Source organism: Schistocerca gregaria, chromosome 4, assembly GCF_023897955.1.
Source record: "Schistocerca gregaria isolate iqSchGreg1 chromosome 4, iqSchGreg1.2, whole genome shotgun sequence".
NCBI lineage: Eukaryota > Metazoa > Arthropoda > Insecta > Orthoptera > Acrididae > Schistocerca > Schistocerca gregaria.
In genome coordinates, this window is record NC_064923.1 from 68,042,268 (window position 1) to 68,114,356 (window position 72,089).

Sequence of the window (72,089 nt, forward strand, 5' to 3'; positions counted from 1 at the left end):
GATGATGCCTGATAGCTTAATACATGTCTCTTTCCTAGTAACACCCTTTCTATCCTGCCAGAGTTATGAGATTTGAATCATTTTGCAGCATTTCCTGTTACACCATAATATTCTAATTTACATAAAAGGATATTGGGATTTACACAGTCAAATGCCTTTGGCAGATCAAAAAATATACCAGTTGCTTGTCTAATGAATTAAGCACATTTTCACTGTAAGTGCAAATAGCCTTGTCAAAATCAGAACCCTTTATAAATCCGAACTGTGACTTTGACAGTATATTATTTGAGATAAGATAGTTATAAAGCCGATTGTACATTACTTTTTCTAAAATTTTTGAGAATGCTGGCAAAATTGAAAATGGATGGAAATTTTATGCTATTTCTTTATCTCTTTTCTTATACAGTAGCTTAGCTTCAGTATATTTCCACCCATCAGGAAATGTTCCACTGATAAACGACTGGTTACACAGATAGTTTTAAATGTTACTTAACTCATGATCACATTCTTTGATTAACTTTGTTGATATTTCATCATACCCAGAAGATGTTTTGAATTTTAGAGATTTTATGACGGAAATTAGTTCTGCTGAGGTAGTGAGGGTCAAATTCCTATTATGGAGGTTACTTAAAATGTCTGGTCTGAGGTATTCCATAGCAGCATCTACAGAAGCTGACAACCCCATCTTTCCAGTAACAGTTATGAAATGTTTGCTGAAAAGTTCTGCAACACTATACACATCTATCACCAGTGTATCATTTACTCTTAATGCTATTTGTCGCTCTTCGTGTCTGGTTCTACCATTTTCCTCCTTCACTTATCTCATATTGTCTTTATTTTGCTATCTGATATGACTCTCTTTCATTGTAATATATTTGCTTTCATATCCATATTACACTTTTTAATATTTTGCAGTATTTCTTCTAATGTGCTATAGCATCAACTTCAAAACTGTGACTGACATATACACTTTTATTTTTGTTTTACAAGATACCCCCATTCCTTGAGTAATCCATTGCTTTTTTGTAGACTTTGCACTAACCTTGGTTAGTTTTGGAGGAAAACGATGTTCAGATAAGGTAAGCAATTTATTAGCAAGAGTGTCATATTTTCCCATTCATTCCATGAGTACTGTAAACATCGTTCCAGTGAATGTCTCTGAGGAGTGTCCTAATATAATCAATTTTTGGCTTACTGAATACTCTCTTGAGCTCAGATTTAACAGATTTTATTTCCTGTTAAGTATTAACATTTAACAGAAGGACCTGCATGCCATGGTCTGAGAGGCCATTGACTATTTGTTTGTAAAAATTTTGTTCATTCGACTTTTCTATAAAGCTATTATTAATTGCTGGTTGTGAGCAATTGGCTACCCTAGTGGGGAACGTTACACTGCAGATTAAGTTTAAGTGTTACTAGCTCAAATAAGTTCTTATTGGGAGAGTCTTTAAGGAAATCTACAGTGAAATCACCAGCAACCACTATTTCTTTGTTTGTGGTTGTTAAATGGGCCAGTACAGGATCAAGGGGGTTTATGAGCAGGTTAAAATTACCTGCAGGTGCTCGATATACACCCAATATTATGAACAACTTTTTTTATGAAGTACTACTTCTGTTGCACATGCTTTCAAATGTTGTTCTAGGCAAAATTTATGAATATGTTCTTAAATTCATGAGAGTTCCTGATAAATGTGGCAACTCCTTCTTTCTCCATTTCTGCGCTACAAGAGTGAGATGCTAATCTCAACCCTGTAATGGTTAGAAGTTTTATACCAGGTGTCACATGATGTTCAGAGAAGCAGATTATGTCAGCTGGGTTTGAAGACTCCAATTCATCTATGCAGATAATTACTTCAGTAATTTTCTTTCTTAGTCCTCGGATATTTTGATGCAATAAAGATAGCTGACATTTCACATTGACTAACTTAACATTGGGTAGAGCTGAAATATCTGATGACTGTTGAAAATTCTTAAGCAACAGCTGTTTATGCTGATGTAATTCTCAAACTGAAGGTTTGTCTCAGTCCTAAGCTCTCTTAAAATTTGGTTACCTTCAGTCCTCCCCACCCTAAAAAAAGGTTCCTTTCTGAACCCTATAACCACTGGTATTTTATCACTCATGACAGTGCCTCCCCCCTTTAACTTTAGTGCTATTTTCCCAGCCAGTTTACCCTTTCCTATCCTGTTGAGGTGAAGGCCGTGTATAGTATAATCCCACCTATTGAGAGAATCAACAGGAACCACACCAATGTGTGACCCTGCACCTTACATAAGCAGCCGTTCCAACTCCAAATTAACTTTCTTGACTGAAGAGTTCAAATGAGGTCGGTTATGATGCCCAAGAACAGATACAAACTCAACACTACTATGCTTTGATGCTGATGCAACCTTTGCCAGGTCACACTCTATACTGTACCCAGGATCTCTTTCAATACTATTACCTGCCCCACTCACTATAACCACGGTGTCTTCCTTAGTGAAATCTTTGCAAAGTGATCCTAACTACTCCTTCACCAGGTCCGGATCAGCACTAAGTCTGAAAAACGTGGAGACCTGGTATTCTGATCCTAATTAGTCTTGCACTAGTTGGCCAACATCTCTACCATGGGAACTACCTAACAGCAACACTCTCTTTCTCTCTACTGATTTCACTACATTCTTACTTTTCAATTTGCTGCTGAAAGTTTCTTGTGTCCTGTCTGCACTTACAAGTGCTTGACGCTTACCAGCTTCTAACTGAAGCAACAGGTCAAATTTGTTTTCTACATTCACCACGAAGTTCTCAGACAAAGTTCTACGCCTGTTCCTCCTGTTTCCTGTTGCCACTTCCCACCTCTCTTTACCTTTCTCCCTCCTTAACCTGTCAAGGTCCCTCTGCCCTGTGTAACCCAGCCTGAAGGGCTGCTATTTTCCCCTCCTGTTGTAGTATCTTATTATCTCTACTGTATATGAAACTATTTAAGGCGCCTATATACTTTACCAGGGATTTTGACGACATTAAACACGAACAACATAGATGCACAGTGTAGGCCGTTACACCTGTAACGAAGAACTGCTCTTAACACATCGATGGTGTGTGTATGTGTGTGTGTGTGCGTGTGAGTGAGTGAACGAAGTTCACTGACATGCGTGTTCATGTTTTGTACGGTAAGAAGCGACTCCTCTTGAGGCACAGTAGTGACGTTAATTCTCTAGGGTATGCGACAGAACACATTACATTGTGTGGCAAGCCATCCTGAAAGTAGACTAAAGTGAATTGAGGAGGGAGCGGGATTTGTTTAACACCGTGGTTCTTGCCCAATCTGATTTGCACACGTCTAAGTCATTTCGCTCATTTCTTTGCAGAACTGCACGGCAACGTTGTCTAAATGCGCAGTTCACAACGGAAGGAATGGGAGGTGCTACTCTACAAATTCATATATCAGGAGTTAGAAAATACTTCAGTATATTGACCAAAATCACATCACAGTTCTTCACTATTTAGACACTACAATTTGAGTGTTACCTGAGGTCATCCATACAATCGGTCACTGCGGTCCGCTAAACAATGTTCGTGGGCACGATAATTAATCGAAAAGGTCCGTTCAGGTGACGAGGGAGGTGTCCACGGACATCAGGTCGTAGCCTTCACGATTCAAGCTGAGTTCATGTATGAGATTTTCACTCTGCACCGGAGTGTGCGCTGATATGAAATTTCCTGGCAGATTAAAACTGTGTGCCGCACCGAGACTCGAACTAGGAACCTTGGCCTTTCGCGGGCGAGTTCTTGTACTTTTCGAGCCACCATTATTAATCTGTGATTTGTACGTACGAATGAACAACGCTAAAAATACTTTAATACAATTAACATTGCTTAGCGACGCAGTTCTTCCGTAATTGTGCACCTGAGAAAACCACCGTTGCGTACTCCCAACTAACTAACCACGTTCATTACTCTAGGCGCCAACATTTACCCAAATGCATGCAAAAACAAGCCAAAGAAGGGACAGTCATGGCATTATCGATCGCAGAGTAGGTATGTTACATTGTACTAAAGAAAAAAAAAAAAAGATTTTACTTTCTCAGGGAACTTAAAAACGAGGAAGCCTCCAAGAATAGGTTGGCATGAGAAACCTCGTACGGAGAATAGGGTAGAGAGGGGCGATGATATAAAAAAAAAGAAAAAGTATAGCATAGTGGCAAAAATGGAATGAAACCTACACATACGTCTTTAATGCCATCGTAAATGAGAATATTAATACATCCCAGTTTACAAGTTTTGTCCATGAAGCAGGAATCTAAGGAATAACTGACATTTGTAGAAAATCATCATTACTAGATATGGCACACCCATTCAGCTACATAATAGGACAATAATTGCAAGAGAACTTGATAAAATCAGAATGCATCAAGGAATAAGACACAGCAATATTCATACCTTAATGAAAGTGAGAGCTGTTAACAGTACTGCCAAATGAATTCTTTTGTAGGAAAGAAACATACTAGAAAATTACTGAGCTATTTTACAACGGTACCCGCGGCAGTCAATGTGTATAGAGATCATTTGGAACAAAATTAAGTGATTTTTCAGCGCTACCAGACGGAGAATAGTGCTGACAAGTAAAGGCGCAGCAAAGAAAATCACAGTGCTAACAGACACAACAGTGTATACATCTGAAATTCATTGGAGACATAAATTTATTGAGATATTCCTACACAAAGTCTATATCATCACGAAAATGACACTTCTTTACGAGAGCCTAACATACAGCATCTATCAGCGCAAGCGCAACCACTCGACGAGAAACAACGAATGACTCAGACTCACTTTCTCATTTTGATGGAGGTTGAGGTCTCTTCTTGGACATGCCCCTCGGTGTCATCGTATATCATTAGCGGTAGGTGCAGGCCCCGTTACTGTAGAGGTCTGCTCCAGCACGTAAGCTTGTGTTGCAGCCGTAGTATCCCACAAGCCTTGAAAATAAACAATTAGCACCCAATGAGAATTGAACACCATGTTATTTAATGCATAAAACTGGAGGTTAACCTGTTGTGGTCATCCTGACATTTGTAAAATTATATGAAATATGATACATTGAACCGTATCTCTGGACAACGTACTGTAGCACTGAATTATACTCCACATTGCACATTAAAGTTATCACTGATCTATAATAATAAGAGGAAAAGTGGAAGACCATAACACCCACAGGATATTTACATTAAACATCTTATAACATGATATGTATGTTATGAAATATTAACATAACATTGCGTCCCTGCAATAAATTTGCATAGTCGTAATGCTGGGCTACAACACAGACACCAGCTAACAACATTTTACGTAGTACATGAAAATATCAGTTACATAAGCAAAATCTGTCTTTACAGTAGTCATCTTTATTGGATAACTTGTTATCCTCAGAAACTCCCAAACTAAGGATATTTTCTATTATTCAGCAACTGCTAAATGGTCTTGCTCCATGATAACTCTGAAGTAATTCTTCAAGGTTCTGTGCTCTGTCAAGCTATGCTGATACAATCTTTTATACTGACAAGCATCTAATATCATCATCTTTCTTCCCAGCTTCGAATAGTGGATTATTCTACTGGCTTGTTGAATTTCCCATAATTCCCTTCTCCTACATCTGTTTTATTTCTTTGTCAACAGTTTCATTTTTTCTGAGAAATTGGATAAGCACTTAAGAAGAAATCTTCATGTTTCTTTTTGTGTAGTTTACGTTCCGCTTTCTTCATTTTCCCTAGGCTCTTTTCCGAAACTTCATTTCTGGTTCTTCAAGATGTGGAAGATACCTTTGACTTTTTTTACTTCATGTTGCTATAGTAAACCTATATTCCGTTTGACTGCTCTTTCAGTCACCAGTCTTCAATCTGTTTTCTCACCTTCTTTGTTTCTAGCTTAATGCCTAGTGTCTGCTTCGTGCGCATTCTTCAGTTCTATATTCGATTCATTGAGAAAGTATATTCTGGTCGCTCATATTAATTGTCGTGCCACCACAACACTTTTAAATGTAATAAGAAACTTTCTCCTTCGCTAAACATTATCAAACTTTCATTACAAAAATTTACGTTACCCTGCTGCTTCGCCAGACTTTCTACACATAATGTAATAGGCAATAACGGCCAAGACAAAACCAACGCCGAAACATAATAAACCCCTAAATATTCTTCACAGCGACCAATGTTTGTTCCATCACTGTCTAACGTCTTGTATCTAAAATTCCTTATGGGCACTCTCAATTTATCAGCGAACTCAGCATTTTTTTGTCTATTCTAATCAGTTCACATATAATTTTTGTGACACATTAATAGGACTTACTTCACCAAGGAGAACGTCGTGTTTTTCGTCAAGAAATTCGCCTTCATAATCACTTGCGCAGCTTCTCCAACATTCTTTTCATCTTCCCCAGAATAATTACTTCATTCTATTTTGGTTACGGTTTGAGATGTGTCGTAGGTGCAGTCCTCTTCCTTCAGTTCCCAGTCGGACCCATTTAGCAAATGATGGTCACTTTTCATCATATTGTTCACTGTGTGTCAAGCGACTTCTGTAGTTTACATTAGTTTCTTCTTCATCGCTTTCCCTCACCTCAGGCGATTCGCGATCAGCACTGTAGTGATTGGCGCTACCACTTTCGCCTCTGCAGTCGCCATATCTCAGGGGCGGCCTAGAAGACTCACGAGCCGTGACCCGACTTCAGTGCCATAGTGGGTTCAGTTTTGTTGCACATTCCCCACACCGCCACGCCATATCGTCTGATAGTGAGGAGGTTACAGAGGTGACACTGCCTACGCACTGCATTTAAATGACGGTGCAATCATGCTGCAGACGACTTGGTTGTATATTTCAAATTTCGCATGAAAGTCGATCACAAAAAAGATATTCATTATTAATTAATAATTTTCATTGCGATGAAGGAATAATTTGTATCTGGTAGAGACGGTCGATATACAGATAGATGCAGACAGTTTCACACATTTTTCCTCTCGGGAGATACTTAGCTTCTTAATAGAAAAAAGGTCTTTTGTACAAATATATCAATCTAAATATTGTAGCACTTTTGAAGCCTCATTATGGAGACATGGGCAGTCTAGATGAGGAAATCAATGCAGACGTCATCCACCGTTTGTCATTAAAACGGAATTACCTTTCAGGTCAGTCCATTACATCTGCAGATGCGCAGGTTCACTTTCAACTGAAACAGCAAACGGTCTATAAAACTGCTAGAAATCACATGTAAGACTGGAAGTCTCCTCAAAACGTTTGGCTAACTATACTTCTAATTCTTTCAGAGCTACTATGAATTCTTGAAACATTGCCTTTCTTTAACAGCTATGAGCTTAGGGAAACGGACGGTGCTCTTTCTCAGAATTTGTCCCTTCCACAGCGTGATTTTCTTTTTAAATACGTTCACCTCAAATCAGAAATTAGCTGTTTCTCTCTTCGCAGTGTCTTGCCGTGGGAAGTGTGCAATTAAGTCTACTTAAATTCGCGAGGTAGGCAATCCATTTCAGGTGTCAAAATTTTCGTTCCTGTACTCCTTTTTCCTTCATAGATCCAACAGTAGCGAGGTTTGACTAAAAATTGTTCCCGATATGCCCCTTGACTTAATCAACGTACTTTGAAGTAATATATTACGTCCACGTGCACTTCCTTTAGTTACATCGAAAACTGTTACATCTGACACTGTAGGCATGCACATGATTTAGTTGAAAGTTCTTCTTGATGTACATAACAGTGAGACCGATTTGTCGATCGCTGTAATTCTTTGCTCTTGCCTTGCCCACTAAATTTCTTTCTGCATGGTATGGAGCTCTTTACACATGGTATTGAAATGTCGTTTTATAGCACACTCGCAATGCTCTTCTACACTCCTGGAAATTGAAATAAGAACACCGTGAATTCATTGACCCAGGAAGGGGAAACTTTATTGACACATTCCTGGGGTCAGATAAATCACCTGATCACACTGACAGAACCACAGGCACATAGACACAGGCAACAGAGCATGCACAATGTCGGCACTAGTACAGTGTATATCCACCTTTCGCAACAATGCAGGCTGCTATTCTCCCATGGAGACGATCGTAGAGATGCTGGATGTAGTCCTGTGGAACGGCTTGCCATGCCATTTCCACCTGGCGCCTCAGTTGGACCAGCGTTCGTGCTGGACGTGCAGACCGCGTGAGACGACGCTTCATCCAGTCCCAAACATGCTCAATGGGGGACAGATCCGGAGATCTTGCTGGCCAGGGTAGTTGACTTACACCTTCTAGAGCACGTTGTGGTGGCACGGGATACATGCGGACGTGCATTGTCCTGTTGGAACAGCAAGTTCCCTTGCCGGACTAGGAATGGTAGAACGATGGGTTCGATGACGGTTTGGATGTACCATGCACTATTCAGTGCCCCCTCGGCGATCACCAGAGGTGTACGGCCAGTGTAAGAGATCGCTCCCCACACCATGATGCCAGGTGTTGGCCCTGTGTGCCTCGGTCGTATGCAGTCCTGATAGTGGCGCTCACCTGCACGGCGCCAAACACGCATACGACCATCATTGGCACCAAGGCAGAAGCGACTCTCGTCGCTGAAGACGACACGTCTCCATTCGTCCCTCCATTCACGCCTGTCGCGACACCACTGGAGGCGGGCTGCACGATGTTGGGGCGTGAGTGGAAGACGGCCTAACGGTGTGCGGGACCGTAGCCCAGCTTCATGGAGACGGTTGCGAATGGTCCTCGCCTATACCCCAGGAGCAACAGTGTCCCTAATTTGCTGGGAAGTGGCGGTGCGGTACCCTACGGCACTGCGTGGGATCCTATGGTCTTGGCGTGCATTCGTGCGTCGCTGCAGTCCGGTCCCAGGTCGACGGGCACGTGACCTTCCGCAGAGCACTGGCGACAATATCGATGTACAGAGGAGACCTCACGCCGTGGATATGTACTGTACTAGTGCCGACATTGTGCATGCTCTGTTGCCTGTGTCTATGGGCCTGTGGTTCTGTCAGTGTGATCGTGTGATGTATCTGACCCCAGGAATGTGTCAATAAAGTTTCCCCTTCCTGGGACAATGAATACACGGTGTTCTTATTTCATTTCCATGAGTGTAGAAGAGCAATTCGGCGGTACGTGCACCCGGCCTCCCGCATGCCCACTATACAACCTCGCTCAAAGTCCGTCAACTGCACATACGGTTCACGTCCACGCTGTCGCGGCATGCTACCAGTGTTAAAGACTGCAATGGAACTCCGTATGCCATGGCAAACTGGCTGACACTGACGGCGGCGGTGCACAAACGCTGCGCAGCTAGCGCCATTCGACGGCCAACACCGCGGTTCCTGGTGTGTCCGCTGAGCCGTGCGTGCGATCATTGCTTGTACAGCCCTCTCGCAGTGTCCGGAGCAAGTATGGTGGGTCTGACACACCGGTGTCAATGTGTTCCTTTTTCCATTTCCAGGAGTGTGTTATGTAGCTGCATAATACCTATAATCAGAGTTCTCATCGCTGTCCTCCTTCATTCCCATTCATTCTTAAAGGGTTGTAACAATAGATCAGTAAACTGAACATGTGAATGTTCTTGATACAATGAAGAAATGGTTAACAGTGCAGATACCACGATACTGCCGAAATGGAGAGTTTGCTGCCGACCGAAATGAAACATCGCACGTTGCCGAGTACTTCCGGGAAGGAACGAGCGAAGCCGAGAAAAGTGAGAGCCTTGGCTCGCACTGGGCCCACACACTTGGGCTGCGTGAACTTTGGCACTCCAGTATCTGAAATGATATCCGCCCTATTTGCGATCGTTTTCTGCATTGCGGGAGTTGAAGATTCTGATTTCTGTTCCCAGCGGACTCTTTATGCGTTCCCACTGCGTGAACATTTTCTTCCGCCTTGCCATAGTTTCAACATCCTTGTCTATTTGGAAGTTACGTACGTAGTTTTCGATCGGTATCCATTCTACTGCTCTCCTCTGTGCCATCGTTTACACATTCCTGTCGATTGGGTAGCTACCTATATGATACTTGACCAATATATTATGTTATTTGTTCTTGTTCCATCGATGCAAACAGTATCTATACAGTGCACTATCGTTTGCCCTTTGTTAACACGCAACGTATCTTTACTCACTTTGTTCGGATATTTCACTTTCGAAACACTTTGGTTTCTGATGGGCATCCTCGTGATACTTTTTGTGGCTTAACCGTCGTAAATTGTCTGTTACAATCTTCCTTTCGCTGCTCGAGACACGTTGTTATCTCTTTCACATCATCGTTGCATTCTTCGTTTATATACTAACCTGGTTTTTTTAGTTATTCCGTCATGTGATACTCTTCTTCATTCTAATATTGTTCTTGGATCGCTTCGTCAATGTCTTAACATATTACAGTGAGGTAACAGCAGATTTTTTTTATTTTCTTGTGTGCCTTGTTTAATACCCTTACTAGAATTTTTAGTTCCCAAGTTTGTTTGACTTCTACTGTAAGTTTGTCTTGTATCTGGTCACACTCATTATAAGTCGGTTACTACTTTGTTGAATGTCTTCCTTGGTTTCATTCGTCACGTGATGAAACTTTTTGTGTTGTTTTAGGAGCCTTTCATGGAACTTTTGAAACGCTATAGTAAAAGCTTCACAAATTTTCTCAACCTAAATTGTAAGAATCTCCTGATCTTCTCTGCTTTCTTGAACCTCTTTTACAATTTTCTCTTCAGTTTTCGTGCTTCTTTAGTCAATATGTTCCTTAATTTCCAGTTTCTGCATAGCTTCTGTTTTAATTTCGTACTTGCTGGTCAGATACTGTTTCACAAAAATAAGTAAATCGACCGTCTGATCGTCGTCTTCTTGTTTTACAAAAGCGGAAGCCTAGAATAAATCCACACCTGAACTTTCCACATCATCCTCCACAGCAACATCATATATACCCATACCATGTGACACCTCATCATCAAACACTTCTTTCTTAACTCTCCTTATCCTCAGTAGATTAGCATTCTTTTGCTGGGTACGAGTTTGGCGAATCTGGGGTTCCTGAGCTGGGGACCGATTAGTGCCGCCAGTCCTCTATCAGCATAAGCCCTGGGCACGTTTCAGCGACCGCCATGCAGCTCGTGGTGGAACATTGTGTGTCACCAGGAACAGGGACCTTGGCTTGACAGCCCAGATTCTGAGAATGGTAGAAACCTGTGTCACAAATCCCTCAATCACAAGGTGTGTTGCGTGCTGACGACGTGTATGGGTGCTGAGGTGGAGTGGTCCTTAGCTGGTAACCTCTGGGGAAAATGCCGAACCAAGGTTGTACAAGGCCCACCTATGCACATGTGGGTCTTTCTAGACAGACATTTACTTCCCAATATGCCAGTGGGACCGAGATGAGACCTCAGAAATTTTCTCCTCTTCATCCCAGAGAACAGGATGGCACTCTAGAAGGCACGACCACCCATTCAAACAAGAGGGCACGTGTAGCCAGGCCTCCCAACTCAGATCCCTTTCAAAATTCCATTGCTTATAGTAACAAAATACATTCTGCTAGTCAGAATGTGTTTTTATTAACTAAAACGAAAGAGGAAAACATTGAAAAAGTCTGACCACTTTATACTGAGAGGGGTTTAGAGGAGATTCCAGGTACATTAAAATCTCTTAACTAGTTGCGAATCAGTCCGTCGAAACCTCAAGTTCCCAACAAGTGACAAACCAATAGAAGGATAAAAGACTTGAGACTGAAAGAACCTTCAACATTGCAGCGCGTCAGCAGTCATTGGTAAATATATTAAAAACTAGAAACCCGCCTCGACTGCGAAAAAAGCACCTAGTGTTTACCTAGGTTTCGGCGTAGATAACTATACATTCTTCAGAACAATAAAACCCACAAGTGCCTAAAACGACCTTTGTAAATTTTTATCGTTTATAAATGTATAGCCATGGTGTTATTTTAATAATTGACAAATGTCTTTTTAGGCACTTGTGGGTTTTATTGTTCTGAAGAAGGTGTAGTTATCTACGCCGAAACCTAGGTAAACACTAGGTGGTTTTTTCGCAGCCGAGGCGGGCTTCTAGTTTTTTAATACCTTGAGAGTGAGCTCTATATCATCATAAGAAGATGTTGCAACATGCAGGGGCTGGTGGACATCCGCAAACAAAACCTGAATGTTGAGTGGTTCCAAAAAGGCATTGTAGGCATAGAGAACATCATGAAAATGGTGGAGAGCGATATGATCAAATCCGACTAGTTCATTATCAGTTGTAAAAGCACGTAATTCACAGAGTTTATTAAGCAGGTAATCTTCGCCTAACCATACAGTCTTATGTCCCCAACGCAGTGCTTTGCAATGTGTTTTTTTAATTGCCAGAACTTTGAGCACACCACTCCTGGATGTTAGTGAGAAGCCACTTCTGGCAAATGTAGTAAGGCTGTACAGGCAGTTTTGGGTGTTCAACTCCTCTAAAGTGTGTGCTCTGGGGTCCACCTTGTTTGGAGTATGGACTGCTGTAGCCTACTTGAAGAATAGAAGATACAGGAGATCAAAAGAACAAAACAGATCTCCTATGTTCAGACCAAAATGATTTATAACACCATGTGGCCTCTCATGTTCGCTACCTCCTTTGTTTCGCTCGTTTGCTCAACAAATGGAGGTTGTTAGTTTCAGCACTACTATCTCCGATTGTCAATGCACTTGTGCTGCTATAGGTACTTTGACGCTCATAGTTCCTCCTGGAACACCAGACAAGTTGATGGTAGCCGATGTAGCGTCACAACCGTTCAAGATAGGAATGTTTCTGAGCTCATAAGCTAGAGCCAAGCGCGGGTCTGTTGCCATGGCCGCTTACCAGCGGTTGCGAAGTAGAATGGAGGCCACAGGGTCGTAGAACCTCTGAAAACAGTAAACACAGCAGTATGCATGGTGCATGTTACAAGCAGAAGGGGCCCACTGCCCCAACCTAGGTGTTATGAGTACATGACAGGGAGCGCAGCGTTAACAAAACAGAGGCACATAGCCGTGTATAAATAGGTGCCAGTTTTCTAACGAGTGGGACTGAAGTGTGGCAGCACTCCTGGATGGCAGGGCATGTCACACAACAGGCTACACGCAGCAGCAGATGGGGCGCCAGCATTCTGGTCCACAGCCGGTCCCTGGATCCACCCTCTGATGCCCACGTGGGGTCCACTTGACAGCTCTCTACCGTCAGCAATAGGGATGAAGGCCACTGAGTCAGCTGCCAGCGCATCCTGACATCGTCAAAACACTGCATCTGTACGGCCAGCGCGCCGCCATACATTGCACTGGTCGCTGAGGTAGCCCTTCTGTGCCAAGCTGTTTTGCAGACAGCGAATTGGTGTCCACAGCATCGTGGGACCCCGTGATGCAGGCAGAGAGGAACGCAGCACTGTAGCTGGGAATGATAAAACGAGATAATGGCCGAGTTTTAATACGGCGCTTTCTGACAGTTTCCAGCCACATCGAACATTCCTCCACCGCACGCCAATATCTACATTTGGCGGTGACAGCTACACCGATGTTGTAGTTTCCTGCACCACAAAATATTAAGTCTGGTCTAGTATTCAGCGCTGCCACTCCCATGGCCACAGTTATGACTCTCTAGCCCAGGGCAAAAAGTCAAAGTCAAGGGGAAAGATTCAGGCTTTGATGAAGATTGTAAATAAATAGTGAGAAGATTAGAATGTTGCCCTCTCTGATATTCCTCATGACTGGTCTCCTGGATTGATGGGGCTTGATGCTGGCCTATGGAACTCACCTCACCGAAACACTGAGCTCCTGTCCGCTAAAGGCTACGTCCCTTGCGGAAAGACAGGGTGATAGTGCTGCCCCATTAAAAATGGCTCCCATACTACAGTGAAAAGTTATTGGATTAAAAACACATGGGGAGGAATTGAAACTCCTGCCACAGAACGCCCCCTGAGGTGTGTTTAGAACAAACACGTTTTGAAGCTACTGATACCCCTGCACTACCAGGCTATACCCTTCACCAAAAGAATGACTTGACTGGGGACAGGGCCAGGGGAGAATTAGTCTGTAATTCATACCACACCGCTGCTCTCTTCTTGGTTACTGACCTAATAGTAGTAGCCTTGGCAGTTCATGTGGGTCAGAATATCTGGTCACTTTATTTGTAACATCCATTGGATGTAATTGACTCTGAGGCTCTAATGGGCTTTATTAAACAACTCCTCCATCAACTTCTCCTACTGGGTGAATTAAGTAACCATAATGAAAAATGGGTCTGAGCAACATTTACGCTAGGAGTCGAGATTCGGAGAACCTCATGATGTTTCAGAAGCTGTGCATCCTCAATAAGGGTATTGAACTCATTTTTCGGCTGCTACCATATCCTCCTCAGCCATTAACCTCTATTTCAGCTCTCCCAGTCTTGCAGACTCAGGTCAGTAGGAGAGAACTGACGATCTTCATTCCAGAGACCACTTCCCACTGTGGACCCACATAATGGACAGAGCATTACTTGAACAGAAGCCACCAAATAGGGTAGTCAGTAGACCTATATGGACACTGTTCAGCCAGAAGGCTGTGATTGAGCTCTACAACATCATTCAGGAATCGGTAGCCTACATTACTTGTGTGACCCATCATGACACTGACTTATCTATTCTAAAGTCCACACGTCAACTTAGGAGGCAACCTATACCTTGGTGGACCGATAAGTGCCATTCTGATTCCTACAGCAACCCTTTCTGCAGGTCTATTTAAGTTCCATTTAGAGTTACTATTTTATTTGTGGAAACAGTTTTGGCCCTACATTATGTAATCTTCAAGCCTACTGACTGACGAGTTACTGAATGCTGGCCCCTACCTCTACTGGACCAGAGGTGAAATCATCCCTACATGTCGTCAGAGAGCCGGAAAATGGTATAATGTTGCGCTAAAATTGGATGCATAAATCTGCGAGTGACACCTGAAATTGGCACTGTCTGAGACACGTGATCCTGCACTCTGTCACGACCACGACCAACAGTGCATGCTGCGACATTGCCTACAGCGTCAAAGGAAATCGTCCTCGAAAGTTTTAATTTGACATAGCAGACTTACCAATTTAGCATCTCTTAGAGAAAGTCCAATTCGATCCCACTCCTATAATTAAGAAAAGACCGCTTATGCCCGAGTAGCAACGGAGCACCGTCGTAACGGGTTGTGTCAGAATGGCCCTGGAGCGAAACGATAACCGTCGTCCAGTCAGGTTGACAGGTACCATGCAACTCCTTAGCCAGTGTCAGTGTGGATTTCAGAGATTTCAGTCCACAGCCGACAACCTGATACTCTCAGAGGCGACTATTCAGAAGACTTTCCTACGTCAGCGTTATTGTCTCCATATTAATTAGACATACATAAGGCGTATGACACTACTTGAAGACATAGTATCCTTAAGCATCTTCATGAGGGGGGTTTCGTGGTCACCTCTCCACCTTCATATCGTCTTCCCCGTGTAAGCGATTCTTAGGTCCTGCGCTGGTGACACGCTGGAAGATCGTTTTGAGCAGGAGAATGGTGCCCTTCATGTCAGTGTTTTAGGTGTTACCCTCTTTACCAAAGTCATAAGCAGTATTATACCTACAGTGAGAAGTCCTATAAACTGTTCCTTATCTGTGGACAATTTTGTGGTTTCCTGTTCCTCTTGCAAGGTATCCACATCCGCAGTTACACTGCGAAGATAAGAGGAGTTTCTACAAAGGGGGCATTCCAATTTGGTGCAGTTAACTGCGTGTATGTTCATTTTAAACATTTTGTCATATTGTGAATTTACCTGCCTTACATATGAGGGACAACGTTCTATTTTTTGAAGACTTGGTGAGGTTCCTGGACCTAATTTTTGATTAGAAATTGTTGTGGTTGCCATTGCTCAGGGACCGAAAGGTCAGAACCCTTAAGGCACTGAATATTATGAAATCTCAGCACCCAGTCACGACCACATCCAACACTGTATGCTTCGACGTTTGCCTACAGTAAAAATTGGGGAGAGTATTCTACAAATAGCACTTACTGAATTCTGGTTCCTATTTTGATTGGACCACAGGCGGTATCTTTCCTACACGTCTAGGGGAGCGGCAATATGTTTATTGGGCCAGCCTCGTACCCAGTGTCTCTGCTGAGGCTAGTCAACCACCGCTTACAATCCCACAGCAACTCCTTATGGTGTGTCAAGCTTGTAAACTCGTGGCGTCTCCAAATTTACCAGCATACCTCATTGTTGCTCATCCACCTCTGGAACACCTTCTATCCAATCGGCCACAAGCAACAAGGCAGTTTGAGATCAGCATCTGGAATGTACTGGAGTTACTTGGTATGGAGAAGTAGAACCTCAAATCCAGGGTTTCAACCATCTGCCCCCTAGTTCCTGCAGATGCCCATAGTAATTTTGGAGTTGCTGCATTCCTGCATACGTTTTTAATGCGTTATTGAAGGACAATTGAGCTCCTCAAATTTACACCTGTCTTTACAGTTGGATGAAAAGTGGGGGACAGTGTTTGGTGCTCTGTTGTTTTCCTGGTCGTGTCCTCAAGGACTGCCTGCCAGAGGACTTTATTATCTTTAATGTGAAATTACATGAGATCTTTCTACAGCTAATGAGGCTTGACTCATATACTGAATCCTCTGAATTAGCTTCACTCTTTACAATCCTTGTACCTAACAGAGAAAGTAGTCCATTATATCCAGGACACCCTCCTCCAATGACTGGGAAGGTAGGTGTCTTTGATGTGGATGCCAGGCCACATGGGAGTAGTGGGGAAAACATCAAATAGGTGCACTCTGCATTTTTGCCAAATTTGTTCATGATAGGGAAACTTCCCACTGACATCACTGGATGACGTCACACATTTCCCCCCCTTTCCTCGTACCTCCCCTCTTAACGCCCCTACTCCATCCACTTCCCTCACCTCCCCTTCTCAATCCGATAATTGGTAGGAAACGCTCAGTGTGTGCTGACCTATTGGTGTGGAAGGGCATAAGGTGACTTCCTTTATCTTGGGAACTATTAGTGTTATCCCATTGATCGAATTTTCCAGTACCACACGAAACGCTGGAAATGCTCAATCGATGGTGTTGAAGGTAAAAGTGTTACCATGTCCAGCAACTAAATGTCGTAATTAGATACCAACACTAATACAGATCGACCAAGTAAAAATATATCTACTCAGATACAGATCCAAGATTATACTGCAAGAAACAGTTAAAAAAACCACTCCTATAAAGATCCAGACATATCGGAAACAACACTAAAAATATATGGAGAAAAACGGTACAAGAAACATCGCCTAAACCCCAAATATCAAGATCTTGAAAACAATAAGCCAACACATCTATCACATATGCAAATGTAGTCTACAGTACTACTAGCACTGTCCGCTAACAGATCTGAGCAAATATGTGGTGCTAGAAAACACAGTTACTGTACTGCGCTGAGCACCAGGGCTGCTGATCGCTCAGGAAACGTGTGAGCTACAACAGTGAGTTCTGGTAGTGCATATCCCCCTACATCCAGTTGCCAAACCAGTCTCCAGACGACTGGTTGCCAGCTGAATGCAGCAGTGCGCCTAAGACTGCATGCTTACATTACCTATTGGTGGCATAGAGAACTGACACACTCATAAGTCAGCTGGTAACCACAGAATTTCTGTCTTGTTTCTCACGGTCTGGGCTTCCTGCCCAGCCCACAGTTGCTGTAAACCTCTAAAGACGTGTGCTGCAGTGGCTTTGTCGACATTTTTCTTGGTCTGCAGTCTGCTTCCTTCCCTAACCTCTCACTATGCTCTACAGTAATTCCCACATGGAAACAGGTGCTTTAGAGACACTTCTTAGACTCGTAAGAGCCGTCCTTCTGACCGGAACTCCAGAGCACTTAACAATATGCTTTAACATTCTGTATGTGTGCTGAAGGATGCTCTTTCCTGGTGAACAGTAGCAGGCATCCTACCCATCCCAACTGTGCTCCAACCCACAAACCTGTAGCAGGGGTACAAAGATGTTTCACTCTTCAAGGAAGGATTGGAGAACACCTGGAGGACTTACATGTCACTGACCATATGGAACAACAACAAAAATAGAGCTTTACATTTCCAGTCTCTGAATGTAGACATGCACACACACGCAGACAAACACACACAGACACACACACACACACACACACACACACACACACACACACACACACACACACACACACACAATCGGCTGCCTCAAAGACATTCATTGGATTTGTGAAAACTGTCCTTCTCTTATAGGAACGATGGACAAACATCTGCACACTTAAGTGTCACTGACCTCATGAACTACGGTGACATGCTTATTCTGTAGTGGCTGCTTCAGAGACATTCCAAAACACGCCTGGAAATCTTGGAGACTGATGGAAACGCTGACCTTGTGAAACACAAGCCCTCATCCAAAAGTTCCCAGGGGATTTGCTTTGATAGGGCATTTAGTTTGTATTGGTGGGATGGAAGATATTGCAAGAAGGACTGGCCGCTTATCAGTATGTTTCCTGACTTCCTACCTAAGTTCTGTATATGAGTGGCCTTCAAGGATGTTTACAATACTTGACATGTCTGAACCTGCAGGCCTGGATTGTCCCTCTGTAGATTCATTCCTACTGATTCTCTCCAAATATAGACCCGAGTTTTCCCCCTGTATAAGGTTTCCTCCTGGTATCTGGCAATTTAGTTGGAGATTCTCGACTCTGTATAAATTCTACCCACTCCACCCTTATCCTCATTCTGCTCTATTTTGTGATTATGCCTTTCTGTTTGTGTGTAAATTGTCAGTCTGTTATTAAGTTTGCTTCTGTGTTTATCGTCGGTGTCTGTGGAAGAACCACCATGAAAAGCTCAACAGCATCAAACGGCAGCAGTGATAGTAGCAGCTAACATTTGAAGCAGTCACAGAAGGCATAACCATTAAGTACATATTTTCTTTCGTGCTATGTGCTCAAATTCAGCAGTTAAAACGAATTTTTCAACATATGTTTGTCAAATCATTGTGTTTCAAATATGTTTTCGTTAGAAAAATTTCGTGTCATACAAGTTCTCCTTCTTGTTGTTACACAGTTTATTCCCGAAATACTGGCCGACCTTGATCAGCAGCTGGAGGTTGAAAAGTGCAGGTCAACGAGTTTGAGACCGTGGAGCAGTTTCCAGCAGTAGTTCAGCAGTCGCAACTGGCATATGAGTACATATTCTCGTTAAATATTTTTGTACTATTGCAATTTGTGTAGGTGTGTCTTTGCTGTGTGCGATTTTAAATATTTTTTTTATTTATTTTTTCGGCGATTTCGTGGAACAGGAGGTTGATGAATCCGTGGGTCACAGCACCTACAGATAACACACTGCACGAGTCATGTGTGTACATATCCTTTTCGTTAATTTTTTTTCATAGTGCTGTATACGATTTTGAATGAATATGTTATTATAACATCGGTAGGGGACTTCGCCGGTCCAGATGAGGAGATGCTGCAGTGTATGAAAAGATGGAGGAAACACTGCGGCTTCATGAATTGGGGTGGAGATGACATATTATGTGCAGGGGTTCTCCGATGACCTCGTTATCATGGGCACAGGGCGGTAAAGGTAATTTATTTAAAGATTTTTATTCTTTGTAGTATATATAATGAATGTCCTTTCTTTGCATCAACAGCGAGAGAGTTTATGATGTGCGTCATTATTTTCGTCATTCTTTCTCTAGAGTTAGGAAGCTGACAATGTCTCGGTTGTGATCTTACAGTATGTACTGGGCGCATGAGTCAGTGCAGGTGAAGACAACATCACCAAAAAACGGTCCTGTCCAACGAGCCTCACCCACTAGAATGAAGCTCGTCGCTGCACGGGTCACTACCATCGCTGCCACCACAACTCCACAGCCACATCCATGTCATTGACGCCTGTGTCATGGCTCCTGCCATGGCACTGCTCTGGCGACCATGGCTGACAAAAAAACCTGCAAGCATGCACCCCTCCAGTCGTTATGACACTGCGTCCACTATCAGATTGAGGGCTGGGAGTCACTGCTGCAGGCCGCTGACGCCATCCATCCTTTCTGCTGAATGCGCCATCTCCTTCCCTTGTACAAACCAAAGATCTCGCAAGGTGAGCGCACCGAGATACATACCTCCCTGCTCCTCCCAACAGTCAGCATTGTCAACTGGATTGAGTCCTTAACTGTTTCTTGCAGTATAATCTTGGATCTGTATCTAAGCAGATATATTTTTACTTGGTCGATCTGTATTAGTGTTGGTATTTAATTACGACATTTAGTTGCTGGACATGGTAACACTTGTACCTTTAACACCATCGATTGAGCATTTCCAGCGTTTTGTGTGGTACTGGAAAATTCGATCAATGGGATAACACTAATAGCTCCCAAGATAAAGGAAGTCACCTTATGCCCTTCCACACCAACAGGTCAGCACACACTGAGCGTTTCCTACCAATTATCGGATTGAGAAGGGTAGGTGAGGGGAGTGGATGGAGTAGGGGCACTGCATTAACACTTTTGAGAAGCTCTGTTTAAGAAAATAAAGGCGTGCTTTCAGAAATCTGATGGGATCTCTCTGGTCTCCTGCTTTGTGAGAAAATGCGATACGCTCCTCAAATGCACCCTTAGTCGTCTTATAGCTTAATTGTGGCACATCATTGCAGATATGGTGTCCTTCACTAATACGACTGAGTGGGGAAGTGCTGCTAGCCACAGGATCTCTATTACTACTACCACTACTACTACTACTACTACACAGAGAAGACACTGAATGCGCAGGCACAGGTCAAGAGTCGGCCACAGTAGTAAAAACACTCCGGAACAATGCACTTAAAACCCACTAGGAGCACACACGACGAACTATAAAACTGCCAGGTGGGACCTGCCGAGGGAAAATGTCAGAAAGTAATGAAAAGGTGGCGAGAGAAAGGGGCAGCTTGGGAAGGGGCGGGATGAAGAGAGGAGGGGCATCAGTGGGTACAGGAAGAGGCAGGAGACACGTGGGGTGGCAGAGGAAGAGGGAAGACAGGGCAGGAGGAGTGCAGAGAAACTGGAAGAAGGCACAAGAGATGGAGGGGAGTAGAAGGGGGAAGCCGCTCAGGAGGAGGGAGGGGGAGGATAGGGAGCCCAGAGGAGGAGACAGGAAGAAGGGGTTAGAGTTGGTAGGAAGGGTAGATGTCAGGGTGAAGCTCATCATCCAGGAGGGGTAGACGGTGAAAGTTTTGTGGGGAAAGGAGATGGAGGGTGTGGAGATGGACAGAGGGTGGGACACAACGGTAAAGGCGCGGCAACTGGTTGGGGGTTGAGATAATGGAAGAAACCAGGGGTGAGGGGGATCAAGGCGGCGGACAATGTAGAGTGTGCGGATGTGTTCAAGGAAAAGGAGAAGGTGGGGGAAGGAGATGAGGTCGTAGAAGATGCACATCGGGGACAGAAGGCGGATGCAGAAAGCGAGGCGGAGCGCATGGCGTTCGAGGATTTGGAAAGCTTGATAGATCCGGGGAGGGGTGGAAATCCAATCGACGCTGGCATAACAGAGGATGGGGCGGATCAAGGATTTGTAGGTGTGATGGATGGTGGAAGGATGCAGACCCCACATACGGCCGGACAGGAGTTTCAGGAGGCGGAGGCGGTTGTGAGCTTCATTTTAGATGGTAAGGGGATGGGGGGTCCAGGTGAAGTGGCGCTCGAGTGTGAGCCCAAGGTATTTGAGGGTAGAAGTAAGGTGGATAGGACGGCCATAAATGGTGAGGTAGAAATCACGGAGGCGGAAGGAGCGGTTGGTGTGGCCTATGATGATTGACTGGATCTTGGAGGGATTAACACGGAGGAACCACTGGTTGCACCAAGCAGTGAATTGGTCAAGGTGAGTTTGGAGGGTACGTTGGGATCGTTGAAGAGTAGGATAAAGGGCTAGGAAGGCGGTGTCATCAGCGAACTGGAGAAGATTAACAGGAGGGGGAGGTTTGGGCATATCAGCAGAGTACAGGAGATAGAGGAGAGGGGAATGCACAGAACCTTGGGGCACGCCGGCAGAAGGGTAGAAAGTAAGGGAGTTGGAATTGTGGATAGTCACATAGGAGGGATGATGGGAGAGGAAGGAAGCGAGATGGACGAAGTTGATGGGGAGAGCATAGGTCTGAAGTTTGAAGAGGAGCCCGGGGTGCCAGACACGGTCATAGGCGTTCTGGAGATCAAGGGAAACAAAGATAGTGGAGCGACGGGAGTTAAGTTGGAGGGAAAGAAGATTGGTAAGGTTAAGGAGCTGATCGTCAGTGGAGAAGGAATGCCGGAAGCCACATTGGGTAAGAGGAAGGAGGCGGTGCCGGTTAAGGTGGCGGTGAATACGGCGAGAGAGGAGGGCTTCAAAGACCTTACTTAACACGGAGGTGAGGCAGATTGGACGATAGGAAGAGGTATCAGAGGGGGGTTTGTTAGGTTTAGGGAACAGCAGGATACAGGAAGTTTTCTACAAGTTGGGGTAAAATCCAGTGGAGAGAAGGACATTGTACAAGATAGCAAGGACAGACGGGAAGGATGGAGGGGATTCCTTGAGATGACGGTAGGTGACACCATCATGACCAGGGGCGGTGTTTCGTTTGGAGCGGAGGACAAGTGTGATGTCTTGTCCAGTGATGGGAGTGTTGTTGTCTGAGGGGGGGAACCGATCCAAGTACAGGAAGCTAGGGGCGAGCGGGGGGATAGAGGTGTCAGTGCGGTCAAGGACGGTGGGGAAGAGGGAGTAATCAAAATGGGGATCGTCAGGAATGGAGAAGACCTCGGATAGGTGGGAGGCAAAATTGTTAGCCTTTCTGAGGTTTTCAGGAAATGGTCGATCGTCATGGAGGATGGGGTAATGTGGGGTGGGATGGCTACCAGTAAGGTGGTGGAAGGTAGCCCAGTACTTGGAGGAGTTGACAGGGAGGGTGGAGTTGAGGTGTGTGCATGTCTTCCGCCAGTCCTGGCGTTTCTTTGCTGTAAGGAGGTTCTTGATATGTCGCTGTGTTTTCCGGTGGTGGGTGAGAGTATCCTGGTAACGAGTGTGGAGGCAAGAGCGGTAGAGCCTGTGAGATTCACGCAGAAGAAGGACGACCTGTGGAGGAAGCGTAGGGCGGTGAGGGTGCATGAGTTTGGTAGGGACATGAGCCTCCACAGCGTCAGTGATGGTTTCCTGAAGGAAGGAAGAGGCATGGGTGATGTCATCAGGGTGGTGAAAGGAGAGGGGGTGGCTTTCGACCTGTAAGGCAATGGATTCCCGGTAGGCATCCCAATTGGCACGGTGGTAGACTATGGAGTGGCAGCTGGGCGGGTGGCTGCAGTGGCGGGACAGGTAGAGGAAATGGTGAGAAGGACAGGAAGATGGTCACAACCGACAGGATCGAGGACATCAACGGCGATGCGACCAAGGAGGTTGGGGGAAGCAAGGATAGCATCAGGGGAGGAGTTACTTTCAGGACGGGTGTGCTGTGGGAGAGGAACACGGTCACCATGGAGGATGGCAAGGAACTGATGCCACCGCCGGAGGCCTCGCTGAGAGAAAGTCAGGCGCTCAAGTACTCTATCAGGGATGCCGCTATTGGTCGCAGCAACGACGTGTTCCACTGTGGCGCCCTCACGCTAAATGTTGGCCAGGAGGTGTGCGCCGCCACAGCTTACGGCGCTATGGTGAAGAGACCTCTATGGGTCTTCGAAGTCCATGACGTATGGCGGGGATTTAAATTCCGCGACGCGCGGTACCAGACATGGCTTGCTACTTTTAGCGTGTAGTGAAGACTGCTTGAGGTACCACTATTACCAAACTTCTTTCCTTGGTATTCGCCAATGGTGCCCGGGAGAATGAAAGTTGGTAAGCCATCATGCAAGCTCCAATTTGTGCAGTTGCACTCATCGTTATTGCTATTCTTTTGGTGTATGTGTATCGTGCCTACACAGAATATCAACTAAAACATGTGATTAACGTTGTAGGTTATTTGGTAGTATACAGACTCGAATATCAGTACAAAGAGCTGCCACCTCTGGCTGCAACAGCGGCTGTGACCTGGATGAGTACCAGCTCGCATTAGTGAGATCGGTTGGCAGATGGATCCTATTTCACCCCAATGTCAGAGGTCGTCAATCATACTCACTGAAATAAAACTACAGCTGTAGCCAATTAAATCTTGTAAATATACTATCGCTAATGGCGACGTTGCAACTCGTCTACAGCGAAGCAAAGACTGAATGCACAGAATGAAGATTGGTAGTATTCTTACAGAAAATACGATATAAACTTCAGTAGCATTACTTTCTATTGTTCCCCAAGGATTTACAATAAGTACATTACATAATAGTAATGATACCACACCTCATCATAGGTGGCAGAGAAAAGTACGTCTTGCTAGCATCATGGCTACTCGAACAAGAAGAAATAATGCAACAGAAAATCAGTGACAATATTGTTCTTATAATTAAACAATATCAATGTTTTCAGTCTACTTTCTGTGGCTTGTCAAGATATGGTTACACCGTCTCTGCACCAGCAAAGCCAAACTGTTTCTATGACAACACATTCGTCTCTCACGATATCACATATGTAAAAAAATAAGAAATAGTGGTTTTATCGTCTATCAAATAGGAGCGTCGATGGTATAATAGCCGAGTACATTGCACAAAAACACATAAAAGAAAACGGCCTGCAATGATTTTGGTAAACAGAAAAGAGATACGAAATTGTCATTTGGATTTTTTTGAAGCTGGAAGCTTACAGTCTGTGTTCTTAACCACTTTTCGCATATTTCTCTAGGAAATTAACTTTTATTCGAGAATAATTAAGAACCACGTTCTGCCCAGAAAGAAAAACTATGAATGATAAGGAAACAAACAACAGGGAAACAAATAACAGGACTAAAGGAAATATGAAAATGGGAGAAGGCGATTATAACTGAGATGAAACTAGTGATTGAGTTGGGCAGGGCATGTGGCCTGCTGAGAAAATAGTAGGTGGGTTACAGAATCCAACTTAAACAACAGTACTTGAAATTATCTTTCTACTTCAGTCCAGCATTTTATTCTTTTAATCACAGTTCTTATATTTTATCCCAGATGTAATTTTATCATTATGATTGTAATAGTCTGTAAAACTATGATTTCTTCTTTATCATACACTATATTCTCTTTGGAAAATTAGCATCACTCAACAATTTTGGTATCAGCGCTCTATAATATAGGTTAGATTTGTCTGTATTGTTAGCAATGAATATCTTCGAAGTGGATATCACAATTTCAGTGGCACAGTAGTATTTTACACTCTCTCACCGAGCGTGCAGTGGGAGTTTACTGCTAGTAACTGATGTCTGGGTTCCAAGCTGCAGGAGTCGATCTACTGGAAGATGCAGAAAGTAGGTCAGAAAACATATAGAAGACTAATACCCAACGAAGAGTTTGTGGAGGTCATACCAATATTGTGCATATCGAATGTTTCATTAAAGTGATGATGATTACGATGTGGATGTTGGTGATGTGAAGTACATGGAAGCAGGGTAACGAAGCAAATTTTCCGCTTTGACGACTCCCCTGACGCTGTACAACAACAAAACACAGGGCCAGTGGGCTCTGCCGCCCGAAGCGCCTGTATTCGCCGCAACAGGCGAGTCTGGGAACCGGTGACAGGTCGCAGGCCTTGTTAGTGCAGGGCTGGCCGCCTGGGGAGAGCTTCCCGCCACACACACGCGCTAGCCTGAGGGGAGGCAGCATACACTGCCTCTGTACGTCTGGCGGTGCTGCGGCTGCGGCAGAACTAACCACTACGTCTGCATGCCACGTGGAAGGTAGAACGCGGGACACAGAAAGGGCTCTGATTTTCATGTCGAAACACACACAGTGACGTTGGTTTATTTATCTGTGTGTTGTTAGCACATTACTGTTTACAGATGAAACGAGGATTGTGGGGGAAACGAGCGAAACAGGAAATGGGAAAAGAGGGAAATACGGTACAGTAATACATTCTGCATGCACTGACATACAATTAATTTTTGTCTCTGTTCTGTTTCAATTTATTACAAAAAAACAAACATCGCCGGAAAAGGCCAAGCCAAGCTGCACTGACCAGTCACTGTGGTATACTAAGCAGTTAGGTGTCATAGGATATGAATATAGAGGGGATGTGGTCAGTACACATCTTTTCCAGTCATTGTCAGTTATCGTGACTGGTGTTACTTTTCAGTCAAGTACCTCCTCAACCGGCCTCAAAACGGCTGAGTGCACACCGCTTGCCAACCGTATTTGGTAGATCTAGAGATTTACCCACGCAAGCGTTAGCCAAGCCCGGCAGTGCTTAACGTTTGAGACCTGACGGGAACTAGTGCTACCACTGTGGCAAGTCCCTTGGGACTGCAAGACTGAATATGTGCGAAAATTTTTTGGAGAGGAGTATGATTTTTTAAATGAGTGATTTTGCTGACCACATGTCTAGTGACCACTAATGCTCTTGATATATTTGTTTCTTTTTTCTACGAAATATGGGTGCTGTCTCATATTGCGAAGAAATTTGGAATTGCATCCATTCCAGGAAGGTTTCCCTTCAGAAACTGTTGGGAAGTGAAAGCTTTCTGCCGTCCATGAGTGTTAGATAAGATGGAGGGCTTGGAGACACATTTTCTACAGAAGTACGTTTATTTTATACGTTACACTTTCCCCTGTTCTTCATTCCATTTCTGATTACATCCTTTTAATGAAGTAGACTGTGAGTTCAGTTGCAACATGAGACTGTCGTTCTTCCCTAATGCTTTTTCTTCCCTCCACAAAAGTGAAGAGTGATGTACATGTATCCCCTGAACTAAGGGTAATTCGAATATAAATTTTTAGCTTGAAAAAAAAAATGCCCACGTTTTTTCTCTTTACATGATCTTGTTTATCTTTATCTAAATAAGTGCTTCTTGCCATTATGATATTATTTCATTCAGGTTGCATTTGTTTATCACGTACAGTTATGTAGAGAGCTTAAGTATTTTTCTGTCTCAAAATCAGGGTATCATGTTGGGTTGAGAACCAAAAGCAAAATATTTAGATTAAGAGGTGCAAAATCACAGAATGCCTGTTGTCAGGACCAAGGTAGTTTATTGTACGATCACTATTTGCAGTGTATATCACTGCTTCACTTTTCTTTCAGATTTCTGTTCCCGAGTGAGGCAGGCTATGATATAGATTACAGGTAGGTGGTAAATTGTTCCCTAATTCTACAAGGCTGCTAGCGTATTTCAGAAATGTTTAGGTACGGAACAGTGAAACATATTGTATGGTTTGGCGTCTTACCATCAGAAACATTATCCAGCGTACACCGCTTGATTAATGAAGTGGTATTAATTTTGTTGTGAGTCATTATCTTGACTTTTGTGTCTTTCTAGTCGGCTTGATGAGTAATGTTTAGAAGGATAAAATGGTTTACCGTTCGCCTAAATAATCAATGTTTGTCAATTGTGATATTAAATTTCAGTGAGATGCAATGCGAAATAGTTTTCAGAAATGCTTGAATGTTCAATACTGATTAGTATACGTCTCGTATTTCGGCATACACCACTAGTCTCGCTCACTCCCTTCACAATAAAAGAGTTAACTTTCTACGTTTTGACTCATTTAGGGGTGAATACCTGACAAATTGGAGAAGGCTCCGCACCGTTCTGAGAATACATAAATGGTACGGAGCGTGATTCTCTGAAGAAGGTGTTAAATTTAGTGCACTCGAGTAGCAATACTTAACTACTTAGCTACCCAATCTGGGTATTGGCTCATCGTCCTGTGGAAGACTGTGTTTTAACACATCGTATCTAAAAAGATTAGCTCGAGTCAGAAAATATTTAAGAGATATCTTGGAGATATTCTAGAGCATTATGGTGTGACAATAATGGCAATAGAATGTAATGCTGCTACCAGTTGATTGAAGAACGTAAAAATCTAGGATCGCAAGCAATTTTACTGAAGATCGTGAGGATTTAAAAGCAACTTAACCAACCTTCAGGCACAATGTGTAGAAACTAGATTATTTTTAAAATACAGTTTAACGGAAGTAAATCCAATATTTAAAACCAAATGCCAATATGATCAAGGCAGGTGAAAATAAGTACACTGTCTTAAAATCCAGCAATTTTACTGAAGATCTTAGGGATTTAAAAGCAACTTAACCAACTTTCAGGCACCATGCTTAGAAACCAGATTATTTTTAAAATACAGTTTAACGGAAGTAAAACAAATATTTAGAACAAAATGTCAATATGATCAAGGAAGGTGAAAATAAGTACTCTGTCGTAATATCCAACTATAAATAAAGTTAGCTTCCCTTCAATATTGAACTGGAGCCGCGTTTGTAACACAGACAGTCTTAATCCAAACTGGGTGCTACAAAACACCCACCAAGTTGCACTGTGCATGCGGATTGGTTACATCATAAATTTGGCTAAACAATGATCGTCCATTCACTTACTTCACATCGAAGTTAATAAAAACTCAAAAGTTTACCTGGAAAAGTTCACAACATGTTAACAAAATATTAACAACATAAACCCAATATAAGTTGAAAAAGAACTGATTCCGATTAGTTGTACCCAGAACACATATCCTGAATAAATTGTCTTCCACTTTTATATCAACTTTTCAGGCAACATCACCAATTGCAGCCTTGACTGACAAACCACCTTTTATACTCGGAATTAATTTATCAGTCATGAAATACTGACCGGAACAACAGCAACAGTGGCTACCTACAGACTTTCTTACTATAACAAAAATTTGCAATTTACAGCGTAAATGGTGCTGCTCGTTTCATTATTTATCCAAGGACAAATGTCAGGAGTGGAGCTACGTTTTCTATAATATCGCTAGTTAATCTATCTTTCCTGGTCTTTAAGTCTCTTAATTCTTACATTTGCCTATTTTCCCACACACATGCCCTCTTAATCTGTACTGACTCCCCATAATTCCAACAAGTTATTTTCGGCTAAACTTTCTTTCGTATCTTGCTGGACTAACCTTGTTTTCATTCATTTTTTTGTTAACAACCTGCTCACTGAAGGTCTCATAAAAAATTGTATTATTAGGACAACCTTGCAGTATAGTCTGCCTAAGACAATACACAAAATTCAATAGCCTGAATTTCTCGGACTACGTCTTCTAACTCTGGGGACACTACCAAACGCTACACTTAGTCTGTTGTCATAAAACGTGAGGCACCACTTGATCTTTACTACACAAAATACCTTAAACTACCAGACACCTTTAATTTCGTTCCACTTGGGTCACCACTGATTCCTGAGTCCTTTGTTCGAGACGGTACTGACTATACACAAATTCTTGCAGCGCTCTGAGAGGAATTATCCACTGAATCTAGTCTTAAATTTTTTGGAGATGTTATTTTCTGGTATGGTCTGTAGCGCCTCATCAAGTAGACCCTCCCTCACATCTGCTGTTACCAACTTTAACACTACCTAATCTTTTTCCATGACGGCCGGTGTAGCCGAGCGGTTTTAGGCGCTTCAGTCTGAAACCGAGCGACCGCTTCGGTCGCAGGTTCGACATGGATATGTCTGATGTCCTTAGTGCCCTTAGGTTAGTTACTTTAAGTAGTTCTACGTTCTAGGTGACTGATGACCTCAGATGCTAAGTCCCATAGTACAGAGCCATTTGAACCATCTCATTTCCATAGGCTATGCTATGTTCCGAAATTCAGCACGAAAATGCTGAATCCAGATAATGTATAAAAAATTCCTCTGAGAATTCTGAATTTTCATAAACACACACAGATCGCACCCTCGCCACCGCCACTTCCATCTTGCTGGTTTGTCTCATTTCTATATTCACTTAGCTTTACATTATAACCCTGAAACGAATCGCTAATAGTTTACTTGGAAATGTGTCAGCATTATTTCTGGTCTTCATCCACACTGAACAGGTTATCTATTCATCTACATCATGGTTAAAGATGCCTATAAAATTACCTCAAATGTGATACAAATTGAGACAGAGACTAAACTAACCTCTCTCAGCTAAACAATCGTTCTATTACTGGAATGTGACTGATCTGGCTTAAAAGTTAACACTGAAAGTTTCGACAGCATAAAATATTTATTCTTTGGTAACCGGTTTCGGTCAGGTTTTGACCATCGTCAGACCTTCATACCGTGAAAGGAGGAGGTGTTGAATATAGCACAAATTATAATTCCACGTACATCAGCTACTCAGCAATTCATGGACTTACAACACACGCTCCATTTACCGACACCGCATATCGTCATGGTATGAAGGTCTGAGGATGGTTAATATCTGACCGGAACAGGTTACCACAACCAGACTGTTTGTGTTCACTTTTAAAGTACATTTTGCCAGACCGCTGTGCTCCACGACAAAACAGCTTAAATACCTACAATTATGCCACAAAAGGTCCCGTAAACCGCAACAAGATCGAATGCATCAACAGGGGTAGACACAAGACCTACGAGAAAATTGATTCAAGATCTTACGAATATTAAAGCAATCTAATAACTCTCAAAGAAAAATGCCTTAAAACTAAAGCATTTTGTAATAGAGTTTAATGGTAGTAAACCAATATCAGAACTTCAAAATGATAACTTGTTATCCTCAGAAACTCCCAAACTAAGGATATTTTCTATTATTCAGCAACTGCTAAATGGTCTTGCTCCATGATAACTCTGAAGTAATTCTTCAAGGTTCTGTGCTCTGTCAAGCTATGCTGATACAATCTTTTATACTGACAAGCATCTAATCAGCATCTTTCTTCCCAGCTTCGAATAGTGGATTATTCTACTGGCTTGTTGAATTTCCCATAATTCCCTTCTCCTACATCTGTTTTATTTCTTTGTCAACAGTTTCATTTTTTCTGAGAAATTGGATAAGCACTTAAGAAGAAATCTTCATGTTTCTTTTTGTGTAGTTTACGTTCCGCTTTCTTCATTTTCCCTAGGCTCTTTTCCGAAACTTCATTTCCGGTTCTTCAAGATGTGGAAGATACCTTTGACTTTTTTTACTTCATGTTGCTATAGTAAACCTATATTCCGTTTGACTGCTCTTTCAGTCACCAGTCTTCAATCTGTTTTCTCACCTTCTTTGTTTCTAGCTTAATGCCTAGTGTCTGCTTCGTGCGCATTCTTCAGTTCTATATTCGATTCATTGAGAAAGTATATTCTGGTCGCTCATATTAATTGTCGTGCCACCACAACACTTTTAAATGTAATAAGAAACTTTCTCCTTCGCTAAACATTATCAAACTTTCATTACAAAAATTTACGTTACCCTGCTGCTTCGCCAGACTTTCTACACATAATGTAATAGGCAATAACGGCCAAGACAAAACCAACGCCGAAACATAATAAACCCCTAAATATTCTTCACAGCGACCAATGTTTGTTCCATCACTGTCTAACGTCTTGTATCTAAAATTCCTTATGGGCACTCTCAATTTATCAGCGAACTCAGCATTTTTTTGTCTATTCTAATCAGTTCACATATAATTTTTGTGACACATTAATAGGACTTACTTCACCAAGGAGAACGTCGTGTTTTTCGTCAAGAAATTCGCCTTCATAATCACTTGCGCAGCTTCTCCAACATTCTTTTCATCTTCCCCAGAATAATTACTTCATTCTATTTTTGTTACGGCTTGAGATTTGTCGTAGGTGCAGTCCTCTTCCTTCAGTTCCCAGTCGGACCCATTTAGCAAATGATGGTCACTTTTCATCATATTGTTCACTGTGTGTCAAGCGACTTCTGTAGTTTACATTAGTTTCTTCTTCATCGCTTTCCCTCACCTCAGGCGATTCGCGATCAGCACTGTAGTGATTGGCGCTACCACTTTCGCCTCTGCAGTCGCCATATCTCAGGGGCGGCCTAGAAGACTCACGAGCCGTGACCCGACTTCAGTGCCATAATGGGTTCAGTCTTGTTGCACATTCCCCACACCGCCACGCCATATCGTCTGATAGTGAGGAGGTTACAGAGGTGACACTGCCTACGCACTGCATTTAAATGACGGTGCAATCATGCTGCAGACGACTTGGTTGTATATTTCAAATTTCGCATGAAAGTCGATCACAAAAAAGATATTCATTATTAATTAATAATTTTCATTGCGATGAAGGAATAATTTGTATCTGGTAGAGACGGTCGATATACAGATAGATGCAGACAGTTTCACACATTTTTCCTCTCGGAAGATACTTAGCTTCTTAATAGAAAAATGGTCTTTTGTACAAATATATCAATCTAAATATTGTAGCACTTTTGAAGCCTCATTATGGAGACATGGGCAGTCTAGATGAGGAAATCAATGCAGACGTCATCCACCGTTTGTCATTAAAACGGAATTACCTTTCAGGTCAGTCCATTACATCTGCAGATGCGCAGGTTCACTTTCAACTGAAACAGCAAACGGTCTATAAAACTGCTAGAAATCACATGTAAGACTGGAAGTCTCCTCAAAACGTTTGGCTAACTATACTTCTAATTCTTTCAGAGCTACTATGAATTCTTGAAACATTGCCTTTCTTTAACAGCTATGAGCTTAGGGAAACGGACGGTGCTCTTTCTCAGAATTTGTCCCTTCCACAGCGTGATTTTCTTTTTAAATACGTTCACCTCAAATCAGAAATTAGCTGTTTCTCTCTTCGCAGTGTCTTGCCGTGGGAAGTGTGCAATTAAGTCTACTTAAATTCGCGAGGTAGGCAATCCATTTCAGGTGTCAAAATTTTCGTTCCTGTACTCCTTTTTCCTTCATAGATTCAACAGTAGCGAGGTTTGACTAAAAATTGTTCCCGATATGCCCCTTGACTTAATCAACGTACTTTGAAGTAATATATTACGTCCACGTGCACTTCCTTTAGTTACATCGAAAACTGTTACATCTGACACTGTAGTCATGCACATGATTTAGTTGAAAGTTCTTCTTGATGTACAGAACAGTGAGACCGATTTGTCGATCGCTGTAATTCTTTGCTCTTGCCTTGCCCACTAAATTTCTTTCTGCATGGTATGGAGCACTTTACACATGGTATTGAAATGTCGTTTTATAGCACACTCGCAATGCTCTTCTACGCTCCTGGAAATTGAAATAAGAACACCGTGAATTCATTGACCCAGGAAGGGGAAACTTTAGTGACACATTCCTGGGGTCAGATAAATCACCTGATCACACTGACAGAACCACAGGCACATAGACACAGGCAACAGAGCATGCACAATGTCGGCACTAGTACAGTGTATATCCACCTTTCGCAACAATGCAGGCTGCTATTCTCCCATGGAGACGATCGTAGAGATGCTGGATGTAGTCCTGTGGAACGGCTTGCCATGCCATTTCCACCTGGCGCCTCAGTTGGACCAGCGTTCGTGCTGGACGTGCAGACCGCGTGATACGACGCTTCATCCAGTCCCAAACATGCTCAATGGGGGGCAGATCCGGAGATCTTGCTGGCCAGGGTAGTTGACTTACACCTTCTAGAGCACGTTGTGGTGGCACGGGATACATGCGGACGTGCATTGTCCTGTTGGAACAGCAAGTTCCCTTGCCGGACTAGGAATGGTAGAACGATGGGTTCGATGACGGTTTGGATGTACCATGCACTATTCAGTGCCCCCTCGGCGATCACCAGAGGTGTACGGCCAGTGTAAGAGATCGCTCCCCACACCATGATGCCAGGTGTTGGCCCTGTGTGCCTCGGTCGTATGCAGTCCTGATAGTGGCGCTCACCTGCACGGCGCCAAACACGCATACGACCATCATTGGCACCAAGGCAGAAGCGACTCTCGTCGCCTAAGACGACACGTCTCCATTCGTCCCTCCATTCACGCCTGTCGCGACACCACTGGAGGCGGGCTGCACGATGTTGGGGCGTGAGCGGAAGACGGCCTAACGGTGTGCGGGACCGTAGCCCAGCTTCATGGAGACGGTTGCGAATGGTCCTCGCCGATACCCCAGGAGCAACAGTGTCCCTAATTTGCTGGGAAGTGGCGGTGCGGTCCCCTACGGCCCTGCGTGGGATCCTATGGTCTTGGCGTGCATTCGTGCGTCACTGCGGTCCGGTCCCAGGTCGACGGGCACGTGACCTTCCGCCGACCACTGGCGACAATATCGATGTACAGTGGAGACCTCACGCCGTGGATATGCACTGTACTAGTGCCGATATTGTGCATGCTCTGTTGCCTGTGTCTATGGGCCTGTGGTTCTGTCGGTGTGATCGTGTGATGTATCTGACCCCAGGAATGTGTCAATAAAGTTTCCCCTTCCTGGGACAATGAATTCACGGTGTTCTTATTTCATTTCCATGAGTGTAGAAGAGCAATTCGGCGGTACGTCCACCCGGCCTCCCGCATGCCCACTATACACCCTCGCTCAAAGTCCGTCAACTGCACATATGGTTCACGTCCACGCTGTCGCGGCATGCTACCAGTGTTAAAGACTGCGGTGGAACTCCGTATGCCATGGCAAACTGTCTGACACTGACGGCGGCGGTGCACAAACGCTGCGCAGCTAGCGCCATTCGACGGCCAACACCGCGGTTCCTGGTGTGTCCGCTGTGCCGTGCGTGTGATCATTGCTTGTACAGCCCTCTCGCAGTGTCCGGAGCAAGTATGGTGGGTCTGACACACCGGTGTCAATGTGTTCTTTTTTCCTTTTCCAGGAGTGTGTTATGTAGCTGCATAATACATATAATCAGAGTTCTCATCGCTGTCCTCCTTCATTCCCATTCATTCTTAAAGGGTTGTAACAATAGATCAGTAGACTGAACATGTGAATGTTCTTGATACAATGAAGAAATGGTTAACAGTGCAGATACCACGATACTGCCGAAATGAAGAGTGTGCTGCCGACCGAAATGAAACATCGCACGTTGCCGAGTACTTCCGGGAAGGAACGAGCGAAGCCGAGAAAGTGAGAGCTTTGGCTCGCACTGGGCCCACACACTTGGGCTGCGTGAACTTTGGCACTCCAGTATCTGAAATGATATCCGCCCTATTTGCGATCGTTTTCTGCATTGCGGGAGTTGAAGATTCTGATTTCTGTTCCCAGCGGACTCTTTATGCGTTCCCACTGCGTGAACATTTTCTTCCGCCTTGCCATAGTTTCAACATCCTAGTCTATTTGGAAGTTACGTACGTAGTTTTCGATCGGTATCCATTCTACTGCCCTCCTCTGTGCCATCGTTTACACATTCCTGTCGATTGGGTAGCTACCTATATGATACTTGATCAATATATTATGTTATTTGTTCTTGTTCCATCGATGCAAACAGTATCTATACAGCGCACTATCGTTTGCCCTTTGTTAACACGCAACGTATCTTTACTCACTTTGTTCGGATATTTCACTTTCGAAACACTTTGGTTTCTGATGGGCATCCTCGTGATACTTTTTGTGGCTTAACCGTCGTAAATTGTCTGTTACAATCTTCCTTTCGCTGCTCGAGACACGTTGTTATCTCTTTCACATCATCGTTGCATTCTTCGTTTATATACTAACCTGGTTTTTTTAGTTATTCCGTCATGTGATACTCTTCTTCATTCTAATATTGTTCTTGGATCGCTTCGTCAATGTCTTAACATATTACAGTGAGGTATCAGCAGATTTTTTTTATTTTCTTGTGTGGGTATTTTTTTGCCTTGTTTAATACTCTTACTAGAATTTTTAGTTCCCAAGTTTGTTTGACTTCTACTGTAAGTTTGTCTTGTATCTGGTCACACTCATTATAAGTTGGTTACTACTTTGTTGAATGTCTTCCTTGGTTTCATTCGTCACGTGACGAAACTTTTTGTGTTGTTTTAGGAGCCTTTCATGGAACTTTTGAAACGTTATAGTAAAAGCTTCACAAATTTTCTCAACCTAAATTGTAAGAATCTCCTGATCTTCTCTGCTTTCTTGAATCTCTTTTACAATTTTCTCTTCAGTTTTGGTGCTTCTTTAGTCAATATGTTCCTTAATTTCCAGTTTCTGCAGAGCTTCTGTTTTAATTTCGTACTTGCTGGTCAGATACTGTTTCACAAAAATAAGTAAATCGACCGTCTGATCGTCGTCTTCTTGTTTTACAAAAGCGGAAGCCTAGAATAAATCCACACCTGAACTTTCCACATCATCCTCCACAGCAACATCATATATACCCATACCATGTGACACCTCATCATCAAACACTTCTTTCTTAACTCTCCTTATCCTCAATAGATTAGCATTCTTTTGCTGGGTACGAGTTTGGCGAATCTGGGGTTCCTGAGCTGGGGACCGATTAGTGCCGCCAGTCCTCTATCAGCATAAGCCCTGGGCACGTTTCAGCGACCGCCATGCAGCTCGTGGTGGAACATTGTGTGTCACCAGGAACAGGGACCTTGGCTTGACAGCCCAGATTCTGAGAATGGTAGAAACCTGTGTCAGAAATCCCTCAATCGCAAGGTGTGTTGCGTGCTGACGACGTGTATGGGTGCTGAGGTGGAGTGGTCCTTAGCTGGTAACCTCTGGGGAAAATGCCGAACCAAGGTTGTACAAGGCCAACCTATGCAAATGTGGGTCTTTCTAGACAGACATTTACTTCCCAATATGCCAGTGGGACCGAGATGAGACCTCAGAAATTTTCTCCTCTTCATCCCAGAGAACAGGATGGCACTCTAGAAGGCACGACCACCCATTCAAACAAGAGGGCACGTGTAGCCAGGCCTCCCAACTCAGATCCCTTTCAAAATTCCATTGCTTATAGTAACAAAATACATTCTGTTAGTCAGAATGTGTTTTTATTAACTAAAACGAAAGAGGAAAACATTGAAAAAGTCTGACCACTTTATATTGAGAGGGGTTTAGAGGAGATTCCAGGTACATTAAAATCTATTAACTAGATTCGAATCAGTCCGTCGAAACCTCAAGTTCTCAACAAGTGACAAACCAATAGAAGGATAAAAGACTTGAGACTGAAAGAACCTTCAACATTGCAGCGCGTCAGCAGTCATTGGTAAATATATTAAAAACTAGAAACCCGCCTCGACTGCGAAAAAAGCACCTAGTGTTTACCTAGGTTTCGGCGTAGATAACTATACCTTCTTCAGAACAATAAAACCCACAAGTGCCTAAAACGACCTTTGTAAATTTTTATCGTTTATAAATGTATAGCCATGGTGTTATTTTAATAATTGACAAATGTCTTTTTAGGCACTTGTGGGTTTTATTGTTCTGAAGAAGGTGTAGTTATCTACGCCGAAACCTAGGTAAACACTAGGTGGTTTTTTCGCAGCCGAGGCGGGCTTCTAGTTTTTTAATACCTTGAGAGTGAGCTCTATATCATCATAAGAAGATGTTGCAACATGCAGGGGCTGGTGGACATCCGCAAACAAAACCTGAATGTTGAGTGGTTCCAAAAAGGCATTGTAGGCATAGAGAACATCATGAAAATGGTGGAGAGCGATATGATCAAATCCGACTAGTTCATTATCAGTTGTAAAAGCACGTAATTCACAGAGTTTATTAAGCAGGTAATCTTCGCCTAACCATACAGTCTTATGTCCCCAACGCAGTGCTTTGCAATGTGTTTTTTTAATTGCCAGAACTTTGAGCACACCACTCCTGGATGTTAGTGAGAAGCCACTTCTGGCAAATGTAGTAAGGCTGTACAGGCAGTTTTGGGTGTTCAACTCCTCTAAAGTGTGTGCTCTGGGGTCCACCTTGTTTGGAGTATGGACTGCTGTAGCCTACTTGAAGAATAGAAGATACAGGAGATCAAAAGAACAAAACAGATCTCCTATGTTCAGACCAAAATGATTTATAACACCATGTGGCCTCTCATGTTCGCTACCTCCTTTGTTTCGCTCGTTTGCTCAACAAATGGAGGTTGTTAGTTTCAGCACTACTATCTCCGATTGTCAATGCACTTGTGCTGCTATAGGTACTTTGACGCTCATAGTTCCTCCTGGAACACCAGACAAGTTGATGGTAGCCGATGTAGCGTCACAACCGTTCAAGATAGGAACGTTTCTGAGCTCATAAGCTAGAGCCAAGCGCGGGTCTGTTGCCATGGCCGCTTACCAGCGGTTGCGAAGTAGAATGGAGGCCACAGGGTCGTAGAACCTCTGAAAACAGTAAACACAGCAGTATGCATGGTGCATGTTACAAGCAGAAGGGGCCCACTGGCCCAACCTAGGTGTTATGAGTACATGACAGGGAGCGCAGCGTTAGCAAAACAGAGGCACATAGCCGTGTATAAATAGGTGCCAGTTTTCTAACGAGTGGGATTGAAGTGTGGCAGCACTCCTGGATGGCAGGGCATGTCACACAACAGGCTACACGCAGCAGCAGATGGGGCGCCAGCATTCTGGTCCACAGCCGGTCCCTGGATCCACCCTACTGATGCCCACGTGGGGTCCACTTGACAGCTCTCTACCGTCAGCAATAGGGATGAAGGCCACTGAGTCAGCTGCCAGCGCATCCTGACATCGTCAAAATACTGCATCTGTACACGGCCAGCGCGCCGCCATACATTGCACTGGTCGCTGAGGTAGCCCTTCTGTGCCAAGCTGTTTTGCAGACAGCGAAGTGGTGTCCACAGCATCGTGGGACCCCGTGATGCAGGCAGAGAGGAACGCAGCACTGTAGCTGGGAATGATAAAACGAGATAATGGCCGAGTTTTAATACGGCGCTTTCTGACAGTTTCCAGCCACATCGAACATTCCTCCACCGCACGCCAATATCTACATTTGGCGGTGACAGCTACACCGATGTTGTAGAGTTTCCTGCACCACAAAATATTAAGTCTGGTCTAGTATTCAGCGCTGCCACTCCCATGGCCACAGTTATGACTCTCTAGCCCAGGGCAAAAAGTCAAAGTCAAGGGGAAAGATTCAGGCTTTGATGAAGATTGTAAATAAATAGTGAGAAGATTAGAATGTTGCCCTCTCTGATATTCCTCATGACTGGTCTCCTGGATTGATGGGGCTTGATGCTGGCCTATAGAACTCACCTCACCCAAACACTGAGCTCCTGTCCGCTAAAGGCTACGTCCCTTGCGGAAAGACAGGGTGATAGTGCTGCCCCCTTAAAAATGGCTCCCATACTACAGTGAAAGGTTATTGGATTAAAAACACATGGGGAGGAATTGAAACTCCTGCCACAGAACGCCCCCTGAGGTGTGTTTGGAACAAACACGTTTTGAAGCTACTGATACCCCTGCACTACCACGCTATACCCTTCACCAAAAGAATGACTTGACTGGGGACAGGGCCAGGGGAGAATTAGTCTGTAATTCATACCACACCGCTGCTCTCTTCTTGGTTACTGACCTAATAGTAGTAGGCTTGGCAGTTCATGTGGGTCAGAAGATCTGGTCACTTTATTTGTAACATCCATTGGATGTAATTGACTCTGAGGCTCTAATGGGCTTTATTAAACAACTCCTCCATCAACTTCTCCTACTGGGTGAATTCAGTAACCATAATGAAATATGGGTCTGAGCAACATTTACGCTAGGAGTCGAGATTCGGAGAACCTCATGATGTTTCAGAAGCTGTGCATCCTCAATAAGGGCATTGAACTCATTTTTCGGCTGCTACCATATCCTCCTCAGCCATTAACCTCTATTTCAGCTCTCCCAGTCTTGCAGACTCAGGTCAGTAGGAGACAACTGACGATCTTCATTCCAGAGACCACTTCCCACTGTGGACCCACATAATGGACAGAGCATTACTTGAACAGAATCCACCAAATAGGGTAGTCAGTAGACCTACATGGACACTGTTCAGCCAGAAGGCTGTGATTGAGCTCTACAACATCATTCAGGAATCGGTAGCCTACATTACTTGTGTGACCCATCATGACACTGACTTATCTATTCTAAAGTCCACACGTCAACTTAGGAGGCAACCTATACCTTGGTGGACCGATGAGTGCCATTCTGATTCCTACAGCAACCCTTTCTGCAGGTCTATTTAAGTTCCATTTAGAGTTACTATTTTATTTGTGGAAACAGTTTTGGCCCTACATTATGTAATCTTCAAGCCTACTGACTGACGAGTTACTGAATGCTGGCCCCTACCTCTACTGGACCAGAGGTGAAATCATCCCTACATGTCGTCAGAGAGCCGGAAAATGGTATAATGTTGCGCTAAAATTGGATGCATAAATCTGAGAGTGACACCTGAAATTGGCACTGTCTGAGACACGTGATCCTGCACTCTGTCACGACCACGACCAACAGTGCATGCTGCGACATTGCCTACAGCGTCAAAGGAAATCGTCCTCGAAAGTTTTAATTTGACATAGCAGACTTACCAATTTAGCATCTCTTAGAGAAAGTCCAATTGGATCCCACTCCTCAAATTAAGAAAAGACCGCTTATGCCCGAGTAGCAACGGAGCACCGCCGTAACGGGTTGTGTCAGAATGGCCCTGGAGCGAAACGATAACCGTCGTCCAGTCAGGTTGTCAGGTACCATGCAACTCCTTAGCCAGTGTCAGTGTGGATTTCAGAGATTTCAGTCCACAGCCGACAACCTGATACTCTCAGAGGCGACTATTCAGAAGACTTTCCTACGTCAGCGTTACTGTCTCCATATTAATTAGACATACATAAGGCGTATGACACTACTTGAAGACATAGTATCCTTAAGCATCTTCATGAGGGGGGTTTCGTGGTCACCTCTCCACCTTCATATCGTCTTCCCCGTGTAAGCGATTCTTAGGTCCTGCACTGGTGACACACTGGAAGATCGTTTTGAGCAGGAGAATGGTGCCCTTCATGTCAGTGTTTTAGGTGTTACCCTCTTTACCAAAGTCATAAGCAGTATTATACCTACAGTGAGAAGTCCTATAAACTGTTCCTTATCTGTGGACAATTTTGTTGTTTCCTGTTCCTCTTGCAAGGTATCCACATCCGCAGTTACACTGCGAAGATAAGAGGAGTTTCTACAAAGGGGGCATTCCAATTTGGTGCAGTTAACTGCGTGTATGTTCATTTTAAACATTTTGTCATATTGTGAATTTACCTGCCTTACATATGAGGGACATCGTTCTATTTTTTGAAGACTTGGTGAGGTCCCTGGACCTAATTTTTGATTAGAAATTGTTGTGGTTGCCATTGCTGAGGGACCGAAAGGTCAGAACCCTTAAGGCACTGAATATTATGAAATCTCTGCACCCAGTCACGACCACATCCAACACTGTATGCTTCGACGTTTGCCTACAGTAAAAATTGGGGAGAGTATTCTACAAATAGCACTTACTGAATTCTGGTTCCTATTTTGATTGGACCACAGGCGGTATCTTTCCTACACGTCTAGGGGAGCGGCAAGGCAGGTCTGTTATATTTTTATAGGGCTTTAGTACATTTGCAGCTACACTATAAATGCACAGTATATAGATTGTTGAAGTCTTCTCATCTGAACATCATTGACACTATCCACTATGACGAGATTAACTGCCGAATATGTTTATTGGGCCAGCCTCGTACCAAGTGTCTCTGCTGAGGCTAGTCAACCACCGCTTACAATCCCACAGCAACTCCTTATGGTGTGTCAAGCTTGTAAACTCGTGGCGTCTCCAAATTTACCATCATACCTCATTGTTGCTCATCCACCTCTGGAACACCTTCTATCCAATCGGCCACAAGCAACAAGGCAGTTTGAGATCTGCATCTGGAATGTACTGGAGTTACTTGGTATGGAGAAGTAGAACCTCAAATCCAGGGTTTCAACCATCTGCCCCCTAGTTCCTGCAGATGCCCATAGTAATTTTGGAGTTGCTGCATTCCTGCATACGTTTTTAATGCGTTATTGAAGGACAATTGAGCTCCTCAAATTTACACCTGTCTTTACAGCTGGGTGAAAAGTGGGGGAGCGTGTTTGCTGCTCTGTTGTTTTCCTGGTCGTGTCCTCAAGGACTGCCTGCCAGAGGACTCTATTATCTTTAATGTGAAATTACATGAGATCTTTCTAGAGCTAATGAGGTTTGACTCATATACTGAATCCTCTGAATTAGCTTCACTCTTTACAATCCTTGTACCTAACAGAGAAAGTAGTCCATTATATCCAGGACACCCTCCTCCAATGACTGGGAAGGTAGGTGTCTTTGATGTGGATGCCAGGCCACATGGGAGTAGTGGGGAAAACGTCAAATAGGTGCATTCTGCATTTTTGCCAAATTTGTTCATGATAGGGAAACTTCCCACTGACATCACTGGATGACGTCACACATTTCCCCCCCCTTCCCTCGTACCTCCCCTCTTAACGCCCCTACTCCATCCACTTCCCTCACCTCCCCTTCTCAATCCGATAATTGGTAGGAAACGCTCAGTGTGTGCTGACCTATTGGTGTGGAAGGGCATAAGGTGACTTCCTTTATCTTGGGAACTATTAGTGTTATCCCATTGATCGAATTTTCCAGTACGACACGAAACGCTGGAAATGCTCAATCGATGGTGTTGAAGGTACAAGTGTTACCATGTCCAGCAAGTAAATGTCGTAATTAGATACCAACACTAATACAGATCGACCAAGTAAAAATATATCTGCTCAGATACAGATCCATGATTATACTGCAAGAAACAGTTAAAAAAAAAAACCACTCCTATAAAGATCCAGACATATCGGAAACAACACTAAAAATATATGGAGAAAAACGGTACAAGAAACATCGCCTAAACCCCAAATATCAAGACCTTGAAAACAATAAGCCAACACATCTATCACATATGCAAATGTAGTCTACAGTACTACTAGCACTGTCCGCTAACAGATCTGAGCAAATATGTGGTGTTAGAAAACACAGTTACTGTACTGCGCTGAGCACCAGGGCTGCTGATCGCTCAGGAAACGTGTGAGCTACAACAGTGAGTTCTGGTAGTGCATATCCCCCTACATCCAGTTGCCAAACCAGTCTCCAGACGACTGGTTGCTAGCTGAATGCAGCAGTGCGCCTAAGACTGCATGCTTACGTTACCTATTGGTGGCATAGAGAACTGACACACTCATAAGTCAGCTGGTAACCACAGAGTTTCTGTCTTGTTTCTTACGGTCTGGGCTTCCTCCCCAGCCCACAGTTGCTGTAAACCTCTAAAGACGTGTGCTGCTGTGGCTTTGTCGACATTTTTCTTGGTCTGCAGTCTGCTTCCTTCCCTAACCTCTCACTATGCTCTACAGTAATTCCCACATGGAAACAGGTGCTTTAGAGACACTTCTTAGACTCGTAAGAGCGGTCCTTCTGACCGGAACTCCAGAGCACTTAACAATATGCCTTAACATTCTGTATGTGTGCTGAAGGATGCTCTTTCCTGGTGAACAGTAGCAGCCATCCTACCCATCCCAACTGTGCTCCAACCCACAAACCTGTAGCAGGGGTACAAAGATGTTTTACTCTTCAAGGAAGGACTGGAGAACACCTGGAGGACTTACATGTCACTGACCATATGGAACAACAACAAAAATAGAGCGTTACATTTCCAGTCTCTGAATGTAGACATGCACACACACGCAGACAAACAAACACACACACACACACACACACACACACACACACACACACACACACACACACACACAATCGGCTGCCTCAAAGACATTCCTTGGATTTGTGAAAACTGTCCTTCTCTTATAGGAATGATGGACAAACATCTGCACACTTAAGTGTCACTGACCTCATGAACTACGGTGACATGCTTATTCTGTAGTGGCTGCTTCAGAGACATTCCAAAACACGCCTGGAAATCTTGGAGACTGATGGAAACGCTGACCTTGTGAAACACAAGCCCTCATCCAAAAGTTCCCAGGGGATTTGCTTTGATAGGGCATTTAGTTTGTATTGGTGGGATGGAAGATATTGCAAGATGGACTGGCCGCTTATCAGTATGTTTCCTGACTTCCTACCTAAGTTCTGTATATGAGTGGCCTTCAAGGATGTTTACAATACTTGACATGTCTGAACCTGCAGGCCTGGATTGTCCCTCTGTAGATTCATTCCTACTGATTCTCTCCAAATATAGACCCGAGTTTTCCCCCTGTATAAGGTTTCCTCCTGGTATCTGGCAATTTAGTTGGAGATGCTCGACTCTGTATAAATTCTACCCACTCCACACTTATCCTCATTCTGCTCTATTTTGTGATTATGCGTTTCTGTTTGTGTGTAAATTGTCAGTCTGTTATTAAGTTTGCTTCTGTGTTTATCGTCGGTGTCTGTGGAAGAACCACCATGAAAAGCTCAACAGCATCAAACGGCAGCAGTGATAGTAGCAGCTAACATTTGAAGCAGTCACAGAAGGCATAACCATTAAGTACATATTTTCTTTCGTGGTATGTGCTCAAATTCAGCAGTTAAAACGAATTTTTCAACATATGTTTGTCAAATCATTGTGTTTCAAATATGTTTTCGTTAGAAAAATTTCGTGTCATACAAGTTCTCCTTCTTGTTGTTACACAGTTTATTCCCGAAATACTGGCCGACCTTGATCTGCAGCTGGAGGTTGAAAAGTGTAGGTCAACGAGTTTGAGACCGTGGAGCAGTTTCCAGCAGTAGTTCAGCAGTCACAACTGGCATATGAGTACATATTCTCGTTAAATATTTTTGTACTATTGCAATTTGTGTAGGTGTGTCTTTGCTGTGTGCGATTTTAAATATTTTTTTTAATTTATTTTTTCGGCGATTTCGTGAAACAGGAGGTTGATGAATCCGTGGGTCACAGCACCTACAGATAACACACTGCACGAGTCATGTGTGTACATATCCTTTTCGTTAATTTTTTTTCATAGTGCTGTATACGATTTTGAATGAATATGTTGTTATAACATCGGTAGGGGACTTCGCCGGTCCAGATGAGGAGATGCTGCAGTGTATGAAAAGATGGAGGAAACACTGCGGCTTCATGAATTGGGGTGGAGATGACGTATTATGTGCAGGGGTTCTCCGATGACCTCGTCGATAAGATGTTATCATGGGCACAGGGCGGTAAAGGTAATTTATTTAAAGATTTTTATTCTTTGTAGTATATATAATGAATGTCCTTTCTTTGCATCAACAGCGAGAGAGTTTATGATGTGCGTCATTATTTTCGTCATTCTTTCTCTAGAGTTAGGAAGCTGACAATGTCTCGGTTGTGATCTTACAGTATGTACTGGGCGCATGAGTCAGTGCAGGTGAAGACATCATCACCAAAAAACGGTCCTGTCCGACGGGCCTCACCCATTAGAATGAAGCTCGTCGCTGCACGGGTCACTACCATCGCTGCCACCACAACTCCACAGCCACATCCATGTCATTGACGCCTGTGTCATGGCTCCTGCCATGGCACTGCTCTGGCGACCATGGCTGACAAAAAAACCTGGAAGCATCCACCCCTCCAGTCGTTATGACACTGCGTCCACCATCAGATTGGGAGTCACTGCTGCAGGCCGCTGACGCCATCCATCTTTTCTGCTGAATGCGCCATCTCCTTCCCTTGTACAAACCAAAGATCTCGCAAGGTGAGCGCACCGAGATACATACCTCCCTGCTCCTCCCAACAGTCAGCATTGTCAACTGAATTGAGTCCTTAACTGTTTCTTGCAGTATAATCTTGGATCTGTATCTAAGCAGATATATTTTTACTTGGTCGATCTGTATTAGTGTTGGTATCTAATTACGACATTTAGTTGCTGGACATGGTAACACTTGTACCTTCAATACCATCGATTGAGCATTTCCAGCGTTTCGTGTGGTACTGGAAAATTCGATCAATGGGATAACACTAATAGTTCCCAAGATAAAGGAAGTCATCTTATGCCCTTCCACACCAACAGGTCAGCACACACTGAGCGTTTCCTACCAATTATCGGATTGAGAAGGGTAGGTGAGGGAAGTGGATGGAGTAGGGGCACTGCATTAACACTTTTGAGAAGCTCTGTTTAAGAAAATAAAGGCGTGCTTTCAGAAATCTGATGGGATCTCTCTGGTCTCCTGCTTTGTGAGAAAATGCGATACGCTCCTCAAATGCACCCTTATTCGCCTTATAGCTTAATTGTGGCACATCATTGCAGATATGGTGTCCTTCACTAATACGACTGAGTGGGGAAGTGCTGCTAGCCACAGGATCACTATTACTACTACTACTACTACTACTACTACTACTACTACACAGAGAAGACACTGAATGCGCAGGCACAGGTTAAGAGTCGGCCACAGTAGTAAAAACACTCCGGAACAATGCACTTAAAACCAACTCGGAGCACACACGACGAACTATAAAACTGCCAGGTGGGACCTGCCGAGGGAAAAGGTCAGAAAGTAATGAAAAGGTGGGGAGAGAAAGGGGCAGCTTGGGAAGGGGCGGGATGAAGAGAGGAGGGGCATCAGTGGGTACAGGAAGAGGCAGGAGACACGTGGGGTGGGAGAGTAAGAGGGCAGACAGGGCAGGAGGAGTGCAGAGAAACTGGAAGAAGGCACAAGAGATGGAGGGGAGTAGAAGGGGGAAGCCGCTCAGGAGGAGGGAGGGGGAGGATAGGGAGCCCAGAGGAGGAGGCAGGAAGAAGGGGTTAGAGTTGGTAGGAAGGGTAGATGTCAGGGTGAAGCTCATCATCCAGGAGGGGTAGACGGTGAAAGTTTTGTGGGCAAAGGAGATGGAGGGTGTGGAGATGGAGAGAGGGTGGGACACAACGGTAAAGGCGCGGCAACTGGTTGGGGGTTGAGATAATGGGAGAAACCAGGGGGTGAGGGGGATCAAGGCGGCGGACAATGTAGAGTGTGCGGATGTGTTCAAGGAAAAGGAGAAGGTGGGGGAAGGAAATGAGGTCGTAGAAGATGCACATCGGGGACAGAAGGCGGATGCAGAAAGCGAGGCGGAGCGCATGGCGTTCGAGGATTTGGAAAGCTTGATAGATCCGGGGAGGGGTGGAAATCCAATCGACGCTGGCATAACAGAGGATGGGGCGGATCAAGGATTTGTAGGTGTGATGGATGGTGGAAGGATGCAGACCCCACATACGGCCAGACAGGAGTTTCAGGAGGCGGAGGCGGTTGTGAGCTTTGTTTTACATGGTAAGGGATGGGGAGTCCAGGTGAAGTGGCGCTCGAGTGTGAGCCCAAGGTATTTGAGGGTAGGAGTGAGGTGGATAGGACGGCCGTAAATGGTGAGGTAGAAATCAGGGAGGCGGATGGAGCGGGTGGTGTAGCCTACTATGATCGCCTGGATCTTGGAGGGATTAACACGGAGGAACCGCTGGTTGCACCAAGCAGTGAATTGGTCAAGGTGAGTTTGGAGGGTACGTTGGAATCGTTGAAGAGTAGGATAAAGGGCTAGGAAGGCGGTGTCATCAGTGAACTGGAGAAGATGAACAGGAGGGGGAGGTTTAGGCATATCAGCAGTGTACAGGAGATAGAGGGGAATGCACAGAACCGTGGGGCACACCGGCAGAAGGGTAGAAAGTAAGGGAGTTGGAATTGTGGATAGTCACATAGGAGGGATGATGGGAGAGGAAGGAAGCGAGATGGACGAAGTTGATGGGGAGAGCATAGGTCTGAAGTTTGAAGAGGAGCCCGGGGTGCCAGACACGGTCATAGGCGTTCTGGAGATCAAGGGAAACAAAGATAGTGAAGCGACAGGAGTTAAGTTTGAGGGAAAGAAGATTGGTAAGGTTAAGGAGCTGATCGTCAGTGGAGAAGGAATGCCAGAAGCCACATTGGGTAAGAGGAAGGAGGCGGTGCTGGTGAAGGTGGCGGTGAATACGGCGAGAGAGGATGGCTTCAAAGACCTTACTTAACACGGAGGTGAGGCAGATTGGACGATAGGAAGAGGTATCAGAGGGGGGGTTGTTAGGTTTAGGGAACAGCAGGACATGGGAAGTCTTCTACAAGCTGGGGTAAAATCCAGTGGAGAGAAGGACATTGTACAAGATAGCAAGGACAGACGGGAAGGATGGAGGGGATTCCTTGAGATGACGGTAGGTGACACCATCATGACCAGGGGCGGTGTTTCGTTTGGAGCGGAGGACAAGTGTGATGTCTTGTCTGGTTATGGGAGTGTTGTTGTCTGAGGGGGGGAACCGATCCAAGTACAGGAAGCTAGGGGCGAGCGGGGGGATAGAGGTGTCAGTGCGGTCAAGGACGGTGGGGAAGAGGGAGTAATCAAAATGGGGATCGTCAGGAATGGAGAAGACCTCGGATAGGTGGGAGGCAAAATGGTTAGCCTTTCTGAGGTTTTCAGGAAATGGTCTATCGTCATGGAAGATGGGGTAATGTGGGGTGAGATGGCTACCAGTAAGGTGGTGGAAGGTAGCCCAGTACTTGGAGGAGTTGACAGGGAGGGTGGAGTTGAGGTGTGTGCATGTCTTCCGCCAGTCCTGGCGTTTCTTTGCTGTAAGGAGGTTCCGGATATGTCTCTGTATTTTCCGGTGGTGGGTGAGAGTATCCTGGTAACGAGTGCGGAGGCAGGAGCGGTAGAGCCTGCAGGATTCACACAGAAGAAGGACGACCTGTGGAGGAAGCGTAGGGCGGTGAGGATGGATGAGTTTGGTAGGGACATGAGCCTCCACAGCGTCAGTGATGGTTTCCTGAAGGAAGGAAGAGGCATGGGTGATGTCATCAGGGTGGTGAAAGGAGAGGGGGTGGCTTTCGACCTGTAAGGCAATGGATTCCCGGTAGGCATCCCAGTTGGCACGGTGGTAGACTATGGAGGGGCAGCTGGGCGGGTGGCTGCAGTGGCGGGACAGATAGAGGAAATGGTGAGAAGGACAGGAAGATGGTCACAACCGACAGGATCGAGGACATCAACGGCGATGCGACCAAGGAGGTTGGGGGAAGCAAGTATAGCATCAGGGGAGGAGTTACTTTCAGGACGGGTGTGCTGTGGGAGAGGAACACGGTCACCATGGAGGGTGGCAAGGAACTGATGCCACCGCCGGAGGGCTCGCTGAGAGAAAGTCAGGCGCTTAGGTACTCTATCAGGGATGCCGCTATTGGTCGCAGCAACGACGTGTTCCACTGTGGCGCCCTCACGCTAAATGTTGGCCAGGAGGTGTGCGCCGCCACAGCTTACGGCGCTATGTTGCAGAGACCTCTATGGGTCTTCGAAGTCCATGACGTATGGCGGGGATTTAAATTCCGCGACGCGCGGTACCAAACATGGCTTGCTACTTTTAGCGTGTAGTGAAGACTGCTTGAGGTACCACTATTACCAAACTTCTTTCCTTGGTATTCGCCAATGGTGGCCGGGAGAATGAAAGTTGGTAAGCCATCATGCAAGCTCCAATTTGTGCAGTTGCACTCATCGTTATTGCTATTCTTTTGGTGTATGTGTATCGTGCCTACACAGAATATCAACTAAAACATGTGATTAACGTTGTAGGTTATTTGGTAGTATACAGACTCGAATATCAGTACAAAGAGCTGCCACCTCTGGCTGCAACAGCGGCTCTGACCTGGATGAGTACCAGCTCGCATTAGTGAGATCGGTTGGCAGATGGATCCTATTTCAACCCAATGCCAGAAGTCGTGAATCATACTCATTGAAATAAAACTACAGCTGTTGCCAATTAAATCTTGTAAATATACTATCGCTAATGGCGACGTTGCAACTCGTCTACAGCGAAGCAAAGACTGAATGCACAGAATGAAGATTGGTAATATTCTTACAGAAAATACGAGATAAACTTCAGTAGCATTACTTTCTATTGTTCCCCAAGGATTTACAATAAGTAGATTACATAATAGTAATGATACCACACCTCATCATAGGTGGCAGAGAAAAGTACGTCTTGCTAGCATCATGGCTACTCGAACAAGAAGAAATAATGCAACAAAAAATCAGTGACAATATTGTTCTTATAATTAAACAACATCAATGTTTTCAGTCTACTTTCTGTGGCTTGTCAAGATATGGTTACACCGTCTCTGCACCAGCAAAACCAAACTGTTTCTATGACAACACATTTGTCTCTCACGATATCACATATTTTAAAAAATAAGAAATAGTGGTTTTATCGTCTATCAAATAGGAGCGTCGATGGTATAATAGCCGAGTACATTGCACAAAAACACATAAAAGAAAACGGCCTGCAATGATTTTGGTAAACAGAAAAGAGATACGAAATTGTCATTTGGATTTTTTTGAAGCTGGAAGCTTACAGTCTGTGTTCTTAACCACTTTTCGCATATTTCTCTAGGAAATTAACTTTTATTCGAGAATAATTAAGAACCACGTTCTGCCCAGAAAGAAAAACTATGAATGATAAGGAAACAAACAACAGGAAAACAAATAACAGGACTAAAGAAAATATGAAAATGGGAGAAGGCGATTATAACTGAGATGAAACTAGTGATTGAGTTGGGCAGGGATGTGGCCTGCTGAGAAAATAGTAGGTGGGTTACAGAATCCAACTTAAACAACAGTACTTGAAATTATCTTTCTACTTCAGTCCATCATTTTATTCTTTTAATCACAGTTCATATATTTCAGCCCAGATGTAATTTTATCAATATGTTTGTAATAGTCTGTAAAACTGTGATTTCTTCTTTATCATACACGATATTCTCTTTGGAAAATTAGCATCACTCAAAAATTTTGGTATCAGCGCTCTATAATATAGGTTAGATTTGTCTGTATTGTTAGCAATGAATATCTTCGAAGTGGATATCACAATTTCAGTGGCACAGTAGTATTTTACACTCTCTCACCGAGCGTGCTAGTAATTGATGTCTGGGTTCCAAGCTGCAGGAGTCGATCTACTGGAAGATGCAGAAAGTAGGTCAGAAAACATATAGAAGACTAATACCCAACGAAGAGTTTGTGGAGGTCATACCAATATTGTGCATATCGAATGTTTCATTAAAGTGATGATGATTACGATGTGGATGTTGGTGATGTGAAGTACATGGAAGCAGGGTAACGAAGCAAATTTTCCGCTTTGACGACTCCCCTGACGCTGTACAACAACAAAACACAGGGCTAGTGTGCTCTGCCGCCCGAAGCGCCTGTATTCGCCGCAACAGGCGAGTGTGGGAACCGGTGACAGGTCGCAGGCCTTGTTAGTGCAGGGCTTGCCGCCTGGGGAGCGCTTCCCGCCACACACACGCGCTAGCCTGAGGGGAGGCAGCATACACTGCCTCTGTACGTCTGCCGGTGCTGCGGCTGCGGCAGAACTAACCACTACGTCTGCATGCCAGGTGGAAGGTAGACCGCGGGACACAGAAAGGGTTCTGATTTTCATGTCGAAACACACACAGTGACGTTGGTTTATTTATCTGTGTGTTGTTAGCACATTACTGTTTACAGATGAAACGAGGATTGTGGGGGAAACGAGCGAAACAGGAAATGGGAAAAGAGGGAAATACGGTACAGTAATACATTCTGCATGCACTGACATACAATTAATTTTTGTCTCTGTTCTGTTTCAATTTATTACAAAAAAACAAACATCGCCGGAAAAGGCCTTGAAAGCCAAGCTGCACTGATCAGTCACTGTGGTATACTAAGCAGTTAGGTGTCATGGGATATGGATATAGAGGGGATGTGGTCAGTACACATCTTTCCCAGTCATTGTCAGTTTTCGTGACTGGTGTTACTTTTCAGTCAAGTACCTCCTCAACCGGCCTCAAAACGGCTGAGTGCACACCGCTTGCCAACCGTATTTGGTAGATCTAGAGATTTACCCACGCAAGCGTTAGCCAAGCCCGGCAGTGCTTAACGTTTGAGACCTGACGGGAACTAGTGCTACCACTGTGGCAAGTCCCTTGGGACTGCAAGACTGAATATGTGCGAAAATTTTTTGGAGAGGAGTATGATTTTTTAAATGAGTGATTTTGCTGACCACATGTCTAGTGACCACTAATGCTCTTGATATATTTGTTTCTTTTTTCTACGAAATAGGGGTGCTGTCTCATATTGCGAAGAAATTTGGAATTGTATCCATTCCAGGAAGGTTTCCCTTCAGAAACTGTTGGGAAGTGAAAGCTTTCTGCCGTCCATGAGTGTTAGATAAGATGGAGGGCTTGGAGACACATTTTCTACAGAAGTACGTTTATTTTATACGTTACACTTTCCCCTGTTCTTCATTCCATTTCTGATTACATCCTTTTAATGAAGTAGACTGTGAGTTCAGTTGCAACATGAGACTGTCGTTCTTCCCTAATGCTTTTTCTTCCCTCCACAAAAGTGAAGAGTGATGTACATGTATCCCCTGAACTAAGGGTAATTCGAATATAAATTTTTAGCTTGAAAAAAAAATGCCCACGTTTTTTCTCTTTACATGATCTTGTTTATCTTTATCTAAATAAGTGCTTCTTGCCATTATGATATTATTTCATTCAGGTTGCATTTGTTTATCACGTACAGTTATGTAGAGAGCTTAAGTATTTTTCTGTCTCAAAATCAGGGTATCATGTTGGGTTGAGAACCAAAAGCAAAATATTTAGATTAAGAGGTGCAAAATCACAGAATGCCTGTTGTCAGGACCAAGGTAGTTTATTGTACGATCACTATTTGCAGTGTATATCACTGCTTCACTTTTCTTTCAGATTTCTGTTCCCGAGTGAGGCAGGCTATGATATAGATTACAGGTAGGTGGTAAATTGTTCCCTAATTCTACAAGGCTGCTAGCGTATTTCAGAAATGTTTAGGTACGGAACAGTGAAACATATTGTATGGTTTGGCGTCTTACCATCAGAAACATTATCCAGCGTACACCGCTTGATTAATGAAGTGGTATTAATTTTGTTGTGAGTCATTATCTTGACTTTTGTGTCTTTCTAGTCGGCTTGATGAGTAATGTTTAGAAGGATAAAATGGTTTACCGTTCGCCTAAATAATCAATGTTTGTCAATTGTGATATTAAATTTCAGTGAGATGCAATGCGAAATAGTTTTCAGAAATGCTTGAATGTTCAATACTGATTAGTATACGTCTCGTATTTCGGCATACACCACTAGTCTCGCTCACTCCCTTCACAATAAAAGAGTTAACTTTCTACGTTCTGACTCATTTAGGGGTGAATACCTGACAAATTGGAGAAGGCTCCGCACCGTTCTGAGAATACATAAATGGTACGGAGCGTGATTCTCTGAAGAAGGTGTTAAATTTAGTGCACTCGAGTAGCAATACTTAACTACTTAGCTACCCAATCTGGGTATTGGCTCATCGTCCTGTGGAAGACTGTGTTTTAACACATCGTATCTAAAAAGATTAGCTCGAGTCAGAAAATATTTAAGAGATATCTTGGAGATATTCTAGAGCATTATGGTGTGACAATAATGGCAATAGAATGTAATGCTGCTACCAGTTGATTGAAGAACGTAAAAATCTAGGGTCGCAAGCAATTTTACTGAAGATCGTGAGGATTTAAAAGCAACTTAACCAACCTTCAGGCACAATGTGTAGAAACTAGATTATTTTTAAAATACAGTTTAACGGAAGTAAATCCAATATTTAAAACCAAATGCCAATATGATCAAGGCAGGTGAAAATAAGTACACTGTCTTAAAATCCAGCAATTTTACTGAAGATCTTAGGGATTTAAAAGCAACTTAACCAACTTTCAGGCACCATGCTTAGAAACCAGATTATTTTTAAAATACAGTTTAACGGAATTAAAACAAATATTTAGAACAAAATGTCAATATGATCAAGGAAGGTGAAAATAACTACTCTGTCGTAATATCCAACTATAAATAAAGTTAGCTTCCCTTCAATATTGAACTGGAGCCGCGTTTGTAACACAGACAGTCTTAATCCAAACTGGGTGCTATAAAACACCCACCAAGTTGCACTGTGCATGCGGATTGGTTACATCATAAATTTGGCTAAACAATGATCGTCCATTCACTTACTTCACATCGAAGTTAATAAAAACTCAAAAGTTTACCTGGAAAAGTTCACAACATGTTAACAAAATATTAACAACATAAACCCAATATAAGTTGAAAAAGAACTGATTCCGATTAGTTGTACCCAGAACACATATCCTGAATAAATTGTCTTCCACTTTTATATCAACTTTTCAGGTAACATCACCAATTGCAGCCTTGACTGACAAACCACCTTTTATACTCGGAATTAATTTATCAGTCATGAAATACTGACCGGAACAACAGCAACAGTGGCTACCTACAGACTTTCTTACTATAACAAAAATTTGCAATTTACAGCGTAAATGGTGCTGCTCGTTTCATTATTTATCCAAGGACAAATGTCAGGAGTGGAGCTACGTTTTCTATAATATCGCTAGTTAATCTATCTTTCCTGGTCTTTAAGTCTCTTAATTCTTACATTTGCCTATTTTCCCACACACATGCCCTCTTAATCTGTACTGACTCCCCATAATTCCAACAAGTTATTTTCGGCTAAACTTTCTTTCGTATCTTGCTGGACTAACCTTGTTTTCATTCATTTTTTTGTTAACAACCTGCTCACTGAAGGTCTCATAAAAAATTGTATTATTAGGACAACCTTGCAGTATAGTCTGCCTAAGACAATACACAAAATTCAATAGCCTGAATTTCTCGGACTACGTCTTCTAACTCTGGGGACACTACCAAACGCTACACTTAGTCTGTTGTCATAAAACGTGAGGCACCACTTGATCTTTACTACACAAAATACCTTAAACTACCAGACACCTTTAATTTCGTTCCACTTGGGTCACCACTGATTCCTGAGTCCTTTGTTCGAGACGGTACTGACTATACACAAATTCTTGCAGCGCTCTGAGAGGAATTATCCACTGAATCTAGTCTTAAATTTTTTGGAGATGTTATTTTCTGGTATGGTCTGTAGCGCCTCATCAAGTAGACCCTCCCTCACATCTGCTGTTACCAACTTTAACACTACCTAATCTTTTTCCATGACGGCCGGTGTAGCCGAGCGGTTTTAGGCGCCTCAGTCTGAAACCGAGCGACCGCTTCGGTCGCAGGTTCGACATGGATATGTCTGATGTCCTTAGTGCCCTTAGGTTAGTTACTTTAAGTAGTTCTACGTTCTAGGTGACTGATGACCTCAGATGCTAAGTCCCATAGTACAGAGCCATTTGAACCATCTCATTTCCATAGGCTATGCTATGTTCCGAAATTCAGCACGAAAATGCTGAATCCAGATAATGTATAAAAAATTCCTCTGAGAATTCTGAATTTTCATAAACACACACAGATCGCACCCTCGCCACCGCCACTTCCATCTTGCTGGTTTGTCTCATTTCTATATTCACTTAGCTTTACATTATAACCCTGAAACGAATCGCTAATAGTTTACTTGGAAATGTGTCAGCATTATTTCTGGTCTTCATCCACACTGAACAGGTTATCTATTCATCTACATCATGGTTAAAGATGCCTATAAAATTACCTCAAATGTGATACAAATTGAGACAGAGACTAAACTAACCTCTCTCAGCTAAACAATCGTTCTATTACTGGAATGTGACTGATCTGGCTTAAAAGTTAACACTGAAAGTTTCGACAGCATAAAATATTTATTCTTTGGTAACCGGTTTCGGTCAGGTTTTGACCATCGTCAGACCTTCATACCGTGAAAGGAGGAGGTGTTGAATATAGCACATATTATAATTCCACGTACATCAGCTACTCAGCAATTCATGGACTTACAACACACGCTCCATTTACCGACACCGCATATCGTCATGGTATGAAGGTCTGAGGATGGTTAATATCTGACCGGAACAGGTTACCACAACCAGACTGTTTGTGTTCACTTTTAAAGTACATTTTGCCAGACCGTTGTGCTCCACGACAAAACAGCTTAAATACCTACAATTATGCCACAAAAGGTCCCGTAAACCGCAACAAGATCGAATGCATCAACAGGGGTAGACACAAGACCTACGAGAAAATTGATTCAAGATCTTACGAATATTAAAGCAATCTAATAACTCTCAAAGAAAAATGCCTTAAAACTAAAGCATTTTTGTAATAGAGTTTAATGGTAGTAAACCAATATCAGAACTTCAAAATGATTAATGTTACGGCAACACAAGCGTGTTTTACAAGCAGCGGCTGGTACGTGTTTCATGTGACAAGCACACCACTGACTGATGTCCACACGAGCGCTTCTCTCGCCGTACGTGAAGCCAATGGAAATTCAATCACAAGACAAGTGATTCGCTGCAAACTCCAGTAATATTAACCGTACGCATTTGGTATCACATAGGAAAGGAATTTCATTAAATAAAACGTGCTTTATTAGTTGCCAACTGAAATGCAAAGTAGTTTTACGGGTGTTGAGAGTATTAGATATTAAGAGAGAGACCATGGAAGGACAATTTGTGCTGCCCCACATAAAACTGAATATTTTGCAAACTAGGTTTCGTATGCCATACGATGTCGGTTAAATTACTTCAAATATTTTTGAGTGTAGCCAGAGACCCAATTTCCAAAAGGCACATCTACAGGTGTGAATGTACCAGTGCTTAATAAAAACTCAGTAGATTTAAAAGGACCTGGACATATGCCGTTACCATTCTGACTCCGAAGCATAGAGACAGAATATTATTGATTAATAACGCATAGAACGTTGTGATATCATTTCAACACTTTGTAAATTAAGATAAAGAAGATTAGAAACAAGATATGTTGATATGTGATGCTTTATCGCAACAAATTACGCGCGAGATGAATTTTTAATGCATATTTAGTTATCGTTAATTTAGTCTAGGGCATCACGCGAGTGACATAGTATAAACTGTGTTAGGCTTCTCTCAACATCCACTGAAATATATTATGCCCCACATCTTGCGGTTTCCATTACAGCTGATGACTTTAGCGCGATTTATCTCCTCTAATCGTTATAGAATTGAAGAGATACCTTTAGCAAAGATATGTAGTACGCGCAGACTGCAAGATGTGAGGCATAACATAGTTCTAAGGGTGTTGAGAGAAGCCTGCCACAGTCTGAGTTATATTACACGCGTGGTTCTCCAGTTAGTGGTACCGAAAGCAAACTAGGTATTAAAAAATTATCTATAAGGAAACTGTTGAAATAATGGAAGTATTATAGACTAATAAAAATAAGTGGTAGTATTGTTTTGCTTAATGATATGCATTGTTGACAAAAACCCACAGCCTCCTCGACGTTTTCATCAAGAGGAAAGGCCGCTGGTCCTGATGGGATACCAGTTCGATTTTACACAGAGTACGCGAAGGAACTTGCCCCCCTTCTTGCAGCGGTGTACCGTAGGTCTCTCGAAGAGCGAAGCGTTCCAAAGGAATGGAAAAGGGCACAGGTGATCCCAGTTTTCAAGAAGGGACGTCGAACGGATGTGCAGAACTATAGACCTATATCTCTAACGTCGATCAGTTGTAGAATTTTGGAACATGTATTATGTTCGAGTATAATGTCTCTTCTGGAGACTAGAAATCTACTCTGTAGGAATCAGCATGGGTTTCGAAAAAGACGGTCGTGCGAAACCCAGCTCGCGATATTTGTCCACGAGACTCAGAGGGCCTTAGACACGGGTTCACAGGTAGATGCCGTGTTTCCTGACTTCCGCATAGCGTTTGACACAGTTCCTCACAGTCGTTTAATGAACAAAGTAAGAGCATACGGACTATCAGATCAATTGTGTGATTGGATTGAGGAGTTCCTAGATAACAGAACGCAGCATGTCATTCTCAATGGAGAGAAGTCATCCGAAGTAAGAGTGATTTCAGGTGTGCCGCAGGGGAGTGTCATAGGACCGTTGCTATTCACAATATACATAAATGACTTGGTGGATGACATCGGAAGTTCACTGAGGCTTTTTGCAGATGATGCTGTGGTGTATCGAGAGGTTGCAACAATGGAAAATTGTACTGAAATGCAGGAGGATTTGCAGCGAATTGACGCATGGTGCACGGAATGGCAATTGAATCTCAATGTAGACAAGTGTAATGTGATGCGAATACAGAAAAAGATAGGTCCCTTATCATTTAGCTACAAAATAGCAGGTCAGCAAGTGGAAGCAGTTAATTCCATAAATTATCTGGGAGTACGCATTAAGAGTGATTTAAAATGGAATGATCATATAAAGTTGGTCGTCGGTAAAGCTGATGCCAGACTGAGATTCATTGGAAGAATCCTAAGGAAATGCAATCCGACAACAAAGGAAGTAGGTTACAGTACGCTTGTTCGCCCACTGCTTGACTACTGCTCAGCAGTGTGGGATCCGCAACAGATAGGGTTGATAGAAGAGATAGAGAAGATCCAACGAAGAGCAGCGCGCTTCGTTACAGGATCATTTAGTAATCGCGAAAGCGTTACGGAGATGATAGATAAACTCCAGTGGAAGACTCTGCAGGAGAGACGCTCAGTAGCTCGGTACGGGCTTTTCTTAAAGTTTCGAGAACATACCTTCACCGAAGAGTCAAGCAGTATATTGCTTCCTCCTACGTATATCTCGCGAAGAGACCATGAGGATAAAATCAGAGAGATTAGAGCCCACACAGAAGCTTACCGACAATCCATCTTTCCACGTACAATACGAGACTGGAATAGAAGGGAGAACCGATAGAGGTACTCAGGGTACCCTCCGCCACACACCGTCAGGTGGCTTGCGGAGTATGGATGTAGATGCAGATGTAGATGTAGTAACGTATTCTGGAAGAATCTGTCCTGTTACACAGCTACAAATATTTGCTCCTCATGTGGTGCCATTCTTGCTGGAAAGACCTCTTCCCCCTGCGCCGGTTACTTTACTGGCAGATCATAAAAGCGCATCGCGTTTCCTGTACGTGTGGCCGATGCCACTTAAAACGTAATAAATAAACGCCACTGTGTTCGCACTGCGTGAAGCAAAAGTCTGCAAAGCACGAAACGACTCAAGCGACCTTCTCTATTACGCAAACAGTGGTCTAGTTTGTCCACGTGAATTATGAGACAATTGGGCGTGAAAAATACATTTCGCTGACGTAGCTCCGAAAGCTATTATTTTATACATCGCCTTAAAAACCATACATTGAAGGAAATTAGCTTCCTTTTAATAAAGAATTTCGCTCATTCAATTCTGTGTGCCTTTCAACATCCACCTGCTTCCATTAATAAGCAGGACTGGTTGCATCAAAATTTTGGTTAAAAATCAGTCGTCCCCTGTTCATCAAGTTAACCTCAAAATTAATCACGCTTTGAACAGTTCAGTATTTGATACTAGACAGCGCAACATTTTAATATCATCATTCACAGTCAGTTTACACGATAACTTTTCTAGAGTGGTTGCATCCACTGACATTTAAGAAAAATCATTGCACCATGTAATCTGATAACTAACGACAAGTGCATCTAGCAGAAAATTTAAAATGATTCAGACGAACTAAAACAGTTCATATATCCTGCTGAACAAGCGCAGGATTAGCATTGCATGAGTTTGTAGTGGCAAAACTCACTCGCCAGATGCTAATCACATTTGGTTTGGGGTTAATCAACCACTAAATGTATCTGAAATATAGAGTCACAGACACAACTGCGATCTCAATCGCCTCCCTGATGTGGTGAGGACTGGCAATATCACAATCTCGACATAGGCAGCTCACAGAGTCTCTGGCCTATGCCTCATAGAACCAGTGTCACCATTAATTTAACGGCAATAAGTATAAAGCATCAAAGTTGAACCCAAGGAATATAGCCGACGTTCACATACTGGGTGGGTGAATATGAAATATCCCCACCATTAGGTACAGACGCCCTGTCTGTCGTATGACGTGCTCCAGTTGGTCAACTTTTGCATTTTTACAATTGCTTCAGGACTGTTCAGTTAGGTATAAGGTGAGTTTAGTAAATAAGCATCTGCTTACATTGGCATGACCGAATATTGTGCCACATTACCTTCATACCGTGAAAGGAGGAGGTGTTGAATAGAGCACATATTATAATTCCACGTACATCAGCTACTCAGCAATTCATGGACTTACAACACACGCTCCATTTACCGCCACCGCATATCGTCATGGTATGAAGGTCTGAGGATGGTTAATATCTGACCGGAACAGGTTACCACAACCAGACTGTTCGTGTTCACTTTTAAAGTACATTTTGCCAGACCGCTGTGCTCCACGACAAATATGCTCGAAAATTACTATTCTGACTAACTTGGGCTGTTACATTCCTCACGGTTTCCTTCATTCCTGGCTTTGGAATTCACAAACCAACTCACGTCTAGTTAGAAAAGTTGATTCCCTCAGTCGACCAGGAAGTTTGAAAGAAGGCGAGAATGATATGCTACTATAATTTGTGGTGGTACTGGACAGTAGCACGTAATACTGGCACCAAGTGATTGAGTTGATTCACAAGCTGCTGTTATACACTCAGTTATGTAAAATAACAACATTTCCAACACAAAACTAACCACAATGTCCGTCTCAAAAATTTTATTCGAGCTCAAGTGTCGAACAGCTTAAATACCTACAATTATGCCACAAAAGGTCCCGTAAATCGCAACAAGATCGAATGCATCAACAGGGGTAGACACAAGACCTACGAGAAAATTGATTCAAGATCTTACGAATATTAAAGCAATCTAATAACTCTCAAAGAAAAATGCCTTAAAACTAAAGCATTTTTGTAATAGAGTTTAATGGTAGTAAACCAATATCAGAACTTCAAAATGATTAATGTTACGGCAACACAAGCGTGTTTTTCAAGCAGCGGCTGGTACGTGTTTCATGTGACAAGCACACCACTGACTGATGTCCACACGAGCGCTTCTCTCGCCGTACGTGAAGCCAATGGAAATTCAATCACAAGACAAGTGATTCGCTGCAAACTCCAGTAATATTAACCGTACGCATTTGGTATCACATAGGAAAGGAATTTCATTAAATAAAACGTGCTTTATTAGTTGCCAACTGAAAAGCAAAGTAGTTTTACGGGTGTTGAGAGTATTAGATATTAAGAGAGAGACCATGGAAGGACAATTTGTGCTGCCCCAAATAAAACTGAATATTTTGCAAACTGGGTTTCGTATGCCATACGATGTCGGTTAAATTACTTCAAATATTTTTGAGTGTAGCCAGAGACCCAATTTCCAAAAGGCAGATCTACAGGTGTGAATGTACCAGCGCTTAATAAAAACTCAGTAGATTTAAAAGGACCTGGACATATGCCGTTACCATTCTGACTCCGAAGCATAGAGACAGAATATTATTGATTAATATCGCATAAAACGTTGTGATATCATTTCAACACTTTGTAAATTAAGATAAAGAAGATTAGAAACAAGATATGTTGATCTGTGATGCTTTATCGCAACAAATTACGCGCGAGATGAATTTTTAATGCATATTTAGTTTTCGTTAATTTAGTCTAGGGCATCACGCGAGTGACATAGTATAAACTGTGTTAGGCTTCTCTCAACATCCACTGAAATATATTATGCCCCACATCTTGCGGTTTCCATTACAGCTGATGACTTTAGAGCGATTTATCTCCTCTAATCGTTATAGAATTGTAGAGATACCTTTAGCAAAGATATGTAGTACGCGCAGACTGCAAGATGTGAGGCATAACATAGTTCTAAGGGTGTTGAGAGAAGCCTGCCACAGTCTGAGTTATATTACACGCGTGGTTCTCCAGTTAGTGGTACCGAAAGCAAACTAGGTATTAAAAAATTATCTATAAGGAAACTGTTGAAATAATGGAAGTATTATAGACTAATAAAAATAAGTGGTAGTATTGTTTTGCTTAATGATATGCATTGTTGACAAAAACCCACAGCCTCCTCGACGTTTTCATCAAGAGGAAAGGCCGCTGGTCCTGATGGGATACCAGTTCGATTTTACACAGAGTACGCGAAGGAACTTGCCCCCCTTCTTGCAGCGGTGTACCGTAGGTCTCTCGAAGAGCGAAGCGTTCCAAAGGAATGGAAAAGGGCACAGGTGATCCCAGTTTTCAAGAAGGGACGTCGAACAGATGTGCAGAACTATAGACCTATATCTCTAACGTCGATCAGTTGTAGAATTTTGGAACATGTATTATGTTCGAGTATAATGTCTCTTCTGGAGACTAGAAATCTACTCTGTAGGAATCAGCATGGGTTTCGAAAAAGACGGTCGTGCGAAACCCAGCTCGCGTTATTCGTCCACGAGACTCAGAGGGCCTTAGACACGGGTTCACAGGTAGATGCCGTGTTTCCTGACTTCCGCATAGCGTTTGACACAGTTCCTCACAGTCGTTTAATGAACAAAGTAAGAGCATACGGACTATCAGATCAATTGTGTGATTGGATTGAGGAGTTCCTAGATAACAGAACGCAGCATGTCATTCTCAATGGAGAGAAGTCATCCGAAGTAAGAGTGATTTCAGGTGTGCCGCAGGGGAGTGTCATAGGACCGTTGCTATTCACAATATACATGAATGACTTGGTGGATGACATCGGAAGTTCACTGAGGCTTTTTGCAGATGATGCTGTGGTGTATCGAAAGGTTGCAACACTGGAAAATTGTACTGAAATGCAGGAGGATTTGCAGCGAATTGACGCATGGTGCACGGAATGGCAATTGAATCTCAATGTAGACAAGTGTAATGTGATGCGAATACAGAAAAAGATAGGTCCCTTATCATTTAGCTATAAAATAGCAGGTCAGCAAGTGGAAGCAGTTAATTCCATAAATTATCTGGGAGTACGCATTAAGAGTGATTTAAAATGGAATGATCATATAAAGTTGGTCGTCGGTAAAGCTGATGCCAGACTGAGATTCATTGGAAGAATCCTAAGGAAATGCAATCCGACAACAAAGGAAGTAGGTTACAGTACGCTTGTTCGCCCACTGCTTGACTACTGCTCAGCAGTGTGGGATCCGCAACAGATAGGGTTGATAGAAGAGATAGAGAAGATCCAACGAAGAGCAGCGCGCTTCGTTACAGGATCATTTAGTAATCGCGAAAGCGTTACGGAGATGATAGATAAACTCCAGTGGAAGACTCTGCAGGAGAGACGCTCAGTAGCTCGGTACGGGCTTTTCTTAAAGTTTCGAGAACATACCTTCACCGAAGAGTCAAGCAGTATATTGCTTCCTCCTACGTATATCTCGCGGAGAGACCATGAGGATAAAATCAGAGAGATTAGAGCCCACACAGAAGCTTACCGACAATCCTTCTTTCCACGTACAATACGAGACTGGAATAGAAGGGAGAACCGATAGAGGTACTCAGGGTACCCTCCGCCACACACCGTCAGGTGGCTTGCGGAGTATGGATGTAGATGCAGATGTAGATGTAGTAACGTATTCTGGAAGAATCTGTCCTGTTACACAGCTACAAATATTTGCTCCTCATGTGGTGCCATTCTTGCTGGAAAGACCTCTTCCCCCTGCGCCGGTTACTTTACTGGCAGATCATAAAAGCGCATCGCGTTTCCTGTACGTGTGGCCGATGCCACTTAAAACGTAATAAATAAACGCCACTGTGTTCGCACTGCGTGAAGCAAAAGTCTGCAGAGCACGAAACGCCTCAAGCGACCTTCTCTATTACGCAAACAGTGGTCTAGTTTGTCCACGTGAATTATGAGACAATTGGGCGTGAAAAATACATTTGGCTGACATAGCTCCGAAAGCTATTATTTTATACATCGCCTTAAAAACCATACATTGAAGGAAATTAGCTTCCTTTTAATAAAGAATTTCGCTCATTCAATTCTGTGTGCCTTTCAACATCCACCTGCTTCCATTAATAAGCAGGACTGGTTGCATCAAAATTTTGGTTAAAAATCAGTCGCCCCTGTTCATCAAGTTAACCTCAAAATTAATCACGCTTTGAACAGTTCAGTATTTGATACTAGACAGCGCAACATTTTAATATCATCATTCACAGTCAGTTTACACGATAACTTTTCTAGAGTGGTTGCATCCACTGACATTTAAGAAAAATCATTGCACCATGTAATCTGATAACTAACGACAAGTGCATCTAGCAGAAAATTTAAAATGATTCAGACGAACTAAAACAGTTCATATATCCTGCTGAACAAGCGCAGGATTAGCATTGCATGAGTTTGTAGTGGCAAAACTCACTCGCCAGATGCTAATCACATTTGGTTTGGGGTTAATCAACCACTAAATGTATCTGAAATATAGAGTCACAGACACAACTGCGATCTCAATCGCCTCCCTGATGTGGTGAGGACTGGCAATATCACAATCTCGACATAGGCAGCTCACAGAGTCTCTGGCCTATGCCTCATAGAACCAGTGTCACCATTAATTTAACGGCAATAAGTATAAAGCATCAAAGTTGAACCCAAGGAATATAGCCGACGTTCACATACTGGGTGGGTGAATATGAAATATCCCCACCATTAGGTTCAGACGCCTGTCTGTCGGATGACGTGCTCCAGTTGGTCAACTTTTGCATTTTTACAATTGCTTCAGGACTGTTCAGTTAGGTATAAGGTGAGTTTAGTAAATAAGCATCTGCTTACATTGGCATGAACGAATATTGTGCCACATTACTCGACTGGAGCACAGCAATTCCTTGAAGGCGTCCTGATGTAACTTATTTGGGTTAGGAAACGGGCTATATGACAGCAAAGAAAAAAAAATAGTGTGCAGTATTATGAGAATTTCGTGTGGTTTTTGCGACCACCTATGGGTGTTACACGGTTACCTTAAATCACACGAATGTTTGGATTCCTTATCAAGGTTTCTGTAGATTATTTGCCCGTCAGCTCTGTACTCCAAGCCATGGAAAACTTTCAGCCTTGTGTTCCCTCTTTATTTTAACTTTTTCAATTGTTTCTGTCCTCGCAGGTAAACCAAGTAAACCACGTCTGTTCATACATCATATTATTGTTTGTGAACTTCCTCGAACTAGTAAGTATCATGACGTTTCGATATCGATCATTCCTGTAAAAACTAAGCTTTGTTCCGTGAAAGGCAGAATGACTTCTAACTAATTTTCTGTTAATATATTGTTCAACTTGCACTTAAGTGCTGCAGCAGTAATGCATAGGACTAAAACATAGTCCGTTTAATAACCAAATCTTGCATTCTCGATATATTCTATATTTCATTCTTCGTTTTGGAAGTGATGTGTATGACAAAAATAATCGAAATCTTTATACTAAACCATAATGGAACGCTTAAAACGTTGACAGTGAAAATTTCTTTGGAACATTTGCAGTTAATTTCATTTGTAGCATTTCAAAATGTAGCAAAGCTACTTTAAAACCGCGTGAAGGAAATATGCGACGGGTAAAATAGGCGATTATGGAAACAATAGTAATTTCTTTGTTAATGTTCTTTCATTTCAATTTCAATACTAAAATAAGAGGATTCTACACGCAAACGCAACACATTTGCGAGATGCCAGTCTACATCTACATTTACATGATTACTCGGCAATTCAAATTTAAGTGCTTGGCAGAGGGTTCATCGAACCACAATCATACTATTTCTCTACCATTCCACTCCCGAACAGAGCGCGGGAAAAACGTACACCTAAAGCTTTGTGTTCGAGCTCTGAATTCTCTTATTTTATTTTGATTATCATTCATACCTATGTACGTTGGGCTCAACAAAATATTTTCGCATTCGTAAGAGAAAGTTGGTGACTGAAATTTCGTAAATAGATCTCGCCGCGACGAAAAACTTCTTCGCTCTAATGACTTCCATCCCAACTCTCGTATCATATCTGCCACACTCTCTCCCCTATTACGTGATAATACAAAACGAGCTGCCCTTTTTTGCACCCTTTCGATGTCCTCCGCAATCCCACCTGGTAAGGATCCCACACAGAGCAGCAATATTCTAAAACAGAGGACGAACGTGTGTAGTGTAAGCTGTCTCTTTATTGGACTTGTTGCATCTTCTAAGTGTCCTGCCAATGAAACGCAACCTTTGGCTCGCCTTCCCCACAATATTATCTATGTGGTCTTTCCAGCTGAAGTTGTTCGTAATTTTAACACCCAGGTACTTAGTTGAATTGACAGCCTTGAGAATTGTACTATTTATCGAGTAATCGAATTGCAACGAATTTTTTTTTGGAACTCATGTGGATCACCTCACAGTTTTCGTTATTTAGCGTAAACTGCCACCTGCCACACCATACAGCAATCTTTTCTAAATAGGTTTGCAACTGATACTGGTCTTCGGATGACCTTATTAGACGGTAAATTACATCATCATCTGCGAATAACTTAAGAGAACTGCTCAGATTGTCACCCAGGGCATTTATATAATTCAGGAACAGCAGAGGTCCCAGGACGCTTCGCTGTGGAACACCCGATATCACTTAAGTTTTACTCGATGATTTGCTATTACCAAGAACTGCGACCTTCCTGATAGGAAATCACGAATCCAGACGCACAACTGAGACGATACCCCATAATCCCGCAGCTTGATTAGAAGTCGCTCATGAGGAACGGTGTCAAAAGCTCTCCGGAAATCTAGAAATATGTAATCAACTTGAGATCCCCTGTCGATAGCGGCAATTACTTCGTGCGAATAAAGATCTAGCTGCGTTCCATAAGAACGATGTTTTCTAAAACCATGCTGATTACGTATCAATAGATCTTTCCCTTCGAGGTGATTCATAATGTTTGAATACAGTATATGCTCCAAAACCCTACTGCAAATCGACGTCAATGATATAGGTCTGTTGTTCGATGGATTACTCCTACTACCCTTCTTAAACACTGGTGCGACCTGCGCAATTTTCCAATCTGTAGATACAGATCTATCTGTGAGCGAGCGGTTGTATGTGATTGCTAAGTCGGGAGCTATTGTATCGGTCTAATCTGAAAGGAACCTAATCGGTATACAATCTGGACCTGAAGACTTGCCCGTATCAAGCGATTTGATTTGCTTCGCAACCCCCAACGTATCTACTTTTAAGAAACTCATGCTAGCAGCTGTTCGTGTATCAAATTCTGGAATATTCCATTCGTCTTCCCTGGTGAAGGAATTTCGGAAAACTGCGTTTAATAACCCCGCTTTAGCGGCACAGTCGTCGGTAACAGTACCATCACCACTGTGCAGCGAAGGTATTGACTGCGTCTTGCCGCTTGTGTACTTTACATACGACCAGAATTTCTTTGGATTTTCTACCAAATTTCGAGACAATGTTTCGTTGTGGAACCTATTAAAGGCATCTCACATTGAATCCCGTGCCAAATTTCGCGCGTCTGTAAATTTTAGCCAGTCTTCGGGATTTCGCGGTGTTCTGAACTTCGCATGCTTTTCCCGTTGTCTCTGCAACATTGTTCGGACCTTTTTTGTATACCATAGATGACCAGTTCCATCTCTTACCAATTTATGAGGTATGAATCTCTCGATTGCTGTTGTTACTATATCTTTGAATTTGAGCCACATCTCGTCTGCATTTGCATAGTCAGTGCGGAAGGAATGGAGATTGTCTCTTAGGAAGGCTTATAGTGACACTTCATCCGCTTTCTTAAATAAATTTGCGTTTGTTTCTGGTGGATTTGGAAGAAACGGTATTGATTCTAGCTATCACGACCTTACGATCACTGATCCCTGTATCAGTCATGATGCTCTCTATTAGCTCTGGATTGTTTGTGGCTAAGAGGTCAAGTGTGTTTTCGCAACTATTTACAATTCGCGTGGGTTCGTGGACTAACTGCTCGAAATAATTTTCGGAGAAAGCATTTAGGACCATCTCGGAAAATGGTTTCTGCCTACCACCTGTTTTGAACAAGTATTTTTGCCAACATATCGAGGGAAGGTTGAAGTCCCCACCAACTATAACCGTATGAGTGGGGTGTTTATTTGTTACGAGACTCAAATTTTCTCTGAACTTTTAGCAACTATATCATAGGGGGCTGGGGGTCGGTAGGAGGAGCCAATTATTAACTTAGTTCGACTATTAAGTATAACCTCCACCCATACCAAGTCGCACAGAGTATCTACTTCGACTTCACTACAAGATAAACCACTCCTGACAGACACAAACACTCCACCACCAATTTTGCCTAATCTATCTTTCCTGAACACCGTCTGAGACTTTGTAAAAATTTCTGCAGAACTTATTTCAGGCTTTATCCAGCTTTCTGTATCTATAACAATTTTAGCTTCTGTGCTTTCTATTAGTGCTTGAAGCTCAGGGACTTTCCCAGCACAACTACAACAATTAACAACTACAATTCCGACTGTTCCTTGATCCAAGCACATCCAGCATTTGCGATGCACCCTTTGAGATTGCAGCCCACCCCGTACTTTCTCGAGGCCTTCTAACCTAAAAAACCACCCAGTCCACGCCACACAGCCTCCGCTACCCGTGTAGTCGCCAGCTGAGTGTAGTGAACTGAACTATTCAGCGGAAACTGAAAGCCCACCACCCTATGGCGCAAGTAAAGGAATCTGCAGCCAATATGGTCGCAAAACCTTCTGAGCCTCTGATTAGGACCCTCCACCCGGCTCTACACCAAAGGTCCGCAGTCGCTTCTGTCAACGATGCTGCAGATGGTGAGCTCTGCCTTCATCTCGTAAGCAAGACAGGCAGCCTTCACCAAATCTGATAGCCGCTGGAATCCAGAGAGAATCTCCTCAAATCCCAAGCGACACACGTCATAAGTGCCTACATGTGCCACCACCTGCAGCTGGCAGAACCCTGTGCTCTTCATGGCATCCGTATGGACCCTTTCCACATCAGGAATGTCACAACCCGGAATGCACACGGAGTGCACACTGGATTTCTTCCCCTCCTTAGCCGCCATATCCCTAAGGGGCCCCATTATGCGCCTAACATTGGAGCTCCCAACTACCAATAAGCCCACCCTTTGCGATTTCTCGGAACTCGAAGGCTGAGAATCATCCTCTGTAACAAGGCAGGCAGTTGCATCTGGCTCAGCCAGAGACAGTACCTGGAACCGGTTTGTCAGACGCACCAGGGAGGCTTTCTGATCAGCCTCCGGGGACGTCTTTCACTGCCTTTCACGCCTTGGAATGACCTCACAATCAACCACAGGTGAGGGCTCAGCACCACTGCGGGCAGCAACCGGGCAAACCACAGCGGCAGACTGATCTGGGGCAGACGGGATAAGGTTGACATCCCTGTGGTACCCAAGTCCGTCTCCCCACAGTGGTGCCCATTGGCAACAGCCTCAAGCTGTGCGACCGAAGTCAGCGCCGCCTGCAGGTGTGAGCGATGGATGCCAACTCAGCCGATCACAGCAATCACAGTCCCCGTCCATCCTAATCGATGTTGAACAACAGTTACTGAAACCCGAGTCCGTGCCTAAATAACGCAAGGGAAACACGCAAAGAGTGTATGAACTAACCTGTTCAAATGCGTAACGACTGCACTACAATCTGCCTGAATTTACGATTACAGTAACTAAAACTCGAAATTACACCTCCTATACGAAACTCACACGCAATGTGACTAAGAATCTGCGAAGTAAACACAGAAAAGAAGCTACATAGGTATCTTTCTGCGCTGTCGATGTGCACCAACTGGGAGCTCAGGCCACACTCACAAAATAATGTAATGGAGCGGCAGTGATCATATCAGTGGCAGAAATTACACTTCATTGAAGCAATTACGTCGTAAATTTTTTGGTTTTTGCGTCGGAGTAGAATTCACTTTAGGAAAAAATCATAAAACATCGTGCAACAATTTGCAACTTCACAGGCATAATTAAATATACCTTTGTAGGACATAGAATTGTTTTTATATACGACTAGATATTTAGATCACACCATCAGCGGTAAATATTGCTAGTATATAATAAACTAGGTATTTAAAACATATTGATTAGAAGTACTGTCTGAAAGAAGATAATTGTTCGAAATGATTAGTTGCTCATGTTACCACTTTAACGTGACTTTCCTTACATTAAGCAGGAATTTACATTCTGTTCTTATAGGCGAATGTAGAAAACAATCGATGCTAGCCTATATAGAAATAGGAGCAACGTAAAAATATTTCATGCTATCTATTTGTTTGATTGATGAAGTCTCATTGATGAATTTTAACATACGAGGTTTACATTTTTCTTTTAGGAAATTACCCCTCCATTTGACTGATGCTGAACAGCTTTTGCAATTTTAACAGTGCAAATTTGTCTGGTATTTTTCGACCCGTTAATATCTGTTATGAAATATTACGATGTAATTTTACATATATTAATTGAGCTATTAACATGTGGGTCGTTAGTTATACTGACCGCACCTGAAGAATTTTCAAATGGTAATGATCACTAAGCGAGATAAACGTAATACCAATTCATAACGAGAGAAGTGGAAGCCGTAACTCCAGCGCGTGTAGCTTGTGAGTAGAAACGGAATCATAAAAAGATGTGTACGTATTGATAACTAGCATATTTGTGGTGATTTTGTACACTGTTTATGTCGGTATTCGGATAGAACGAAAAATCAACGAAAAAAGCAACATTGCGCTTTACGTACCAATAACCTATGATTACGTGGCTAATGTAATCAACGCAACCGAATAAGACGTTTCGTGAAAAGTGGTGTCACGTATACTAAACTAAAGCCAGTCGGAAAATTTCAAAGCCGAATTTATTGTGAATTTTTTAAATTCTGAATTTCACGTACATAAATAAAGAAATTGAGAAAATCTCATGATGGGGATGTCCTCTTGTTAGGTTGATTAAAAAAGAGCAGATAATAAAATGAAATTCGTATCACATTTTGAAATGGATTTGAGCGGAAACATCAGAGACAGAAGTTGTATCGATAGTGTGCTTCAAACGTAGCAAACTTCAGGTTTTCCCCAGTTTCATAGCAGGTCTTCTGAGCTATGGTATCACTGGCTGGAGCTGAAAACATCGGCCGCTAACTATTTTGGATACCCCAGCGACGTAGTGCCGGTTCTCCGGATAGCAGACGGGTTGCGAACGCAACCGAGGCATTCGCTACTGTCACTGCGACTTGAAATTCCGGCCTCCACGCGCTTTATAAGCCCCCGGCTTTGCGCATACTCGTCGCAAATGTCTCACAAAGTTTGCAGAACGTGCTCTCAATAAAATGTGGCTCAGAGAGGCGAATTTTTTTGCGGCGCTGCAACCCCAGCTCCACGCAGCGGCTACCTCCCTCTCAGCTGCCCGAAAAAAACTCGCACCGCCTCCCCGCTAGCGGTACTGGAAGTTTCAGTTTCCGACCCTGAAATTTTGCATGAACCACATATGACCCGACACCTCTTAAAATTTTAATACAAGTACAGCAGTCGGTTAACTTCCACGGCAATTCTTTCTGCGGAAGGAAGTCTACCGCAAATACAGAGAGTAATAAATAAAATACCAGTAAGGTTCGTGACGTTGGGACGTGTTTTATTGTACACGGAACTACAAAGACACCAACAAATGGAGATGTATACATTATTATAACTTCTGTGTGTGACTGAAATTACATATGTAACTGTAAAAGTTCGTTTCCTGTACGGATGTTTCAGAACTTTAGTCCTCAATGATGAATAATGAATTATAAGCACAATATTCACTGAAGGTTACAGAATGTGCCTGGCGCTAAGATCTATGCACTGCGATCTCTGACAGTTTTTATAAATGTAACAAAACCTTTTCGTTTAGCGTCAGGTCTTAGGTCACCGAGTTCGTCCTCTAAGCACTGTGGTTCACAAATGCCTTTAGGTCAGTCCACCAACGTTCTGATCACCCCTCTTATGCTGTAAAGTTCTGTCAGGTTTTCTAAGTATCGATACATTCAAAAAGGAAATACGACCTGTTTTCTCTTCGTATCAGAGTTAATATTATTCGTATAGCTTAAAAATTATGAGAGTTCTCTCTCTCTCTCCATGAAGATATATAAGGAAGATCAGAGTTTCTTCCTTGGCGTCTGAAGGGCAACTCCTTCGTATGTTTTCATATAAAAATCCGCCCGCTATAATTGCGAAGAGCGGTATCGCCATAGTCTGACTCACAGAGTTTGCTGCCTTATTGAATGTACGTGGATGTGAGATATTTAAAGATATCTTCGTTATAATTGGTAAAAAAAGACCCACTAACTGCGAAGTCAGGAACCACAGTAAACAGTGACATAATTCAAAGCTGATCATAATATCGCTTGAACTCAACCTGTAGGATTATAACTTTTTGATCAAATGCCCAGAACCTTTAATACAAATATCAGTTTCTTCCTATAAATGGCTGTAGGAGAATGGGTAAATGTTTGGCAATCTCATAGTTAGATAATCCTTACTGCTAACAACTGATCTTAATTTAATGAGAAGTTTATGAAA